General features: G+C 33.6%; 4 protein-coding genes, 2 non-coding genes and 1 pseudogene across 7 annotated transcripts; 6 read left to right on the forward strand and 1 right to left on the reverse strand.

The window, feature by feature from the left end:
• Positions 1–14288: 14288 nt before the first annotated feature.
• On the forward strand, positions 14289–16758 carry LOC129889816 (acetyl-CoA-benzylalcohol acetyltransferase-like). Its single transcript, XM_055965276.1, has 3 exons — positions 14289–14631; positions 14981–15604; positions 16079–16758. Exons 1-3 carry the CDS (start codon positions 14337–14339, stop codon positions 16522–16524), a joined length of 1365 nt encoding a protein of 454 aa, XP_055821251.1. The 5' UTR covers positions 14289–14336; the 3' UTR covers positions 16525–16758.
• A 4101-nt stretch (positions 16759–20859) lies between these two features.
• LOC129894978 (tubulin alpha-3 chain-like) lies at positions 20860–31016 on the forward strand (annotated as a pseudogene). Its single transcript, XR_008767710.1, has 8 exons — positions 20860–21062; positions 22502–22553; positions 22838–22880; positions 22971–23119; positions 26610–26711; positions 29455–29689; positions 29772–30140; positions 30231–31016. The product of XR_008767710.1 is annotated as a tubulin alpha-3 chain-like (transcript).
• A 6686-nt stretch (positions 31017–37702) lies between these two features.
• On the forward strand, positions 37703–44758 carry LOC129880580 (amino acid permease 6-like). The gene is made up of 7 exons (XM_055954673.1): positions 37703–37918; positions 38593–38826; positions 39343–39436; positions 39563–39777; positions 40487–40632; positions 43148–43375; positions 44152–44758. Exons 1-7 carry the CDS (start codon positions 37801–37803, stop codon positions 44581–44583), a joined length of 1467 nt encoding a protein of 488 aa, XP_055810648.1. The 5' UTR covers positions 37703–37800; the 3' UTR covers positions 44584–44758.
• Positions 37914–38020, reverse strand: LOC129903940 (U6 spliceosomal RNA). Its single transcript, XR_008770320.1, has one exon. It is a non-coding gene; the product is annotated as a U6 spliceosomal RNA (small nuclear RNA).
• Positions 44759–45899: 1141 nt separating the features above from the next.
• TRNAE-CUC (transfer RNA glutamic acid (anticodon CUC)) lies at positions 45900–45972 on the forward strand. Its single transcript has one exon. It is a non-coding gene; the product is annotated as a tRNA-Glu (tRNA).
• Positions 45973–52720: 6748 nt separating this feature from the next.
• On the forward strand, positions 52721–59434 carry LOC129880588 (inositol-tetrakisphosphate 1-kinase 3-like). Its single transcript, XM_055954683.1, has 10 exons — positions 52721–53419; positions 55224–55305; positions 55519–55551; positions 56188–56308; positions 56514–56606; positions 56827–56934; positions 57031–57207; positions 58575–58630; positions 58772–58856; positions 58975–59434. The coding sequence occupies exons 1-10, from the start codon at positions 53256–53258 to the stop codon at positions 59043–59045; spliced, it is 990 nt and encodes a 329-aa protein (XP_055810658.1). The 5' UTR covers positions 52721–53255; the 3' UTR covers positions 59046–59434.
• A 1750-nt stretch (positions 59435–61184) lies between these two features.
• LOC129880595 (endo-1,4-beta-xylanase 1-like) lies at positions 61185–66684 on the forward strand. The gene is made up of 7 exons (XM_055954688.1): positions 61185–61448; positions 62197–62564; positions 62646–62805; positions 62957–63309; positions 64018–64195; positions 64413–64946; positions 65408–66684. The coding sequence occupies exons 1-7, from the start codon at positions 61392–61394 to the stop codon at positions 66527–66529; spliced, it is 2772 nt and encodes a 923-aa protein (XP_055810663.1). The 5' UTR covers positions 61185–61391; the 3' UTR covers positions 66530–66684.
• The last annotated feature ends 5405 nt before the right edge of the window (positions 66685–72089 follow it).

Consider the following 72089-nt stretch of genomic DNA (forward strand, 5'->3'; position numbering starts at 1 on the left):
GAGAGGAAGAAGAAGAGAGAGAGAGAAGAGGTTTCTAGGTCTTTTAGAGAGAGAGTGGGGGCTGAAGAAATGATCCCAAAATAGTCTAGGGTGATACATATATAATTTGGGGCAAATTCCCAAATTGCCCCTTCTCAAAAGTTCTGAAAAATAGGCAAAAATGCACCTGGCGCGATAGTGGCGCATCGCGCCATTGCAGCGCCAGGCTGAATACGCCTAAAACCTGCACACCTCGTAGTGGCGTGTCGCGCTAGAGACCAAACTACTGAGGCATTTTTCTGGCGTGATAGTGGCGCGTCGCGCCCTTACAGCGCCAAGGCCAAAGTTTCTAGATTCTGGAAAATTGGCCAGAAAAACCCTGCACAACTTTTAGTGGCGCATCGCGCCAAGGACCAAACTACTAAGGCATGTTTCTGGTGCGATAGTGGCGCGTCGTGCCCTTACAGCACCAAGGCCATTTCCCCACCAGTTGCAACCCAGGCCAAAAATGAAATTCCTGCTGTGCTAGTTCATCTTAGGATCGTCATATCTTTTGACTCCGAACTCCAAAATTTACGTTCTTGGTGGCATTGGAAAGAAGACTCGACGACCTTTAATTTGATAGGTCGTGGACCACCCAGTTCGACGTCCTTCAAAAGATAGGGTCGTTAAAAGTCGACCCTTATACGAACTCATCCGAAACTTAGCTACAACGGATCTTTTGGACTTAGCTCAGTCCTACGGGTCCTCTATGACCCCACATCACCTCCAACGCTCTTTAGTTTCTCAGGGACTCATCTTAACTCGAGCACATACTTTGAACTAAATATGATGGGCCCCATACGTGTACAAAGAAGGCCCGAATCTTAGGGGAAAATTTTTTAGGGGTGTTACATTATCTCCTCCTTGGGATCATTCGTCCTCGAATGATGAGCAACCAAGAATGGACTCGGGGTACAAATCACAATCAAAATTTTAGTCATTCAACCAATCACATTCTCAAATAAATATCAATCAAAACTCAAAAAGGCACAAATGAATTCAAGTCAAGGAAATGGTCATTACCTTCAACATTCTCCTCGGTAGGCACGAATAGATGTAGATATTTAGATTTTATGGCTTCCTCCGCTTCCTATGTGGCTTCCTCAACAAGTTGATTCCTCCACAGGACTTTGACCGAGGCGATCTCTTTGTTCCTAAGTTTGCGAATTTGGCGATTAAGAATTTAGACCGGGACCTCTTCATAAGACAAGCTATCCTTAATTCCAACGCTGTCAATGGGGACTACCAACGAGGGATCACCCAAGCACTTTTTCAACATTGAAACGTGGAACACCGGATGAATAGAAGCTAGCTCTGAGGGTAACTCCAACTCATAAGCAACACTCTCAATCCGCCTCAAAATATGGTAAGGACCAATATATCGGGGACTGAGCTTCCCTTTCCTTCCAAACCTCATGACACCCTTCATGGGTGATACTTTCAAGTACACCCAATTACCCACCTCAAACTCTAAGTCTCTCCTCCTCATATCGGTGTAAGATTTTTGGCGGCTTTGGGTTGTCTTTAGCCTATCTTGGATAACTCTCACCTTCTCCATGGCTTGGTGAACAAGGTCAGGCCCAATCAGCTCGGCTTCACCAACTTCAAACCACCCAATGGGCGATCTACACCTCCTCCCATACAAAGCTTCATAAGGAGCCATTTGAATGCTTGCATGATAGCTATTATTATATGCAAACTCTATGAGAGGTAAGTGATCATCCCAATTTCCTTTGAAGTGAGCACACATGCCCTCAACATATCTTTCAATGTCTGGATGGTGCGCTCTGCTTGGCCATCTGTCTGGGGATGGAAGGTTGTACTCAAGTTCACCCTCGAACCTAATCCCTTCTGAAAGGATTTCCAAAATTGGGAAGTGAATTGAGATCCTCTGTCTGAGATGATAGACAAAGGAACCCCATGCAATTTGACGATCTCCTGTATATACAACTTTGCATAATCTTCTGCGGTATCAGTAGTCTTAACCGCCAAGAAGTGAGCTGATTTCGTCATTCTATCCACAATCACCCAAATGGAATCATGTTGCTTTCGGGACTTCGGCAAGCCTGTAATAAAGTCCATGTTGATCATCTCCCACTTCCATTCTGGAATTTCTATGGTTTGGGCTAAGCCACATGGCCTTTGATGCTCAACCTTCACCTGTTGGCAATTCGGGCACTTGGAAACAAATTCCGCAATATCCCTCTTCATCCCACTCCACCAATAGATTTCCCTCAAGTCATGATACATTTTCGTTGAGCCTGGATGAATAGAGTATCTGGAACTATGCGCTTCGGCCATAATCCTCCCTCGAACATCATCGACATCAGGTACACACAATCTACCTTGGTACCTCAACACACCATCTCCCCCTTTGGTGAAAACCATCACCCCTTATTTGTGAACCACTTCCTTCAACCGAAGGAGGACTGGGTCCTGATCTTGTTTCTCCTTTACCTCTGCTACAAGTGAGGACGTAGCCCCATCTCGAACGTTTACTCCACCTTCATTATTCTCTTCGAGTCGAACTCCTAATCGGGCTAATCTATGTACTTCCTTCGCCAATTCCCTCCTTCCTTCCTCCACATGGGCAGTGCTACCCATAGACAACCTACTAAGAGCATAAGCAATAACATTAGCTTTACTTGGATGGTAGAGGATTCTCATGTCGTAGTCCTTGAGTAGCTCAAGCCATCTCTTTTGCCTCAGGTTGAGTTCCCTCTGGCTGAAGACATATTGCAAGCTCTTGTGATCGGTGAATACGTCGACATGCACTCCATACAAGTAGTGGCACCAGATTTTAAGCGCGAATACCACAGCTGCCAGCTCAAGGTCATGAGTTGGGTAATTCTTCTCATGAACCTTAAGCTGTCTCGAAGCATAGGCTATCACCTTTCCCCTCTGCATCAGTACACAGCCCAACCCGATTCTAGATGCATCACAATAGACCACAAAGCCCTCTATCATATCGGGCAGAGTCAAGACAGGAGCAGTGGTTAGCTTGGTCTTCAATTTTTGGAAACTCTCCTCACAAGCATCGGACCATTGGAACTTAGCCTTCTTTTGGGTCAGCTTAGTCAATGATGATGATATGGATGAGAATCCCTCTACAAACCTTCGATAATACCCGGCCAAACCCAAGAAGCTCCTTATCTCTGTTGGGGATGTGGGTCTAGGCCAATTATTCACAGCTTCAATTTTCTGAGCATCAACCTGAATACCATCTCCAGATACAATGTGGCCTAGGAAGGCCACTGATGCAAGCCAAAATTCACATTTGAAGAACTTTGCATACAGTACCTGGTCTCTCAAAATTTGTAGAACAACTCTAAGATGATAGGCGTGCTCCTCTTCATTCTTGGAGTAGACCAGAATATTATCTATGAATACAATCACAAACATATCGAGATATGGTTTAAACACTCGGTTTATGAGATCCATGAAAGTTGCGGGGGCATTAGTCAACCCGAAGGACATGACCAAAAATTTAAAGTGGCCATAACCAGTCCAAAAAGCAGTCTTTGGAATATCACATTCCCTCACCTTCAACTGATGGTAGTCGGATCTCAAGTCTATCTTTGAGAAACACGTGGCACCCTGAAGTTGGTCAAATAAATCATCTATTCTGAGGAGAGGGTATTTGTTCTTTACGGTGACCTTATTCAGCTGCCTGTAGTCGATACACATTCTAAGGGACCCATCCTTCTTCCACACAAATAGGACCGGAGTACCCCATGGTGAGACACTCGGCCTAATGAATCCCTTATCTAACAAGTCTTTCAGCTGCTCCTTCAACTCCTTCAACTCAGCCGAAGCCATTCTATAGGGAGGGATCGAGATAGGCTGGGTATCAGGAAGAACATCAATCCCGAAGTCGATCTCCCTATCAAGAGGGACTCCAGGCAGGTCCTCAAGAAAGACGTCGGAAAACTCCTTAACAATCGGAACCGACTCAAGGGATGGAGACTCAACATTGTCATCTTTCACTCGGACAATGTGATAGATACACCCTTTTGAGATTAGCTTCCTGGCCCTAAGGTAAGAAATAAACTTACCTTTAGGCATAACAGGACTACCCCTCCACTCTATTACAGCTTCGTTTGGGAATTTAAATGTGACAATCTGAGTTCTACAATCAATAGAGGCATAACAGACATAAAGTCAGTCCATGCCAAGGATCACGTCGAAATCAACCATGTCTAACTCAACCAAGTCAGCTAAGGTATCCCTGTAATGAATTGACACAGTGCAATCTCTATAGACTCTCTCAGCTAAGACAGAATCACCAACAGAAGTAGCTACATTAAAAGGCTCAAGAAGACATTCGGGAATTTTATTGAATTTACTTGCCGCGTAAGGAGTCACAAAAGATAGGGTGGCACCCGGATCCATCAACACATAACAATCAAGAGAAGAGACTCGAATCATACCCGTCACGACGTTTGGAGAGTTCTCTTGATCTTGGCGACTACCCATAGCATATAAATGGTTTGTACCTCCGCCGATGCCTGAAGTAGTGCCTCTTTAATTACCTCTAGTCGGTGGTGCGGTGGTAGAGAACTGGGCTCTGTTCCCCCATGCTAGACACTCTTTCAGAAAATGGTCCATTTGGCCGCATTTATAACAACCGACCCTTCTCGCTCTGCATTCTCCCAAGTGGAGCCTACCACACTTGCCGCATGGTGGCTTCCCCCTCAAACCTTGACTTACACTAGCCTGGGATTGAGAACCCTGGGGTCTGAAAGTCTGGCGACTCTAACCCGGCCTATCATACCAGTTCTGCGGCATAGGTGCACTGGCGGTAGATGAGGCATAGTTGGAAGGCCTCTTTTGGAAAAAGGACCTATTGCCCTTGTTTTGCCTCTGTTCATTCTCAGGGCCCGCTGATTTTGCCTTCTTGCTCAGGTTCTCTTCTCTGTCTTTTCTTTTCTCCTCCTCTACCTGTTGAGCATACACCATTAATCTGGAAATATCCATATATGAGATCAGTAATGCTGCTTTGCACTCCTTCTTCACATGTCTCCCTAATCCAGAGATGAACTTCCTCATCTTTGACCTCATATCTGGGATCATTTCTGGAGCATACCTGGACAACTGGATGAACTTCAGGCCATACTCTTTAACAGTCATGCCTTCTTGTTTCAGATTTACGAACTCCTCCACCTTCGCTTCCCTCAATTCTCAGGGAAACAAGTGGTCAAGAAAGGCTCCCTCAAATTCATCCCACCTAGAAGGTTCAGCATTCTTACCTCTACCTTGCTCCCATTAGTTATACCAAATGTTCGCCACATCTTTGAGTTGATAGGACACCAACTCAACCCCCTCGATTTCCATAGCATGCATAGCTTTCAGGATTTTCCACATCTCATCAAAAAAGTTTTGGGGGTCTTCATCAACCTTAGAACCCGTGAATGCAGGCGGATTCATCCTCAGAAAGTCGCGAATTCTGGCGGCAGCAGACGACTCTTTGGAACTAGAGCTGGGAGTTGGCGAACTCTGGCTACTATTTCGGGCAGCCATTAATTGAGTGAGCATTGCAATCGCCCCACGAAATTCTGCCTCTGATGTGGGTGCAGGCGGAGTAGCAGGCACTTGAGGCTCCTCCGCATACCTCGCAGGTCGGCCTCTATCCCTTGCCGGGCGTACCTCAGACTGGGGCATCCTTGTATTTTCGGCATTTCTCTGGCTGGCAGTACGTTTCGGAGGCATTATCTGTAACGCATAAATGCACAAATTAGAAGGAAAGTTTATAGAGGTTAACTCTATCGCACGAATTCGGAGTATGAAAGAAGTGAAACAGTTCCTAATGTCTTATAGCCTCCTGATTATAAGTGTGGTGCACAACACACTCATAAGCAAGACTCTACTAGACACGGCTTCATAGACTCCCTAGGACACTTGAACTCTGCGATCTGATACCATGTTTGTCACGCCCCGGGAAGGTACCCTAGACGTGACCGGCACTTGAAAGCCATTTCTGACCTTCAAGCGAACCACCTGATTCCATCACTTTATCATTCAGTCATAAACGCTCAAAGAAAGGCTCAATCATGACATACTATTCATAATATAAGGGCCAAAGGCCAAACATGTTTAACTCAACAAAATAAGTATAATAGGACTCCTCAAAATAACAGTCCGACCTCCCCACACTCTAGTCTATGAAGCCTCTATCAAAGTCTAGAAGGTGCCAATGACAAGCCCATGGCTACCAACATTCAAGATAAAGGAAACAACAATAACAAAACTACACAAGGGACTCAACATCCTCCGGAAACTAAGAGGACTCACCAACTAGCTGGGAGTGTATATGGATCTTCAACGGAGCGCCGGTTGATGATCTCTAGTACCTGTCTCTGCATCATGAAACGATGCAAGCCAAATGGCGTCAGTACATGGAATGTACGAGTATGTAAAATGGCCGAATACAACGAACATCAAGGAAGAATCAAATCAACTTGGAAGCTCAACCCAAGAGGAATACCAACTCAATCAAATGTCCTAAGTCTAAGCAAGAATATGATTTAGACGGGACCAATCACATACAATTCAACTCAATCTGACTCAGAGTACTATCAAGACCTATTTGGAAGTTTCTCTTATCCGACAACCATCATTTATGAGCCAGTGAAGGTACAACAAAATGACGTTGTTGCCGCGCCCGTTCATACTTTGCCAGGGTATGAACGAATCAAACACTCATGGATCCAATCCAACCAAGTCCTATAATGTCAGGACAAAACTCTTGGGGAAGCATCCGACTTTAACGGTTCAATCCCCCCTACGTTTGGCAACACAGGTATTGGTTTCGAGTATGGACTACACTCTTGCCCAATTCGGTGCTCGATACTCCTCCCAAGACTCAATGATCATAAAACTCCATCCAATCAACTCAATCAACTCATATCGACAAGTCTCATTACAACCTTGTCAACTCATCACTCTACCATGATCAAATCTCTCTCAATCATACTATCCGATCAATCTCAATCATATCTTTCAAAAGAAATTTAAAAGCACATTTATAGCAACATATAGATATAACCAATCATTTACTCTATCCATTTGAGAAATCTTTGAAACTCATCACAACTCAAGACCCTAAAATCAACACTTTATAGTAAGCAACACTTCTTAAGAAAATAACATCTTTTATCATGATCCGCATAACTAGAACGATCAATAACACATATTTAACAACTCATCTTCATTAACTCATACTCACATAAAGGCTCATTTTAGGAAATTCTTAGCTCAACAACATCAACACACATAGAATCAATTAAATAGGGGACAAAGTTCATACAAGCATAAACCATACCAAGAAGCTCTATTTTCATGAACATCTAACCTCAAAGCAAGAGTAGGGCACATGGGTGGACTCAACCCATGTTTTAGATAGCCTTACATACCTTAGTGAAGACTTGAAGAAAACCTTGTGGTTGGTTCTTCAATGGAAAACTCAAACCTTGGAGCTCTTGGAACTCTTCTTGTTGGAGAAGGATTTGGAGAGGAAGAAGAAGAGAGAGAGAGAAGAGGTTTCTAGGTCTTTTAGAGAGAGAGTGGGGGCTGAAGAAATGATCCCAAAATAGTCTAGGGTGATACATATATAATTTGGGGCAAATTCCCAAATTGCCCCTTCTCAAAAGTTCTGAAAAATAGGCAAAAATGCACCTGGTGCGATAGTGGCGCATCGCGCCATTGCAGCGCCAGGCTGAATACGCCTAAAACCTGCACACCTCGTAGTGGCGCGTCGCGCCAGAGACCAAACTACTGAGGCATATTTCTGGCGCGATAGTGGCGCGTCGCGCCCTTACAGCTCCAAGGCCAGAGTTTCTGGATTCTGGAAAATTGGCCAGAAAAACCCTGCACAACTTTTAGTGGCGCGTCGCACCAAGGACCAAACTACTGAGGCATGTTTCTGGCGCGATAGTGGCGCGTTGCGCCCTTACAGCGCCAAGTCCATTTCCCCAGCAGTTGCAACCCAGGCCAAAAATGAAATTCCTGTTGTGCTAGTTCATCTTAGGATCGTCATATCTTTTGACTCCGAACTCCAAAATTTACGTTCTTGGTGGCGTTGGAAAGAAGACTCGACGACCTTTAATTTAATAGGTCGTGGGCCACCCAAATTGACGTCCTTCAAAAGATAGAGTCATTAAAAGTCGACCCTTATACGAACTCATCCTAAACTTAGCCACGACGGATCTTTTGGACTTAGCTCGGTCCTAGAGGTCCTCTATGACCCCACATCACCTCCAATGCTCTTTAGTTTCTCAGGGACTCATCTTAAATCGAGCACATACTTCGAACTAAATATGACGGGCCCCACACGTGTACAAGGAAGGCCCGAATCTTAGGGGAAAATTTTTGAGGGGTGTTACACCTACCTTTTATATTGCTGGTCATTTCTCGGTGCTAGCCGAGTATCATAATTAAAATTCCTTCTTTGACCACGACCACGATCACGACTCGGGCCATGGCCTCTTTCTCGTTGGTTATAATTTATCTGATTCACTTCAGAGAGTGACAAAGAACCAACGGGCCGACTATCATAATTTTTCATTAATAGTTCATTGTGGCGTTCAGCAATCAGAAGGTGAGAAAGTAATTCAGAATATTTTTTAAATTCTTTTTCGCGATATTGCTGCTATAGGAGCATATTCGCGGGTGGAAATGTGGAGTATGTCTTTTCAAGTTTATCTTGCTCAATGATCTCTTCTCCGCATAAATTTAACTGAGCTATAATTCTAAATAGAGCAGAATTATATTCAGTTATATTTTTGAAATCCATTAATCTCAGATTTAGTCAATCATGATGAGCTTGTGGAAGCATGACCAACTTCAGGTGGTCATATCTTTCTTTTAAATTTTTCCACAATTTACGGAGACCTTTTAATGTGAGATATTATAATTTTAGCCCCTCATCAAGATGGTGACGGAAAAATATCATGGCTTTAGCACGATCTTGATTGGATATCATATTGTCATCTTTAATGGTGTCTGCCAGACCCATTGATTCTAAATGAATTTCGGCATCAAGTGTCCATGATGAGTAGCCTTTTTCAGAGATATCAAGAGCAATAAATTCAATTTTTGAAATATTTGTCATTTTATGAAAATAAATTTAAATAAAACTCTTACCACTTTTTGTTACCTTCTAAAAATAGCTAGAGTCTCGTGCTGATAACATGTTATAAAATAAACTAAATTTAGCAAAATAAGGTTTGGATAATAAGAGGAAAGGAAGGGAAAACTAAGCAGAGCAAAAATAATTTAATGGCAGTATGTATTTGTTTCTTTTCTATGTTTTCTTTTGCACAAATTGTGCTTTATATAGGCAAGAAACTATCATTACATACCAAGTGGGCAAGTTGCCCACCTTGACATCCACTAAATAAAAATATTCAATACCTAACATTTAGTAGTTAATAGCGAAATGTTATTATAGTGATTGTTGGAGCAAAATGCTTTTTTAAAGTATTTGAGCATTTTAATATTTAATTAAGATGACTCATATGAAGTGTCATCTGGAATTAGTGGCTTGTGTTAAATTCCATTATGCCCCTTTACTTCCATTATTTTGTGGTAGAGGTTAACTTTAGTTTTAGTAACTTTGATAACAATTAATTCATTATTTACCCATTATTTTATCTAATTATGTGGTAATTCATATAATCTCTAAGTCATTTATTTGTTTAATTTTTTTTATTTATTGCGAGGAATAATTCATCATCTATAAATAGAAGTGGTTTTACATTTTATTATGTACAAGAAAATATAAAGTGAAGAAAGATGAAATGTATTATATTGTGTTTATATTGAAGTTAGCTTAGTGAAAGAGAGAGTTGAGACAAAAAAAATATTCTATATCTTCAACTAATTCAATATACAAAAAAAAGTAATTATATGTTGAATGAAGGTGTTCTTTTGGTAGAGCTTTGAACTCTTCAACTAATGCAGAGTTGTTTGAGTTGTACTGTAACACCCCTAATTTCTTAAGCTAATATTCGCACTTCAAGGGGTTATTTCTTGATTATAGGATCAACTCCTACTTTACAGTTTCTGGACTCGAACTCTGTGATGTGGGAGAACTCGATTTCCTTAAATCCTTATGGTATAATAAAGAAGTCTATCGGGATAGATTAATAAATTCTCATAACTCCTAAATATCCTTCTAATAATAGAATCAAGATGTTTATTTTAGTAGTTGGGCAGCCTTTAGTGACTTTTTGGGCAACCACCCTTTTTCAGCAATTTTAATGATGTATATCACTTCTATATTATATAATATTGAAGCTCCTCCAAGGAAGGTAGGTTATTTGAGACTAAAGGACATTTATAAGTCCCTTAAAATGATTTAGTTCACATAAATCAAAAGAAAAACAGGTTCCACATAGTTGAAATTCAAGACACAGTCTAACCCTTGGTAAGTAATCAAATCTATTTTTTGAAACTATATAGCGATTAGTAATTCTTGAATATCTCTTTGTGTAAACCTTTATGTTTTGAAAGATAACACGCATACCTACAACTCTTAGGTTCATGTTAGGACCTAATTTTGTTGTTATGTGTTCGAAAAAGTTGATGCAAGTTAGAACAAGTTGTGGCTAGATTCTTGATTTAGAAATTCCCTATGTGCAACCGTTAGTGCTTTGGTTATAACTTTTTGTACAAAACATATTTTGAGGTGATTCATGTTTTTTTTTGCAATCTTAAAACATATATCTACAACTTTGATGAAGACTGAAAAGTTCAGTTTTACCATTTGCATATTCAAAACTAAGTTACAACCAGAGGTACTAGGTTGGCCAGAATTACTATTTTGTAGCATAGTGTTTGTTATACATGCTAGGCTTATTTTTGGTATATAATTTTGTTTTTTTGTTAAAATTATGGAGATTCTGGAAATTAAAGAGGATAGTTAATTGTATTTTCAAGGTTGTTTATACTCATTACAAGTTGACGAACTTGAGACGTTGATTGGTCTACAGTTTGAAGTCTTGAAGTTGTGTTGGACTGTTTATATGCTAAAAGGCTGAGGTTTGTGTATAAATTTGTATTTGTACTCTTGTTACCTGCTGGCATATTTGAAAGCCTATCTTGGTACATTGGTTATTTCTTGTTATTGTCGTGTTGGTATCTTGGAGACTTTCAAGACACTTGGTTAACTCGCCCACTTGTACGAATTGCTCGATCACTTGACATTCTTGTGGATTTTGTCCTTCTTATGGCAGTGACTTTGTCACTATTAGCATGCCTCTTGATTATGAAATTTTGGTTTGTCTTAAGTATGGAAATTGTCCATTTTGAATACAAACTAGAAAGCCATTTTTAATATGGTTCTTGGTTTTCTTGATTATTAGGTCTGTACCCTTCTTGATACAGGGCTCCATCTCTTCTTGGAACTTGATCATGTTTGTGTGACAGCATAACGTACATATTGGGTGAAACTTGTTATTTAATTTCTGGTAAATGTGGATCTATGAATTCTTGACACTTAAATTGTTAAATATCAAACTTGATACCCGTGATATATTTCTTGGCTTGATTTATTTATTATGATTACATTTGTGCTGCTCATGACCTGAGAAGAGTAATTTGAGAGTCTAAAGGCTTCAAACTTGTAGTTTTACACCACTAAGTTTTATGCTTAGTGATAGTTATTTCTATCGTAGGAAATGTCCAAGGAGATGCTTGAAGTTGGCCATTGGAGATAAAGTTTTTGGAAGTTTTAAGAAAGATCACATTTGCATATAGGCATCTATATTTCGTAGTAGTTTTGGGACATGTATATGATCTATGGGGTGTTGTGTGGATGTATTTATTTTTGAGAGTTGATCTATTCATGACAACATGGGTTGTAACTTAAATTTGGTTGCTTGCTTTGTTTCCTATTCATAGACATACATGCATATAATGAAGCAATTTACAATCATATGAAACACATATGGGAAACTAGACCATCACCTACCTCAAATTCAAGCTTTCAGAACCTTACAACGCAATAGCCTTCCCTTTCCTGATTCGTTCTTCTTGTTCTTAGTCTAAAAAACATTAAAGACATATCAAGGATCAATACAATGGCCTAACTATCAAAAAATATAACACAATTTCACTCCATAGGCCAAACCCATGATCCTAACCTTACCATAGGGCTATTTTCCACCATAGGTTTTCAATTCAAACCCTTCCGTAATGATTATTATCCATACTTCTAGTTTTCAAGAATCAAAGTATGAATCTAGAGAGTAAAAACCTTATCTTAAGCGTGGAAATTCGTGGAAAATCAATGAAAATCGTCCTAAGTCACCTATTGGGGTTTTAGAAACTGTTTCTTGCAGAAAAGACCATTTCTGATCATTTTCACGATGTAAGTCGCGACTGTCCCGCTCTGGCGGGACAGATCCCGCTCTGGCAAAACTAATCCCGCTCTGACGGGATATGCAGGAACAGTGAGTTCAGAGTTTGTGCTCCAAGCCCCCATTTCACAACACACCCCTCTTCAAAGACATATTAAAATATACCCCTCACACAAACATCGATTCCAGGAGTTTTACTCGCCCGAATTCGATTCTTCAAATCCGTAAATGTTTTGTATCGCCTTGGTTATCAGCCTTTCTAATCAAATTATAACTTGACCTCCCATCGTTCACGTGATCACCCCAGACTTCACCTGACTCCGAATTCGTCCAAGTCTGGCCTAGGCTCAAATTTTTCGAAGTTACTACCGAAGTTTTCTGGTCCAAAATTCTTCCTCATTGGCCTATCCCTAACGGCGAGAGCAAGTCATTACAGTAATAGTTTATAACATGAACTATAGTTATATGGAATGATACATGGATGTCTCGTAATGTATTTTCCTAAATTATTTTAAAAAGTCGCTCTATCATAAATTGGAATTTTTAGTTGATTAAATTGAGATCAAAAAAAATTTAAAATGGCAAAATCTTACACCTTTAATTATTCTAAATGGGCCAAATTTCACTACATTTTCTTCTTTCTTTTAGTCTCCTTTTCTTTTTCACTTTCTTTATTTAATTAAAGTTTACTTTATAATTTCTTTACCTAATTTCTTATGACAAAGAAAGAGAGAAAAAAAATCTTTGTCCAATCACTCTCTTGTTTTTTTTAAAAAAAGAATTCTTGTCATTGGCTAAAGAAATCCTTCAAACTAATTCATTTTATTTTCAAGAAGTGATTTTTTTTTGTAATGGTAAATATTAGTTTTTTCATTAACCTTTTAAACTACCATATTTGAATAATTGTGTACATATACTACGTGATCAGTGGCGGAGCCAGGATTCTTATTAAGGGGTATCAAAATATAAAGTAAAAAAATATATGTTGTAATCAAGGATAAAACATACAACCTCAATCAATTTTTGCAATCCCAACCCTTGACCACTATACTAAAGCTTCAACTTGCATCAAGTGGTGTCAATACTTGTATATATATTCATTAAACTAAATTTTGACTTATATATACAGTGTAATTTTCCGACGAAGGAGTGTCACTTGACATCCCATACCCGAGGGTGGCTCCGCCCCTGTACGTGATTTGTAGCTACTCTATATTATAGAAATGAGCACCCACAAACATAAATTTCTGGATCCGCCACTGACATTAAGAATACTACTATCATAAAATTTAATGCTAAACAGATTTTAAAATATTTTTGAAATCATAATGGAAAGATCATTTTGAGTCTCAATTTGTAATAATATTTCTAATGTTTAATAACGTAGAGGAGTTTTATTACTGTCTATTTTTTCTTTTATATTCATTATTTTTTTTCTAAATTATTTTTATCTTTAAGTCAGGATCAATCGAAAATAACTCTGCCTCAAAAGCAGAGGTCAGATCCGTGAAGTTTGTCATGGACAAATATGGTAGCTGAGCAATTTGTTGGTGGATTTATAGCTTGTCAATTCCTTGGAGTATGAATAGAGTTACATTTATACATGTTATTGTAGATCAACTTAAAAAATATTTTTAATATTTGTGTCGGATCAAAGTAATTTTCAATTAAAGACCGAATAATTAGATAATTTCGTACTTGCATTTCAAACTGTCATTCTTTTTTGAAAATTGGAATGACAAAATCACATGAGAGTCAATTTAGGACAGCTAAACAAACTTCATACTTCCCTGGGGGTTGGAAGTGTTGACTAACAAAGATGTTTTATACTTCCCTGGGAGTTGGAAGTCATGTGACTTTCCAGTAAACTAACATAATATAAAGAACTTCAAAATTTATAAAATTCCAAAGTTTTTCCAGTTAAAACTAAGCCAAATTAAACACTAGATATATACTATGAGCCAAATTACAAAACAAAATTTGAATGGAACTTTTATTCAAATTGAAATCTTGAATGAAAAACTTATAAAACCATCATTATCAACTCCAAGTCATCTCAATTGCTACAAGTTATCATTTTTTGATCAAATTGCACCTAATTTTGCTGTGCCTCTTCTTTACTTCTACCCTCCAGTTCCACCAGAAAAATCCCACCTACAACGCGCCGAAGAAGTTCATAAACAACTACAAAACTCACTGTCTCAGGTTCTAACAAAGTTTTATCAACTTGCTGGAAGGTTGTCTGAAGATGGTAATATAACATTAAATTTCGTGCCTGAAAAAAATCAAAAAATAAGCAAAGTGTCAAATTGTAGTACTCTAGTATTCAATTTACAAGTATAATGTGTGTTACCATTTCCTAAACAAAATAATCTAATTTTAAGAGAGTCGCAAATAGCCACTTTTCAGCTTGTGTAATTGAAAAAATAGCATTTTAGTAGTTTCACTTGTGGATTTTGAAATTCCAACACATTAGCTATTTTTCAAAGACAGGTTCGTAAAGTGGTCCAAAGAGTGGCATTTCCACTTTAATTTCTTGAATTTTAGGATTTACTCCAAGTTTTGTATATGCTAATTCATTAAATTTTAAATGTCTATAGGTACTTCCATTGAATGTCATGACCAAGGAGTTATTTACTTAGAAGCAAAGGTGAATTGCCAATTGAATGAATTTCTGGACAAAGCTTACAAAGATAGTGACCTTGTCAAACTCTTTGTACCACCGATAAGAATCAGGCTAGCTGAATTGCCAAATAGACCAATGATGACAATTCAGGCCACCATGTTCGAACATGGTGGCCTGGCGCTAGCCGTGCAGATAGTCCACACATCAGGTGATGGATTCTCTGGTTGCGCGATCACCGATGAGTGGGCTAAGGTTAATCGAATGGAGAAAGGGAATGTGAGAAATTTACAATTTCGTTCTAATTTGGCGGAAGTATTTCCACCTAAGGATAATATTTTTGAGATGATTAAGAAAGGCAGGCCTAGAGGATATGAGATGAAAATTTCTACTAGGATTTTCATGTTTGATGAAATTGCAATATCTAAGTTGAAGGAAAATGTGAACAAGTCTTTGAATTATTCATCAAGAGTTGAAGTTGTGACTGCACTCATTTGGAGAAGCCTAATGCGTGTGGTGAGGTTGAGGCAGGGTCACAATAGGCCGTCCATGCTACAATTTGCCATAAATTTAAGAGGAAGAGGATCTCCAAAACTAGTAGGTATGAAGAACATGTAACATGTTATTCCTTCTGTCTCAATTTACGTACGTGTTACTTTTTAAAAAGAAAGTTTGTCATGAAAAAATGATACATTTCTATTAAGAAACAACATAATGTTAAACTTTTCATTTTACTATTAATGAAATGACTTATAATCACATGAATATTTATTATTTGTTTTAAACTGCAAGTCCCAAAGGTCTTTCCTTCCTTTTAAACTCATCTCTAGTCAACCATCACATACCTTTGTTTAGTTTAGTATCTGAGTTAAATTGTATGACTATCACGTCTAAAAATACTTTTTTTAATCTGGTGTCTGATGTACACATTGAGATCCTGATTAATAGATCCCCGCAGCCTAAAGTCCCTTAAAGGAAAAAGTTTTTCAGCATATTACTTTTTTGTGAATTTCATGTCTTAACTATTTGTTGTTCTCTTTACCTACCTAAACTGTTACTCCCTTTTCGAGTGCAGGCGAAGATCAGAACTTTTATGGAAACTTCTACCTTGACATTCCAATCAAATATGTGTCATCTCAGAGCAACCAAGATCCAGAATTACATGAAATTGTAACCTTAATTAGAAATGCAAAGAACAAAGTTCTATCAGACATTGCAAATGCTTCAAGTGAAGAGATTTTCTCAATATTGATTGAGTCATTGAATCAAATAAGAGACGGGTATAATGATGATGAAATCGACCTTTATCCAACTTCAAGTATGTGTAGATTTCCTCTAAATGAGTCTGATTTTGGATGGGCTAAACCAATTTGGGTGAGTAGAGTAAATGTGCCATTTCAAATGTTCTTCTTAATGGACTCAAAAAATGGAATTGAAGCTAGAGTTTGCTTGAATGAAGATGACATGATTAAGTTGGAAATTGATGATGATATTGTGGAGTTTAGTTATGTGCCAAAGTAGTGATAGGATTTGGAGGGTCATGTCCCTTGACAACTTGAGAAAAATGGGTGAACGGCTATTGGGCTTTAGCGCTCTGTTGTGGTAGAACCTCATGAACATGGCATATTTTCAAGACTTATTTTTATCTTATGAAATTTCTACTTTCTTTTGGTTTATTTTCATGTTTTTCAATCTTTTTTTTCACAATATCAAGTGTATTTTTATTTCAATTGTTTTGAATGGATTTATTGTGTTTCAGTCTTTTCATTGTATGCTGATAGTTTAAAATTACTAATAATTAATAATTAGGGTTGTACAGGGCAAACCGATAAACCACATCAAACCGACAAACCGAACCAAACCGGAAAAAAACTCGACTAGTGATTTGGTTTGACTTGGTTTGGTGTTTGGAAAAAAAAAAACGACCATTATAGGGTTGGTTTGTTTTTAACTAAAACAAGTCAAACCGAACACAAACCGACTCGATTATAAATATACTACTTTTAAATTATGTTATACATAAAAATATTTATTAAAATGTAATTTATAAATATTTTTTAAAAATTTTTCATAATTTTTGTTTTCTTTCTTACATTTAGATTTGGACTTGAAAAGCCCATCTAAATAATATACAAAAAAAATCATCTTATTAAGTTATATTATAAAGTTAAAACTTCAAACGGTGTTCTCCTCCATCTTATATGTTGATATTTTGTACTAGAACTCTTTTTAAGAAGCGTTGCTCTGTGCTTTTTATTAGATAATATGAAAAACTCGAGAAACCCGAAAAAACTCGAAAAATCCGAAAAACCCGAAAAAACCCGAAAAACTCGAGAAAAATTGATATCGAAAAACCCGACTTTTATTAGTTTGGTTTGGTTTATAGATTTAATAACCCGACACAAATGGTTTGGTTTGGTTTGTAAAAAATCCGAACCAACCCGGTCCATGTACACCCCTACTAATAATAGATCATCAAAAGTAATTTTGGACAAAAATGTGAGACTAGTAATATGAGAAATAAGATAAATAATCTATCTATATATAATAGGGGAGGCAAAAGTGTCCGCGACACAAAAATCCTTGAATTTTCAATTTTTAAAAAATAAATTATTGAATATTAAATTTAAAATTGAATTAAAAAATTTAATAATAAGATATTTTTTTTAATTTAAAAAATTTAAAATTTAAAAATCTTTTGAATCTGTATTTGCAAATAACGTGCAAAAAATCTGAAGATCCAACTAAATAATTTCATTTTTTCCTCCTTAAATTAAAATTTGTTTGTTTATCTAATAAGATTTTATTTAAATTTAAATTAGAATATAAATTATTTATAATTTGGTTTGAAAAATAAACACATCTATAAAAGGAAAATTGAGAGACAAAAAACACATATATCTATATCACTATATGTATTATATATAGTAGAAGAGGAAAAACTGTCACCACAACAAATGAAAGGAGATTTGTACAATTTACAAATTATGACCACATCGAAGAACCAACAATGTTGATGACAAATAGCGAAAGAAGACGACCCGATTGGTCATGGAATCTTAAATTTTTAAAATAGAAAACAGGCTCTTTGTTCTCCCTTTTTTCAAATTTATTTACCTTTTATTTGAAATTTGAATTGTCTTTTAGTATATTCAAATCAATTTGGTAGACGATTCTGATTTTTCTCCAAAGAAGAATGACTTGGCTGATGATATAAATTTTTTTAATGATTAACGGGTAAAACAAACAAAAGAAAGAAAGGTGTTAAGCATATATAGAATCAAGTGTTCGTCCTCAAACATCACTTCACTATCCATCCGTTTGTGTGTGCTGACAATGATTGTAAAAAAAAAAGAAGTAAAATTCACGGTACGTTACATATGTTTTGATAAATATTATATTTCATTTATATAGATTTAAGTGATCACGAAATTTTACGTAGTACTCAGTGTTCTTTTATGAATGAGGCTCTTTACCAGATTTTGATATTATGTGTGGTGTATTGAAACATTCCCTAAAATCGTTGTATGTGGTGTTTCAATTCACGACGAAAATAATACTACTTTTGTATTTTTGGCATAACTTTTCATAAGATGGTCCAAATTAGGTGATTCAAATTTCTAAATAACCAAAACATCATTACCTACAACTTTCATGACCATATCTTACGATTCGGAGGCTAAGTAGGTCAAATAAATTAATTTTTGCAAGACATGGTGTTGTGACGAAATGGAGTGTTTGTAGAAGAAAAATCATATCTCACTGTAGGATGTTCAAAATCGGTTGATTCTTGAATGACATGAAAGTAGACTTCTAGAGCTACAATTCATATGAAAGACACCAATTCCTAATGAGGAAGTTATCTTGTTCAAACGCAGCTCCAAAAAAGATTATTCCGTTAAAAGAAGGTTCATCTCACCAACCATGAAAAGATCTAGATTCATTTGACATCACCCATGACATCACAATCTTCCATTGAATTTTTCACATCATTCTTTGTAATTATTTTTATTTATTATTAGGTCCCTCATCCACACCTATAAATACCCACCTTATTTCCTCATTTTATTCATCAAGTTTTTTTAAGCAAATCTTCTCTCTATACACTTCTTTACTCATTTTCAAATATAGTTTTAAGTTTTAGTAGTGTAGAAATACTATTCAGATGATTCTTATACTCCGGGTAGTACAAAAATGCTCCGGTGAGGAGAAAAGGCTAGGGGTTCAAGAGTGTTCATTGAGTTCTTCAATTCGGAATAAAGCTTCAGATTTCAAGTATATAAGGTTAGTCATAGTATTGGATTGAGTTCGTCCATGCGCCCAATAGTTAAAATCACCGTAATTGAGTTATAGTTGAGTTTTACCCTAATTCTTAAATTTTAAATGATTTAATTCTTCTTCTATTGAGTTAGATATATTTATGCATTGAGATTATTATTATTTTTATCTCTCATATTATTGGAATTATTGTTCGTGGCTACTTTTCCATGAACCCTAATTGATTTGATGTTCATTAATATTTTTATGCGTGTTTTAAATAAAGAGGTTGGCTTTTAATATTCATTGACAAAAAGAGTGATTTGAATTAATACTATATATGTATTTTATTGAGTTTTGAAAAAGCAAAAGAATTGAGTTTAAATGAATTTGATTCTTTGGATTAAATGATGTTTTGAGCAAGATGTTTTGATGAGATGTAAATGATGTTTTGAAGTGTAATGATTGATGAACATGTAATGAGATGAGTTTGATGTTTTAAATAAAAGTCTAATAAGACTAGATGATGAGATTAATATGAGCACATATTTTGGGAGTAGTATTGAGTACCGAGTTGGATAAGAGTTTAATTGACTCAAACCCCAGAACTACGTAACCAGCGTAAGATGGAGGCTATGCCTCTTAAATCCCCAAAAGAGGACTTTGATGATTGGATCCAAGATGGTGATGTCCTTTACCCTGGCAAGGTATTGAATAGATGTGGCAACGACATCGCTTCGTTGTATCATCACTAGCTCATAAGTGATGGTTTTCGGTTAGAAAAACTTTCAACTGAGTAAGCATTACTTGTTATTATTTTTAAACTTGCATTACATATTGATGTTGAGTTCTGAGTTGAGTCTTCCTGAGAGAAATTTCTTGATATTTGTCCTTACTTTCTTGCCATTTTACATACTCTACATTTCAGGTACTGACATCATTCGACCTGCATCGTTTTATGATGCAGATACAGGTGTTAGAGATCCTCAACAGGCGTATCGTTGAAGATCATTACTTTCTAGCTATTTGGTGAATCCTTCTTATATTCGGAGGAACTCTTTATCCTTTTATTATTGTTGAGTATTATGTTTCTTTTGAGGTAGCCATTGACATGTCATTGACAACATCTGATAGTGTTAGAGGCTTCGCAAACAGAGTTTGATGATGTAATTGGAGTAGTTCTCCTTTGAAATTATTTCTTCTAAGGATTATTTCTTTCCTTTGATGTTGATGATGGCGAATCCACATAAGTATTCTTATTTTCACTTAAGTCTTCCGATGATGAACGAATGAGTGATGAGACCAAGTGATTCTCTCGGAGGCCAGAGATGGTTTCTGAGTGCCGGCCACGCCTAGGGTACCCTCTCGGGGCGTGACAAACTTGGTATCAAAGCATAAAGTTCAAGAGTCCTAGGGTGTCTATCAAGCCGTGTCTAGTAGAGTCTTGCTTATTTATGGGTGTGTCGTGTAACACACTTATAATCAAAAAGCTATAGGACATTATGAATTATTTCACTTTTTTCATAATCTGAGTTCGTGCGATAGAGTTTAACTCTATAAAACTTCCTTTCTAATTCTTGTGTTAACACGTTGCAGACCATGCCTCCTAATCGTACAACTAGTCAGAGGAACGCTGCCAGCACTGAGGTTCCACAGTCAGAGATGCCTTCACCGAGAACTAGGAACCGACCTCAAGGTCTACTGAAGTACCCCAAATACTACTGTTCAGATCACTCCTACTTTGAAGGTGGAATTCAGAGGAGCTATTGTCATGCTCACTCAACTGGTAGCTTCCCAGATGGGTAACCATATTCACCAACTCCTAGCTCTAGCTCCCAAGAGTCATCTGCCACCACAAAAATTAGAGATTTTCTGAGGATGAACCCGCCAGTCTTCACAGGGTCTAAGATTGAGGAGGATCCTCAAAATTTCATTGATGAGATGTGAAAGATCTTGAAAGCGATGCATACTACCGAGGTTGAGGGTGTTGAGTTGGTTTCCTACCTGCTCAAGGATGTGGCGAATGTGTGGTATGACCAGTGGAAACGTTACTAGGTAAATATATGAAAAAATTACTATACATACTTTAGTTATTAAGACATCAATGGTAATTAGAGAAGACACAAAATGAAAAATAATTAATCTAGAATCATAATTGTTCGTGATCTTTGCACTTTTTAGTTGTTGAGATCGAGACAGTGATGGAGTCTGAAATTTTGTGTGCTCAAACTTTAAAGAGTAAATAATTTGTTTTAGCTAAATGGGTACACAAAATGTTTTTTTTTAATTACCGATGAGTGGATACGCCTAGATTTAAAATTAAATTATCATTTAACTAAATCACATGAAAATTTATAATTATAAAACTACCAATGGTATAAATCAAAACTAACAGAGAAAGGTCAACAAAAATAGTTTTAGCTACTACTCCCTCATTCCTCTTTACTTGTCTGTTTAGCTTGGCATACCTTTAACATACAATAAATAGAAGAGTAATTTTACTATATCATTTCTATTAATTATAAGTTATTTAACTATGAGAAAATGAATAGTATTTAATAGTAGAAATAAAATAAACACAATATAATAAATTATCTCTTAATTTTTTAAATTGAACAAATAAAATTGAATAATTATTTTTATATACTAGACAAGTAAATATAGACAAAGGAAATAATTAAATTATATAAAAAAAAATCTCTATCAATAACTTTTTTTATATAAAAAATATTTTTTAAAAAAATTGAATTGTGCATCCTTTTTATTGTGAATTTCATTTTCATGATACGACAAACTTTCATGATAATAGTAAAAAAAAAGTAAACTTTACCTAAATCACATACTGAAAAGGCTCAATTACAATGTATCCCTTATTTTTATGAAATTACGCGATTTCCCTTTTTTTTTTAAATTTCTGATACATTACTTGCTGAGCTGATACATCAGTTTTTGGGTGTAAAACAATTAATGTTGTTGGGTTAATTATGGGAAGTAACGTAATTCAAGTTATGATTGATTGTTTCAATCAATTACCATGCTAATTAAGGCAAAGAATTCTTTAAAAAAAGAAACATATCTTGACTATGAAAGAAAACTCAAAAACAGAGTATATCAATGGATGTCTTGTTGAAGCACGAGAGCTGCCTATAATTGACTTTTTGGAGCAAACGAGAATGTTATTTGGTGCTTGGAACTGCAAAAATAGGGAAATAACAGCTTATACAAAACATACTTTGGGTAGGAAATTCGAAGATATCCTAGTATCAAACACAATGAAGTGTTCGAGAATGAAGGTACACACCAGTTATTTTTTTTAAGTAATTTTGTCTGCACAACAGAGGATCGCAACAGTTATCTCACCACACACCAAAAAAAGGCTAGTTAACTAAATAAAAGAGATCACAGTTAAATTGGAAAAGTTATCTACTTGATACATAGTTGCTTGATACATAGCTATAGGACACATCAGTTTTGTATTTTCTGTTATCAGTATTATCTGATACATCAGTTCTGATACATCATTTCTGTATTTGATACATCATTGCTGATACATATCTGTGATAATTATTTAATGCAGATTATTGCTTCATCAGAATATCTTTATTCTGTTTATGAGTCAGGTATAAGATACATTGTGTGTCTTGAAAGAAAAACATACAATTGTGCCAGGTTTCAATTAGACGAGATACCATGTCCACACGCAATTGCAGTGTTGAAGAGCAAGAACATTACAGACATGCACCCATACTGTTCTGATTACTACAAGCCAGAGGCGTTGGCAATTACTTATGAATTTCCAATGGTTCCAATGCCAGATAAGAAAGATTGTTCTATTCTGAAAGAAATTTTGGAAGAATTCGTCTTGCCACCAAGATACAAAAGGATTCCAGGAAGACCAAAGAAAGGAAGAAAAAAGTACTCTAGTGAGAAGATAAGAACGAGCACAAATTCTTGTAGTCGTTGTGGCCATGAAGGCCATAACAGAAAGACTTGTAATTTCATTCTCAAAGAGAAATAATGTTTTGTTATGCCAGGATACATTTTATTTGGATCATGTACTTACATTTACATAGTTTTTTTTACATTGTGGGTTGTATTTGATACATATATCAATTAACCAGAATAGTAATTGAATATCAATAATTGATATATGGATGGTTGGTAATTATGTTCATTGTAAGTTACTTGGTATTGATAGTAATTTCGAATCTGATACATATGAATAGCAGATACATAAACATTCGACGTATTAAGGTTGATACTTTAAAGGTTGTTGTATTAGTTTGTCAACTGGATTATGGTTGATACATAACATGTTGTATTGATATAGGTTGTAGATGTATCAGAAGTTGTAAAGATTGATGCATGAGATTCTGATACATAAATGTAGATGTATTAGAATCATTAAATCTTGATACATTACAATCTGATACATAAACAATATGTATCAGAAGCTGTAAAGATTGATGCATGAATTATGATACATAAATGTAGATGTATCAGAATTATTAAATCTTGATACATTACAATCTGATACATTAACAATATGTATCAGAAGCTGTAAAGATTGATGCATGAGATTCTGATACATAAATGTAGATGTATCAGAATTATTAAATCTTGATACATTACAATCTGATACATAAACAATATGTATCAGAAGCTGTAAATAATTGATGCATGAGATTTTGATACAAAAATATAGATGTATCAGAATCATTAAATCTTGATATATTACGATGTGATACATGAAGTAGATGTATCGGAAGCATTCAAGTTTGATAAATCAAAATATGATACATAAATATTAGAAAAACTTAAAAGTCTGCTAAATTGTTGAATAGCCAAAAAAAAATATTTACTATTGGTGCAAAAATATAATTGTACATTCTATTACTATAAAATTTTAAAAAAAAACTACTCGACGTCCATCAGTTCTCCTTGACCAGGATGTATGAAATCTCTCTTAGGTTTTTTTGGATCATTGTTGTCGCTAACATAATCATCCTTGGCCTTCCAGACATTACAGACATGCACCCATACTGTGCAATTCCTCTCTGTTTTTTTGCTCGACCTCAAGAAGTAAGAGGCATTTGATGATTTGCCCTTGAAAATTGCACTGTGGCATATCTAGATAGTGACCAAGTATGGTTTGTCGAAATAATTGTATAGCTTCATCACTTATTTATGATTTGAAATCATCAATAAAATTAGTCGTATATGCAGTGCCGAATCTTAGGGAGTGTGAGGGGATCTTCTTGATGACGTACTTCATTCCCTGCATTGACATGGAAACTGATTAAATACAACTTAATTTTTATATTTAAACATGATGTATCAGAAGCATTATATCTTGATACATAAACAAGATGTATCAGGAGCATTAACGTTTGATACATGAGAATCCGATAAAAAAATGATGTATCAAAAAAAAGATAAGAATCTAGTACATAGAATAGATGTATCAGGAATCAGTAAAACTTTAGAAAAATGACATTTTAAAAAATTATATAAACAGGATGTATCATATTCTCATGTAAGCTTGATACTTGAGAATCTGATATATAAATAACATGTATCAGAAGCAGTAAATCCTGATATATGAGCATTTGATACAAAAAGACAATGTATCATGAAATAGATAAGAATCTGATACATAAAGTATATGTATCAGGAATTAGTAAAACTTTATAAAAATGACATTTAAAAAAAATATAAACAGGATGTATCAGATTCTCATACAAGCTTGATACATACGAATCTGATACATAAAATTATATGTATCAGGAGCAGTAAAAAACCACATTAAAAAAAAGGGCGTGTTGAAACTCCTTCAATCTTCTTGTTGGCTTCTTTGGGTGAATGTTGAACTTGAGATTTTAATTTCAATTTCTCACGGAGCTTATCCATCACTGATGGATCGTTACGATGTTTGGATCTAACCTCGTCCGGTGAATCAAGATTTTCTTGATTTTTATTCAACTGAGTGAGACCAACACTAAAAGATGGAGCGGATTCCATGTGAATCAGTGAACAATGTGAGAAAAAAATTTACAGAAGAAAACAGAGGAAATCGAAGAAGGTGAGAATGAAGTGAGACACCATTAAAGGAAAAACTTGAATATACCTTACTTGAATTCTTGAAATTGAGTAATAGATGGACTGAAATTGATAACAAGAAACTGCCATCAAGGAGGCTAAAGAATAGGCGTAAATTTAGGTAACTGATATAAGGTAAAAGTGATGTATCAGTGAAATAGGGAGAGAGTTAAAAAAATAGGAATTTTTGATATTTTCCCTAAAAAAAAACGTATTTCATGGGCTTGAATAACCGGGTGAGAGGACTAGCTATTAGATACGATCAATAGACATTTATTTCTATTTATTTCCCTTCTTTTTTCTTTAAAATTAAAAAAGGGTGTTATAAAATCGCTATAACAAGAAGTGAACAACAGATCTTGGACACTGACTGAACACAATTACTATTGGACTATCAACCCCAATTGTGTTTAAGAGTGTGCAGTTATTAATATGACCCAACAACTGAAAATATTCTATTTATACACGCGACTTAATTTTTCGATAAAGGGTGGCCAATTAATTATTCATATTTGGATGTTCCTCCACCCTTGGATCTCGAGATAGTGATGACAATTTTTTTTTAAAATCTAATTTGGGTTCAATTATTTGAAAGAAATTAATTAGCAGCATTACGAAATTTTTTTAAAGCAAGTTTATTAAAACTTTATGTAGTACTCTCAGGTGTACATAGATTGGTTTAGCTCAATTTTTTATTTATCAAGTCAAACTAATTATGTCAGCTTTTTGAAATTTATAAATTAAATTAAACCTTTGATTATTTTTTTTTAATCAAGATTTTTTATTTTTTGGTTTGATACGGGATTTTTGGATTTTTTTTCACCAATAAAGTATCTTCTATAACATAAAACATGTAATTTATGCTTTTAAATATTTTTTTTTCATAATAAGATACAATAATTACATGACGCTTTTAAAAAAATAGAAATAGATTAAATATATATAAAAGAGTGTCTCGCAAAATTGAGGTGAGTAAGAAGTATTTTAATGCTAATTAAGGGTGGTAATCATGTATGAGCCTAAACATTATTGATGATAAAGATATTTTCGGATCAAATTATTATGTGAGCAAATTTAGTTATATTTTTTATTTCAAATGACAAACTCGATTAACTAACCATGGTTTATTTCACCTCAGACTTTTTTCTTTCTTCCAGTCCCTAGATTTTATCGAGACCCAATTTTGATACTCATATAAAAACTGCCTTCAGTTGAACCAATTAGTAGTAGCATGTTTGAATTGACTTATTTTTACTCAATTTATAAGTTTGTTGAAAACTGTTTTATCAATTCACAGTGGGCAGGTCAGAAATGCATGCTGGGAGCTTTATTGCCTTGAACATGGCATTCAGGTACATGCTTTTTCATTTTTCTTCTTCTTCTTCAGAGAGCACTTTGTTGTTCGGAAACTTGACGTCGCTGTGTATATTATAGATCTGTTTGAATTTTTATTAGCATGAATGAGCTTTGTTTCTTTGTAGATCTAGTTGATTCTGAATAGATCTGTGCGAAAAGTATGTTTAAAGTGTATTTGACAAGCCAAATAGGTGTATTTGAGAAGCTGGCATTACTTGGAGAAATGACGGGTGATAAAACACTTCCTTTTCTTGACACATATGCTTGGGAGTTGGGACTTGTCAGAAAGCAACCCACTTCAAGCCGATAAATAAGCGTGAATATTTACCGCAAAATGTAATACAAAATACTTTCTTGCTCCCTCTGTCTCACCTCACAGTCTCCTCTTTCTTTTGTGCCTTTTAGATTATCTTTTATTTCAGTTCAAAATTTATGGCCAAATGGAAGCTAAATGTGTGCGGTTTTGGTAATTGTTTTCTTTCTTATCGCTGTTGTTCTTCCTGTAAATAGGCAACAGTAGTGCTGATAAACCTATCTGGCATTACCAAATTGATATTTGTTTAGATCTGTTTGAATTGTGCATTGCTCCTGAATAGATTGAATGGGAAGTGTATATATTTTGTGCATGTGTAAATTTTTGATTGTTTCACATTGTTATAAAATGTAGTGTTTAAGTATAGATCGTTATAGTAATAGACGCATATATTTTTGGGAAAACTACATAATTGTCCATCAAAGTTGAAGTGCTCATGCCTGTCTTTTTCGGGATGATGTTAGCTTCAGTCAGCACTAGTTGAGCGTGTCATCTTTTAAGATCATCTCCAAACTTGAGCACTATTTTTACACCCAAATGGTGGAAATTAACTTCACCCATTACACTATTGTGTACATCAAAAAGAATATTCCTTTATATCCTTTTCTCTCTTCTATAAAGAAAGGGAAAGTGGATGGGTATGTTGGCACTTTAAGAAAGGAATATTAATTATATGAGATGAATATGTAAAAAAGAAAGGATTTGTTTTATGAAATAAAAGAAAATAATATAATATAAAAGAGAGTCCACCATTTTGGTGTAAAAAATAGTGCTTATAGTTGGAGATGCCCTAAGCTCTTCTTTTCTGTCTCTTTTTTTTTTTTGTTCTTTCATATATTTATGTCTTCTTTTTTGTGTTTTACTTTTTCTTTTTGATGATAAGAAATAAAATAACTTATCTTTTATGATACCTTGTCAATATATGATATATACCAATCTGGTTTCATGAAAGACTAAGCTCATTTGTTTTTAAAGAAATGAATCGATCCTTAATGATGTCATGTCAGTATATGATAGTATGTCGGTGTATGATATACATCATGTGGTTATCGTAGACGGTCGATGTGTGTTTCTTATAAAGAATAAACCAAATACCAGAGTCTACGAATACATTGAAACCTAGATAAAGTATTACAAATACAAATGAAGTATATAGCCCATGATTTTGGGCACATGGTTTTATACAAAGAGTGGTTTTAAATTTTCTATATAACTTTTTACTTGTATCCAAAGTAAAAGGTGGTGGATAAATTTTTAGATTTGGGCATAAAACATATAAACAAATAAACCCTTGTTCTTCCTTTCTTCTTTGGCGAGCCATCAGACCACCAACAAAGAGATTTTTTTTTTTAGACAACTAAAACTTCAACAAATAGTAAAGAGAACCAAAACAATCAAAACAACTCTCAAGCTATCATAGCAGTACCAATTAAGAAGCATCAATAACACAGAAAAAACAAAGTTATTAGAGAAATTAAACCACACAAAATTAATTCAATTGAACAAAAGAATTATCAAAATAAGCTAAAAGAAAAATCATGAACATCATCTATTCATATCAGTAAAAATAGATACTCAAAATGCACTTTTCTTTTACCTAAATCTAAAAAGTTATCCTTCCCCTTTTACTTTGGATATAAGTAAAAAGTTATATAGACAATTCAAAACCACTCTTTGTACAAAATCATTTGTCCAAAACCATGACACGTAAAATCATGTGCCCAAAATGATGGGCTACGTACTTTATCTGTATTTGTTAATACTTTATCTGTGTTTCATAGATTGTGCTAAAAATGATGATGAATATATTATAACAAATGTAATTAATGGCATGTAAAAAATGCAATTCAACAAAAACTGATGATTTAATGAAACTGAAACATGATTTTGTTTATAATCAACGAACTGTGACAGAAACACCAATATAGTTAAATTAAACTGATGAAAATTCTAATTTTTTCATAAATAAAGATAATTATCGATAAATTGCATTTAAACACATTTTAAATTGTTTAATGAATAAAAAACTTGAGAGTATTAATTTTGAAAATATCAAGCCAAAATTGGCTGTCAACAGTATATATGCCATGTGAGTATCATATAGAGGATTAAAGAGTGTTCTTAAGGCATGAACCAGTCTTCTATGCTATCCAATCAATATATGATAATATATGTCATGTGAGTTACCCTAATATAATGCATATAATACTTCAAATGGTACTGATTTGGTATATATATGTTGTAATATCTTTTTTTTCAATAATTTATATAAAAAGAGTACTATATGAATTAGATTATCAGTTTTTGGAATTCTGTTCTCCGTATATTTCTTTGGTGTTTGTGTACAATCCATTTTTCTTTTTCGCTTTTCAAGAACCAGTTTATTATCCTGTGTTGCTGAAGATTATTTTTCATCTCTTCCAAAGCCTGATGGCCAGATGCCGGGTGACAAGACTGTTGGAGGAGGTGATGATGCATTTAACACCTTCTTTAGTGAAACTGGAGCTGGAAAGCATGTTCCCCGTGCTGTTTTTGTAGATCTTGAGCCTACTGTCATTGATGAAGTCAGGACAGGAACATACAGACAGCTATTTCACCCTGAGCAACTCATTAGTGGCAAAGAAGATGCAGCCAACAACTTTGCCTGTGGCCATTATACAAGTATAGATATTACTCTGCATTTTTTTACTTTTCTTTTCAGCTCAGTTGTGCGCAGTTGGTCATCTTTGTATCTTATGTGCAGTTGGGAAAGAAATAGTTGATCTTTGTTTGGACCGCATTAGGAAGCTTTCAGATAACTGTACTGGCCTAAAAGTTTCCTGGTATTTAACGCTGTTGGTGGTGGCACTGGTTCTGGTCTTGGGTCACTTTTACTGGAGGGTCTCTCAGTTGACTATGGCAAGAAATCAAAACTAGGATTCACAATTTATCCCTCACCACAGGTCTCAACATCTGTTGTGGAGCCTTACAACAGTGTACTTTCAACTCATTCCCTGCTTGAGCACACTGAGTTGCAATTCTTCTCGACAATGAGGCCATTTATGACATTTGCCGGCGCTCATTGGACATTGAGCGCCCCAAGTACACCAACCTTAACCGCCTTATTTCACAGGTAATTTAGTAGCATATCATTCTGGACTTTGTCTTACATACTACATATTTCTTCAATAGTTGATAGTAATTTATGTGCTTCCTATGCCAGGTCATTTCTTCTCTGACTGCTTCTTTGAGGTTTGATGGAGCCCTGAATGTTGACGTGAATGAGTTCCAAACAAATCTCGTTCCCTATCCCAGAATCCATTTTATGCTTTCTTCCTATGCTCCAGTCATTTCAGCTGAGAAGGCTTATCATGAGCAGCTCTCAGTTGCAGAGATCACAAATAGCGCATTTGAACCCTCTTCTATGATGGTTAAGTGTGACCCTTGCCATGGCAAGTACATGGCCTGCTGCCTCATGTTCCGTGGTGATGTTGTGCCAAAGGATGTCAATGCTGCTGTGGCCACCATCAAGACCAATCGTACTATCCAATTTGTTGACTGGTGCCCTACTGGATTCAAGTGTGGTATCAACTACCAACCACCTACTGTTGTTCCTGGAGGCGACCTTGCCAAGGTGCAAAGGGCTGTGTGCATGATCTCTAACTCAACTAGTGTTGCAGAGGTCTTTTCTCGCATTGACCACAAGTTTGATCTGATGTACGCCAAACGTGCTTTTGTGCACTGGTACGTTGCTGAGGGTATGGAAGAAGGTGAGTTCAGTGAAGCCCGTGAGGACCTTGCTGCTCTTGAAAAGGATTATGAGGAGGTTGGTGCTCAAATGGACGATGAAGAAGGCGGTGATGAAGGAGACGAGTACTGAGTGAAGACATTGTGGTGTGTTTGTTATTGATGAATATCTATTGCACTCCTAGCAATTAATATTACTTGTTGTGGTCTTCTGAACTGAAATGTGCTGTTATGCAAGTCAAAATATGTTCGTTTGACTGTTTACTTTATCTCAGTGTATATGCGTTGAAAATGTAAGTGATTTCTTAATAATGCACTTCCAGAAAATAACAAAAAGAGAAGACATGCTTTTGTTGAAACATTACTACACTCATTTTGAGTAAGGGTTTGTTGGAAACAACCTTTTAATCCTTACAACCTCATAGGCAGTGGTAAAGTCTCTATATCTTCATACAACAAAAACAGCTTTTTGTAGAGACTTTAATTAGGAGTACAAGTCTTTTAACAGCAATTAAGCTATTTTCATTAATTAATTACCAGATCATTTTTAATATGGTGTATCCTTTCAGACCTAGGTCGTATGTTGTTGCTTCTGTTAAAACATTTAATTAATCATAGAGATTAGTCTTCTCTTGTAATGTAGCAGTTAAAGTTGGTGAGGCAAATTAAAGAATTTGTGAATTTAAAACCTGTTATTGATTGGTTTTCTTTGTTTGTGTCATCATTTATACTTTTATCGTTGAAACAGGAGTACATAAGAAATAAGTTAAACAAGTTTGTTGAATTTAGTGTTAGATGGACTGTTTAGACTATAAATTCGCAGTTGTTGCCATGCCATCATGAGAACATTGAAAACGTCATATCAGATATCCTACTTTTAACTTTCCTAGCTTGAATTTAGACGGGGCATCTTCTCTCTGTCCTTGATATGATTTATTAGAGTTCTGAATGAAGCCCTTATTTAAAAGGACTTCAGTGAGGCCTACGATTTCTTTGATCTCCTCACTCTTTAATCACGGGTTAAGATATAACTAAAGTCTCTTCGATGATAGCATATATCATGCTAAAGGTTTCTCTAAGCCTCTTGATCACTCTTTCAAGAATAGGAGGCAACAATAGGGCGAATCCGCTAGAGAATCGAACATACATCAAATCATATTAATATACTATGGTTCGATTAAGTTAAAAATTGAAGGTAGAAGTATTAATTAATTAATTACAATTAAATTATATATGTGTATGGGTGTGAATTATGATGACCTTTTTTTCATATATGTGAATGTATTTAAGTGAACAAAGCTACTCCCTCCATTTCATATTAAGTAAATTTGTGAGGCAGTCCACACATATTAAGAAAAACATTCAAGGACATAATTTGAACCATACTTTCCATTGTTGCCCTTTATAAAATCATAAATATAACTTTGCAAGTAGTGTGATTTATCTCCTAGAAAATATAAAACTTCAATAAATGAAAGGGCAAATATGGAAAAAGTTTCAAACATCTATCTTGAATTTTGAACAATTCAATTATTTTAAACAATGAAAAATTCCTCAAAAATTCACTTAATATGGAATGAATGGAGTAGTATTATATAGTACTCCCTCTATTCCATATTAGTTGAATTTCTAAGGTAATCCACACATATTAAGAAAAGTATTCAAGGACAAAATTTAAACCATATTTTCCTCTATTATCCTTTTGTTTAATCATCATCATAAAGATGATTAAATGTGAAATCATAAATACAAGTAGTATTTTATTGGAGTATAACTTTGTAAGTAGTGTAGTTTACTCCTAAGAAATTACAAAACTTCATTAATGGAAAAGATAAACATGGAAACAGTTTCAAACATTTATCTTGAACTTTAAACAATTCAACTACTTTGAACAATAAAAAAAGATCTAGAAATTCAGTTAAAATGGAACAGAGGAGGAGTATATAGTAATTCACATTGTACAACCATCTTTCTTGAGAAATGTGTCACTTAATTATTAGTCACAACTCACAAGTGAGTCAATACCTAGGTAGTCCATATAAATCATATGATATTTGACTAAACCAAACATATATATTACTAATAGAAATCTGTTGATTTAACAATATAACAAAGTGGTGACGTATTACTTAATTAGAGCAAATTATTGATAGAGAAGAAACTAAATTAGTTATATTAAAAGTGCATGGTCAAAGAGGAATTAAGCACTAATCAATTCTTTTAAAAAATGATTATTTTAGTTTTGAGAGACATCATCTTTGACAAAGTTGTATGTGAAAACATAGGAGTCGGCATTATATATGCGGCATATCGTGTGCATTGTAATAATAGTCTAATAAGGACAAAAATTCTCTTAAATTTTACCATCCTTACTCGTTCCGTCTCAAAATAAATATTATTTTAATAATAAAAATTAATTCAAAACAATATCGCTTTAGTAATTAATTTCAACTACATCCTTTTTTTCATCTATTTTTATTGTTCAATATTGACTACATGACTTGACACATCTCTTGAAAATCAATAAATGAAATCACTATTTTATTATATTATCTTTTGAATGACTATAGCTAACAATGAAAAATAAATTAAGAACTAAATAAGTGATAAATTATCTTTTTTCAAAATAGACATTTATTTTTAATATAATAGACGTACAAGTAGAAGTGGACTAAGAGTATTCTGGATCATCTATTTTTTAATAAGGACCGCATATAAAGTGGTCGGAAGAGAGTCTCAATTACTCCCTCCATTCTATTTTATATGATGTAGTTTGACTTGACAGAGTTTAAGAAAGAAAGGCATTCGAAACTTGTGCTCTAAAATGAGTGATAGATGTTTGTGTAGCTATAAATTATTTCATTAAGGATAAAATGTGTATTTCGAAATAAAATTGTTACTAAATATATATATATTCTTTTTTAATAGAAATTAACTAAAAAGAAAAGTAAGCTATTATAGTATTATTTATTTGTCAAAAAACAAAAGCTAGTGGGTAGTGGTAGAGAAAATAGAGGAGAAATTTATGGGGAAGAAGATAGAGACGTGCACATGAAAAATAATTCATTAAACAAAGTGGTTGTCATTTTTCCTCACACCAGAAAGCAATGGCATCCCAAAATGAATTTTAAAAAAAAAAGTGGATTTTTTTTTACATTATAAGACATTCCCAAAACGCCCACGACAAAAAATAATTCTAATTTTTATTTTTTCTTCTCCAAGTTTTAGTCGATATAATCACTATGTAGTTTGTGTATATACATATATTATACACTTGTTATGCCGTGAGTATACATCAATCACTGCAAATGATTACGGAATGATTACCTAGACAAGTGATTTTTTTTATCTGCCTAAAGTAATTAATGCAAAGACAATAACATCTTACTTAGAAATAGGTCCTAATTCTTCAAATTAATTAATAACATATAATTTTATTTGTAAAAGTAGCAAAATAAGGTATATGAATGTTAAGATAGATGTAGATTTTCACTCTTCTAGTTTAAGAGAATCAAATATGTTATTACTTAATAGACTTCAATACAATATTAGGGGATTAAAGAAGAATACAATAATTCTTTTGAGAATAAGAATTAATTAATGAATTTTATCCAGTAATTGTTAAGTGTCTCACAACATGCATGTTATAATCGACAATATTTGATATATCTCATTATTAGGCTTCAGTGTCATGCCTTTGGTAATTTACATATGTATCCCTTAACATTTGGTAAGAATTCAAATATGCACGTAACACTTAGAATAAAAAAGTGTTCACGCAAGTAATAACATAATATTTGTGACTTGTGTCTCACAAATTCTCCTCCTAAATAAAATTTTTAAAGCATTTATTATAGATGCTATCAAGTCAAAAAAAAAATCTATTTATAAAGTCATAATTTTTTTCTGAGAAATGACTAGTTAAATATGAAAATTTTGAGTTTTACATTTAGAAAAAAGAAAATCAAATTGTGGTAAAAAAATCAAGGCAAACACCCAATAATTGGGTGGTGGGTGTGGGGTGGTGGGAATGGAGCTACATAATAGGGCCATGGGGTTAAAGATGAGGTATGTTGAAGGGTGGGGATGATACAATCAAGATGGAATGTCAAGCATTTTTTTATGACAAGAAAAATGCGCGGTCGCTATTCTTTGAGTGCGCACAAGGCAAAACTTCCGCGCCTATGCAATAACTCGCAAATCACACATAAAAGACAACCCACACTAAGCAAGTCCGATGTGACAAGCTTGACCCAAAAAACAAACTCTTTGCTTTCGCTGGCAAGTGTTTCAAACTTGAGACTTCCAAATGGAAGTTCCAAGCCCAAACCACTGGACCATCCCGAAGGATCATTTTAAAGCAATTTATTTTTCTAAAAAAAATATTTTTCAAAATTTTTGACCAATTAAACACATAAAGTCCACCTCCGATCGATATACCGAACACGCCCCTAACTTTCTTTATTTTGCTGGTCAAAGCTCGAAGATACACATGAGTTATTAAACTTAATAATTAATTGTGTCAATTTAGTGATTTTTCAAAAAGCCCCTTTGCGAATTAAAAGAATTAAGAATATTTGGTACACAAAAAGAAGAACTGTTCATCTAGAATTGAAACAATGAGATGGAAAGTACCACAAAGTTACGTAACTCATATATGATTCCCTTTAACGAACTAAATAGCAAGGATTTACGATTTCGTTCGACTGAACTCAATAGTTTTATTTGCTTAAAATTTATATTATTTAAAAAAAATGTAGGAATTATGAATTTAGAATTTGGCAATTTTAATTATTAAAATCGTAATTTCATAATTTAAAAAATTAAAATTATCCACAAATATTAAATCTTGAATCTGCATATGTTCATAAATATCTTCACAATGAGCTATTAAAAACGGAAAAACAAATTGACCCACAAAGCATGAGAACGATTGATTAGCTGATTAAATCTCTCCATGTTTTTCTTGTTTGGCAAATTCCTATAAAAAGTTCTTTTTATAGGTTTTCATCTGAAGTCGAGTATTTCTTTTGGGATTTGATTAATTTAGATTTATATCGAAATGTTTTTACTCTTTGAGAGGTAAAGCTTTTCCTGCTAAAGATTACTTCACCCCACAATTCAAATCTAAAACTTTTGATTAAAAATAAATAAGTATTTGATATTTCACCCAAATATCCCACCATGCAATTTAAAGTTCTCAATGAATGACTGATTAACACACTCGTTTCATTTTCAGTGGTTAGGACCAAATGCAATTCTTTAGCAAATTGTGGGGGGGCCATCTTTGTTTGGATTTATCTTTATAAATATAAACAAATATAATAATATGCCATCCTGAAAACAACATGACATAACTTACAACTGTGTGTTACTTTAATTAAATTCATCTCAAATCAAAATTATGCAAAATAAAAATAAATGTAACCGTACATTTTTGAACAAAAACTAAACAATTCTTGATATATTAATTTTTTTTAAAAATAAATATATACACGTTGATAATGTAAAATAAGTTTTAAAACAAAAAATTATTTATTAAATACATGTTCAAAAAAGAACAACCGGTGAAAAATCTTTTTAGAAATCTATGCATTCCCTTTATTAATATAAAAAACGTTTGAGGATGAAAAATCAATGCCTATCATACTTGACCTAAAAATATTATATCACCACCCAAATTTCATACAAGTAGGTAAAAATATCTAAAATTTTTGGTGTTGAGAAAAATGCTAGCTACAAATTTGAATATATACTATTCGGTCAATAACTTATTAGTATGATCAAAATATACATATATATATATATGTATATATATATTGTTAATACGATCACTCAAAAGTGTTTGAGTTATAATTATCCTATTCAAATTTCATTTTTAGCCACATACTTTTTGGCCCTTTACCATAGAGCAAGAGACGCACTGATTTGGAAGATTTTTGTACTTTGTGTCATTTTGTCATTCCAATTTTGATGCTCTTCAAAGTTCCATTTAAATATATGTACATTATACTTAAACAAACTATTTTAAAGCTCTCTCATAATTAACCGATCATATATGGTAACCTAATGGTTGAGTCGGAGTAAATACGTGAATTTTACCTGTTATATATAACGAGTATAAATATAGAAATTTAAATTAAAAATATTTAAAATAATATATATATATATATATATATATATTTATTTATTTATTTTAAAGACAAACCCCCTCCCCTTTTCCCGTTCCTCCCCATTTTCCCCACCTTCCAATCAATTAGGAAACATTACCTGAATAAATCATTGGCCCTTTTTTGTGAGATGAAAAAAAAATAGTGTTAGTAATGGAGGTGATTTTTAATGATGAATTTATTTGATTGAGAGAAGATGGATAATTTCTTTTTTATTTTTTAGGAAAGGGATCTGAAATTATTTGTTTATGGTGCTTGTGAAAATGGTTCTCATTTTTTGAAAAGGAAATTGAATCTGTTTGTTTGAAGCTAAAATTCTTCTCCATTTTTATCGTTCGTGTTGAAGAAAAATTGTTTCAATTCAATTAATCTGTTTTATTTTTTGAAATTGAAAAAAAAAATTGAGGATAAAAATGGTGGAACATTAAAGGGTGAAGATGGTAGAAGGAAGAGGAAGGGAAAGGTGGAGGGAGGACTAATGTGGTAAAGGTGATTATAGATTGAAAAAAAAAGTTGATTTTTTTTTTCAAATAAATTAATATGAAGTGTAAAAGAAAATACGATGTGGACATTCATATCAGAGCGTCTTAAGAGCTAGCACATGAGACGGGGAGTGCTTAAAATTGTTTGTTTGAATATGTGTGTGTGCTTGAATGGAACTTCGAAGAGTACATAGGTCAGAATGACAAAACGAAATAAATACAAGGGTCTTTAAAGCTATTATTCCGTTTTAATTTTATTCATTTTTTTAACTTCTACATTCACTTATATATTGTTCTTATTTGTCCCCTCTTTTTCCTTCTTTTCATAAACCTCTCCCATCTTCTTCCTAACTCCACACACCATACAATACTATAACAAAACTCTTACAAAAAAATGGTATCAGAATTTGAGAAGAACAGTACCAATATGTATGTAGAACAATCACCACAAGGACTAGAAAATGGACAAGTTCAGAAAAATGTTGATGATGATGGACGTGAAAAAAGAACAGGTATATATTATTCTCGATTTTTGTTTGTCATTCTTGTGTAGATGTCATGCTAATTTCTCCTGTATCGTTTCAATTTTAACTTGATGGTTTAAGTTTGTAAACTCAAATGGTCTAAGATTTGTCTTTTGACTTCTTAATCTCTAAAACTAGATTGAATGCACATATATATAATTATCACTATACATACACATACATGATACTTCCTTCATCTCATTAATTTGTAGAGATTAATTTGTATGACATGACAGCATTTAACTGAGCACAAAATTTTTAAAAGTACGTAAAAAAGAATGATTTATCAAACTTGTAATTTAAAATAGACATAAATATATGTGTGGATAAATAATGTCATTAGAAATAAAATTAAAACTTTAAAGTCAAATTGTTTCTAAATAAGTCGAGACAAATAAAAATAAAAGCGAGACACACAATAATAGGTATAGATGGAGTCTGTCCACAAATCTCTCTTTTCTTCTTCTAAAATTGAATAATTTTTTCGATTTTTGCTTGTCATTGTTCTATTAATGTCATGTCAATAGATGGAATACATAAATTTCTCTTCTCTCTCTCTTTTTTTTAAAAAAAAGAATTGAATGATTTCTTTATTTTTACTTGTCATGCTTTTATAATTGTCGTACTAATTTTCCCTGTATCGTTTTAATTTTGACTTGAAGGGACCGTATTGACGGCGAGTGCACATATAATAACTGCGGTGATAGGGTCAGGGGTGCTTTCACTAGCATGGGCAATGGCTCAACTAGGGTGGGTGGCTGGTCCTGTTATTCTCTTCCTCTTTTCTTTCATCACTTACTTTACTTCTACACTACTCGCTGATTGTTATCGCTCTCCCGGCCCCGATTCCGGCAAGAGAAACTATAGTTACATGGAGGTTGTCCGCTCTCACTTAGGTAACTAAAAAATTACTATCGAGTTTAAGTTATATATACTGATCGTATACACATATTTAGTATCTATGAGCCGTGAGTTCTATTAGTTTCATCTCAAGAGTTATACTATTTAAATTTTGATCAAAGATGTATTTTTTTTTATCATACTGATATGATAAGAATTTCTACTTATAATAGTATAATTTAATTTAACTCTGGAAAAAAATGAAAAATAACAAGTATTTTAGGAGGGAAGGAGTTGAAATTTTTTGTAGCTTTTATTATAGAACCAAAAAAAATATGGCTCTCTAATGTACTAGGTAAATGACAGATAGTAATTTTCTTGCTAAAGTTTCATTGAAAAGAGTTTGGTAGGTAAAGACTAAAGTAATTTATGGATTGTATAATAAGGTCTTTATAATTTCATTTTAAATATAATACATTGAAATATGAATAACATTATTTATGCAACAACTTTAAATGCTAATTACTGGGAATTTTGTCCTTTTTTAATTTTATTTTTGGCGTTTTAAACAGGAGGAATTAAAGTGCAACTATGTGGAATATCCCAGTATGGTAATCTAGTAGGAATTACCATTGGATACACAATTACTGCATCAATCAGTATGAAGTAAGTCTAACTAAAGTAAAAAAAAAATTACAAAAAATATAAATCCAATTTGTGTTAAACTTACTTTATTAATTTATTAAATAAACATTTAATTAATCTTTCCTATTTTTTTTAATGATTATTCAGGGCAGTAATAAGGTCCAATTGTTTTCACAAAAAGGGGCACCAAGCCAGTTGCACAGTATCCAATTATCCATTTATGGTTATTTTTGCAGTTATACAAATAATTCTAAGCCAAATACCAAATTTCCATAAACTTTCATGGCTATCCATTCTTGCAGCAATAATGTCTTTTGCTTACTCTCTTATTGGTCTTGGACTTTCCATCGCCAAAGTTGCGGGTACGTATTATTATTCGACAGAATTGATTTTGTAGTTCACTTATCATATTTTTTAAAAAAAAATCATGTTTTTATTAAAAAAATTTACTTTTATATAAAGAAATTCTTATTTTTACATTGAAAAGATCTTTTTTTTTTCTTCTATTTATTTTATAAATGGACAAAAAATCTTAATTCTTTATGCTCTCACATGTATAAGTAAAATTTTTAGTTATTTAGATAATCAGACCACTTATGAGATAATTAAAAAGAATTCATTAGTTGCTAGTCTAGTATAATACATGGAGTTGTTTGGATTTCGAGAGTTAGACGAATATTATATATCTTTTAAATATTTTGAATGATAAATTTTAATATTTTTAAATGATAAATTATAGTGATTTATAATTTTTTTTACATAATTTTTATATATGTGAAATTTTATTTTAAGAAATCTAAAAATTTTATATCTAAATTTATGATCAAAATTGGAAACAATTAGCTTTCGAACTTCAAATTATGAACATAAATTGAAACGAAAAAATTATCAACCGACTTCCTATCTCAAATTAAACTTCACTGATAATATAAAATTCATTATTTCGTAAAAAAATCATTATTTTGTAAAAAATTCATTATTTCTTTTTTAATTCACATGAAGACACTAATTAATTGTCTACATTTGTTTTTTCCTTAATTATTTATTTTTTTTATTTTTTTTTAATTTTAGGAGTAGGGCATCATGTGAAAACCAGCCTAACAGGGACAATAGTTGGGGTGGACGTGTCAGGATCACAGAAAATTTGGAGAAGTTTACAAGCTATTGGAGATATTGCTTTTGCTTATGCTTTTGCCACCATTCTCATTGAAATACAGGCAAGAAAAAAAATATCCCTTATTAAATTATTATTTTGAATTATATTATACTAGAGTAAAATAATATTTCACTATCAAATATAAAATAATTATATTCTTAAGATTTATACACATCATAGAGTTGTTACATCTTTGTCAAGCATGTTTCTTTGTGTGTGTATTGCATGTGTGTATTACATGTGTATATCGAAATATCGCTAGTTACCCTAATTATTGTCTCTTCAATACGTTTACATTTTAATATAATATTTATTTTTGATCTGATATGATAATAATATACACAAAATAAAAATAGATAAAAAGATTGATGACTTATTGATTTGTGCTGATGTAGCTCTAACTTCTTTTCTCTCTCAAGATGACGACGTCGATAAGATAAGTTCTATACATTTAGATAGAAAACAAAAATCATCACATTATAATTTAGCTAGTAGGGCGTTAGGCTAGTGTTAGTGGAAACGTAAATGAGGACAAATCATATGATTTTGTGCAGGTCATTTTTGGTCAGTTTTGAGCTATCGAGTGACGATTGCTTCACCTCTTAAGAAAGGACGAGGAGAGGGAGAGGAGAATGGGTTGTCTTATAATAAAATAGACACTCTTTTTTGTGATATGCACTATATTATTATATCTTATTTCTTAAGGAATGATCCAGTATAACAAAAATTATCTAAGCTGATAAGGATTCGGAAAAAGAGGATACCGAGGAAGAAGACAATGAAGTTGAAAATACAGATTGAGTTACTACGTAACCTAAAATATCTAAAAATAAAAATAAAATATACTAGTTAGGTGCTTGTTAGAGTTATAGTAATAACTAACGAACAATGACATGTGGTACATATTTTTGTTATAAAATATACATTTTATGGTGGATAGATGCATGTGCTACAAAAAGTTGATAAAGACCATAAAATATCTATACTTTTTATCTGCCTAGTTCCAACTTCTTTCTGGTTAGGCAGAATAAGCAGACAACCTCTTAAATAGATACGTAAATTTTATCTCTTTATTTCAATGGATGAAAATTTAAATGTATTAAAATATTATTGTTAGATAATTATACAATTTTTTGAAAAGTTTGTGCATGCACTCTCAAGTGTTTATTAAGTAAATAAATTAATTATTTTAAACATAATTAATTATAGATATTAATCTTAATAAGTCATAAAATTTCATCGAATCTGTCTTAAATTAATGTTGATGTGTATATATATATATATAATTAAAAGAGGTCACATATTATAAGTGATTAGTTTATCTACACAATAAACACTTGAAAATTCAAGCTAATTTAATAAGAACACTATGTTATATATTTAGGTATTTAATTAGAATAAATCAAAATTTTGAATATTTAAATAAATATTTTTAATAAATTTAAAAAATTATCGACATACTTTACCTTTTTCTCATTTTCTCTCTCTATAGTTTTCACTTTTCCCATTAACATGCAACATGTGATATTATTCTATAGGGACCACGATTTTTGAGTCAAAGAAGTGAAAGCCAAGTCTCTTTCTTCTTCTTAACAACTATGTTCATATTTGTTGTGATATATAGCACCATGTGTCACATTTTAATTACTTCAATTGGCCACGTCTTTAAATGTTACTATGATAAGATAATATGTAATTCAAATGGGCCAAATTTGTGCCAAGTTTGTCTACATTCATGATTGATCATAATGAGCCCACACACAAAAAAAGAAATCTTTTGGTGATTTGACAAGTGACTAAACACCTAACAAATAACAGATTCCTGATTTAAGTCTTGTGAATTTAATATATTATTATATTTTAAAAGTTTTGAATTTATATTATTTGTTATAATTTTTAGTAAACTCTTATATATAAATTTATGTTACAATTTAAGATATTAGATTCAGATGAAATAAGTACTTATCTCTTACTGACAACTATTACGAGTTGGATCCATCCTTTTTGGCGACATCTAATTTTATTTTTTTAATCCTTTTTTAGGAGTTTTCATTTTTTTGCTTTTTTGGTGACTCAAACCTATAATATTAGGATTGAAGGTCGATTTATCAGCAATCCCCTTTTGTCCACGTGAACAAGTCCTAATAGGTTTTTTCTTTTATTCCTTCTTAGAAGCTTTTATTTTTTTACCCCTCTAAATAACTCGAATTCACAATATTAAAATTAGAGGTAGAAATTGCTTATCACCTGAGCAACCCCTTTTGTCACATGATAATGCAATTAATACACTCCTTCAATTCTACTTTATGCATCTTAGTGACTATTTGGAGAGTCAAATGATGATTTCTAGTTTTAAAAAATATTTTAAAATTATGTTAAATTGTTGATTAATATGATTTATAATATTTTTCATTGTTAAATATATATTTTTTATTTCATGAAAAGTTAAAATATTTATGCTCAAATTCACAGAATAAATTAATCAATTCGACTTTCATACTTCAAATCACTCACATAAATTAAAACAAACAGAGTACGAAGGTGTACTTGCTTAACCAAACTTGGCAATATTGCAGGACACATTGAGATCACCACCAGCAGAGAACAAAGCTATGAAGAGAGCATCTCTTGTTGGAGTTTTTACCACAACTTTATTTTATGTGTTATGTGGTACCATTGGCTATGCAGCCTTTGGCAACGATGCTCCTGGAAATTTCCTCACTGGATTTGGTTTCTACGAACCCTTTTGGCTAATCGATTTTGCTAACGTTTGCATCGCCATCCACCTAATTGGAGCTTACCAGGTACGTATGTAAAAGTTATGGTCGATTATATGAATCATCTACGTTCATTTCCATTGCAATAATGAGGTTCATTTCATTCCTATACTGATAGATATTGTGACTATTGCAAAATAGTACATTTTTGAAGACCTAGCATGTACTTCGATATATATCCACCATTAACGATATAAGAATATTATGAGTCAGTAAAATATTTAAGTTATTATAGCTGGTTTTGTTTTATTTTCCAGGTAACTAATTCCTATTAGAATTTAAATTATATGAGCTGACAATATAAATATTTTTACATTTAGTATATATATATAGAGAGAGACACACTAAATATGTACATGTATGTGTAAAGAATTTTGATTAATCCATAAGCTATAGTTAATCCAAATCCAATAATTTTGATTTAGACTGGTATGTGTAAAGAAATCTGCTAAATATGTACATATTTTTAAATTTTGAACTCAGTAACTCAAATTGGCATCCTGAATATAAAGTTCAAATCCTTGGATTCGCCCTTGTGTACAAAATTCAAACTCTTCCGATTTTTATGACTAGTTTTACTTGTACTTATCTTTAGGTGACTTAATGATGACAACCTTCTCTTATTAGTGTATAAAATTTAGAAAAGATCTTTACACAAATGACCGACATATTTATTAATTATTTACTTTTTTTAGTTAATATACATAAATTGTATGGTTTTCGGCTATTTTTTATTTAAGCAATTAAGTGTGTGACTATTTAAGTAAATTCTTGAAAGTTAAAATCACTATTTAATTTTTCAGGTTTTCTCCCAACCAATATATAGGTTTGTGGAGGGTCGTTGTAATGAGAAATGGGCAGACAACAAATTCATAACTTCCCAACATGACATAAACATCCCATGGTTTGGTGTTTGCAATGTTAACTATTTCAGGATATTGTGGAGGACAGCCTATGTTGTAGTAACAGCAGTAATTGCTATGATTTTCCCATTTTTCAATGCAATTTTGGGCTTAATTGGGGCAGCTTCTTTTTATCCATTAACTGTTTATTTCCCTATAGAAATGCACATTGTTCAAAGGAAAATACCCAAATATTCTTTCAAATGGATATGGTTACGTATATTGAGTTGGGCGTGCTTGATTGTGTCACTTGTTGCTGCTGTTGGATCCATACAAGGCCTTACACAAGATCTCAAGACATATAAGCCCTTCAAACCTCAAGATCATGAATGAGGAAATTTCAGAAATAGCGGTATTTTTTGACCTTGATTATCAATTATAGCGATAGTTTGGCTAATTAAATTTAGCAATAGTGTATAATTAGTTTTAATGATTGATCATAACTATATATGTAATTGTTGTAGTAGTAATATTTTCAATAAGACAGTTTCTTGAAATTGAAGGGTTTTATGTAACACTTACAAATTTTGTACTACACATTGAGTATATTTTACGAATTTAGATGCAGAACTAAGGAAATTTAAAGTATATCATACATACGGAAAAAAATTCAACAAAGAAATATTGGCGAAGGCTAGCTAGCTCTGCCCCTGTCTGTACTGTACGATATTCAACTCTACCTAATTGGAGTGTTATTTATATTAATAGTGGTCTTAGGTTAGTTTGTAGTTATCTCGATTATTTTATAAGATATTTGCTATCTGCCTATCTCCCATCATAACTTATTTATAGTTATCTTGACTATTCTGTAAGATATTTGCTATCTGCCTATCTTGCAACATAGGTTACGTGTAATATTCTTGCCACCAAAACTTAGCAAAAGGGAATAAATCTACCAAGATTAATTATTTGGACTACACCTTAGGATGCTACTTATGGGACATAATCTACTACACATGACTTGGCCAAGGCAAAAGGTGCAGCCTTAAACATACCATTTATCTGAATTGAATAGTTTAGTACTTGTTTAAAACCATAACAGGTCTCATCTGAAACTATTATTACAATAATATAATATTAAATATAATTCTCCAAGTAAAATCTAAAGTGAATAGAATGTATGCGGACCTTATCCTCATCTTTGTGAGGTATAGAAGTTATTTCTGATAGATTATTCTTGACTCGTCTCATCAGAAACTAATTAACCTTTGTTGTCTTTCTTCAGCATAATCACTAAAAATATTATTGGTATTTTTCATGTTATTCTATTCGTGTTTCGGACTCAAACGCAGGGGCCGATCTAGAGGGTTGTCAGGGTGTTCATCTGAACCCTCCACAACAAAAAATTATACTGTATATATAAGATAAAAAAATTTAATTTATATATATATATATTGGAATCTTTTGACTCTTAAACACAAGACTACTAGAGGTTGTGTTAGTGGTTCAAAATTTTCCTCGAGATTTCAAGTTCAAACTTCATGCATGCCATTTTTATTTTTTGAACTCAGTGAAATCTTGCATCCACAACTTCTCGGAAAACTTTCACTGCTAATTAAAAGAAATTAACTTCTTTCTGTATTGTGGAATGTTTGTGTAAATTTCTATTAAATGGATCAATAATTGTGTAAGGGAATTTGTAACAACCATCCGTTGTAGTCTAGTTGGTTAGGATACTCGGCTCTCACCCGAGAGACCCGGGTTCAAGTCCCGGCAACGGAATAATTTTTAAAAAAATTTCATCATCTAAATCATGATCGCGCGTATATGTTCATATGTGTATTAAAATTTTTTTATATCGTTTTGCCATCATCTTTACAACCCTTCTCTTTCAAGTTAATATATTTAGACTATCTTATGGATTCATAATATATTTAAAATGACATGCCTCGAGTTCATACAAAAGCATTAATGACAAAAGGTGGTAATAAAATTTCACATTTTGAAACAATTTTAGCAAATAAAATTAGGAGTTTTACAAAGTTGGACTGAAATTCATTCACTTGGGTCAAGAAAAAATATTGTTGTTGTAATGATACCTGTGGTCATGGGCCTAAAAGCAGCAACTTTATGTCTCTCAGAAATTATGGTCAATATCTTGTTGGCATAATAGGTGTATAATCAATATGAATACATTATATATTTTTTTTCTCTTTCAGTTTGTTTGTTATTACTTTTTTTAATTTGTTTCAAAAAAATATTTCTTCCTTTTTTTATCTCTTTAATTTTAATTTGACAATTTTTTTTGTAACATGTTTAAAACTACAAAATTAAATATCATGAACCCTCTCCGCCGTGACTGGCACCCACACTAACTCTCCGGTGGGAGAACCATTCTAAACAGCCAAACAACCCTAATCGCAAAAAAATCCCAAATTTAAAGATGCCAAACAGGTGTAAAACAAGAATAAATGATGAGTTCTCATAAACTCAAAAAAAGCAACTAGTTATCAACCCAAAATATGCAGAAGTAAACACATCCTAGAAACTGAAAGTCGTCCGTACCAAAATTCTAACCAATTATCAGTACAGAAAAGGGAAAACACTCCCAAAATGAAGTAACAATACTAAAGCAGTTGTCGAAACATCTGAGTCCCGAACGAAAGATTAAGACAAATGAGAAAGCCTACGACAGCATGACAGAATAGCTCATCCTTGGTTTTGAACAAGATTTCTATTCCTCTAGACGAGGTCTCTCCGCAGCCGGCTGAATATGTTGTGTACTCAACCAAAAGCAGAGAAAGAGTAGTATTAGTACACAAAAACAACAATGTACTGGTAGGATCACGCGGTTAGCCAGTAAGTGGATCATAGACAAGTAAACTCAACATAACAGACATATATATATATATATATATATATAATAAGTTAACTAATCTCATCTCCAACCATATTCAGCAAAAAACAATCAATATTTTCAACATACTATAACTTCACATAAGGTTCCTCTCAGGGGACCTACAAACAATCAACTTTGTGTTGGAACATGACACCCGATCCAAATGTGTGTCGGAATGTGACACCCGATCCAACCATACCACAATCACAAATACATTCAACATTTACATCATTATATCACCAAGAACAGGCTAGCAAATGATTATTTCACACATAATTTAGCATGTCTACCTATTCATATACACATATGCATATCATGAAGCAGTTTAGCAAGTATAGGAAACACATACGGGAAAAAACCATCGCCTACCTCGAATTCACGCTTCAACAACCTTACAATGCAAGTGTTTTTCCTTTTTGAGTTCGTTCCTCTTGTTCTTGCTCTAGAAAACAGTAAATACATATAAATGATCAACACAATGGCCTAACTATCAATAACACAATTCACATCCTAGCCCAAATCTATGATCATAACCCCACCCTAGGGCTATTTCCCACGATTAGTTTTTAGTTCAAACCCTCCCCCAATGATTACCAACTATCATTTCTAGGTTTTAGGAATCAAAGGATGAATTTAGGGAGTAAAATTCTTACCTTAAGCGTGTAAATCCGTGGAAAATCGATAGAAATCGTCCTAGGTCGCTTTCTGTCTATCTAGAAACTGTTTTTACAGAAAAAAAACATTTTTGGGGTTTTTTCAACTTAAACTGTCTAGCTCTGGCGGGATATGCTGAAATAGTGAGCTCGAAGTTTGAGCTTCAAGCCCCCATTTCGTAACACACCCCTTTTCAAAAACGTATTAAAATATACCCTTCACGCCAAATCGAATTTTGGAAGTTTTACTTACCCGAATGCGATTCCGCACAGCTGTAAATGCTTCAAATCGTCTTGGCTATCAACTTATCCAAATAAATCGGAGATTCGATACCCCACTATTCACCAATTCACCCTAGACTTAACCTGACTCAGAATTCATTCAATTCTGGCTTAGGCTAATTTTTTTCGAAGTTACTACCCGAAGTTTTCTGGCCCAAAATCCTATCTCATTGGCCTATTCCTAACGACGGAGATAGGACGTTACATTAAATGACATTTGATACATTTTTAGTTTAAAACCACAAGATTCAAAAGTCTTTTTTATTTTCTTAAACTCCATGTCAAGTTAAAATTAGACTAATAAATTAAAACAGAAAGAGTATTACTCCCTCTATTCCTTTTTAGTTTTCATAATTTCCTTTCTGAGAGACAAACGATATAAATTTGACTTACATTTTAAGAAAAAAAAATTCATCATATTAATATAAAAAATTACAATTTATATTACTTTTCGTATAATTTTTGAATATCTAATTTTCTTAAAAAATAAATATCAACTTAATGTAATCTAATTTAATTTTGTAAATTAATCAAATTAATTTTTGAAAAGCTCAAACATCACAACTAAAAAACAACGGAGAAAGTATTTAGTAGAGTACACAATTTAGAAGAAGAAAATTTACACACAATTTACACACACATATTAGGTTTGCTATACTAAATGATCTTGTTGATAAGATTTCTTACTTCCGTTTTAAAAAATACACTTGTTTACGGTCTACAGATATAGATAAAATCCAAATATTTTATGTAGCAAAAAGAAGATAAGGTTCGAAAAAATACATGTTTAACGGAATAATGACATCCTTTGTTTCATGAGCTAAGTTGTAAAATTAAATTTATTTTAATTAAATATTATATAAATTTAATTATGAATATTTTATTTTATTCTAGTAAACGTGATCTTATTTTTATCACATCTTCCTGATGAAATAAATTAATTCATGAATTATAATTTTAAAATTATAATTCTAAAATAATTTAATCCATTAATCAAATGATGCCAAATAAGAAGACCTAAGGCGTAGATACGTAGCTAACTAGCTATCAAAAACCAGAGGCTAAATTTTTTTTCAATTTTTTTTTTGGGTCCTATTCAGAATGAGATCCAAGTAAATTCACTATGTTGTTATTTAATTAAAGAATTACATGCATGATATATCATCAGTATAATTTTCTTTTTAGAATGCATCAATAATTTCTTAAATTTTTCATAAATATTTTATTTAAATGTTTGGATTATAATTTATTTAATTAAGTATCTGAATACATAGTAAAGTATTCATATTAGACAATTTCTGCTTCAAATTTTGAAAAACTCTCGTGTGTATTCGTAAGTGACTACATAGTTAAATCAATAATTTAAACTAAGGCACATCTTCTAATTATGTTCATTATCCTTTTTTGAAATGGATTTAATGTTTTACGGTTTATTGAAGTTGATGTGTATAATTTAAGAATGTAACACATTTTAAGTGATTAAGTTATCTACGTAACAAATTCTTGAGAATACACGTACTCATTAATCTAAAATTGGAAGTGAAAATGTCTAATATCAACATGCATTTGTAATATGACGTAATTTCATTGTGTCTAAATGAAATATACTCACAAATTTAAGAAATTATCAATGTGTTCCACTAATTTATTTTTCACCATATCAAGTTATCCAAAGAATATCTACAAATAATAAAAAATGATTTCTAAACATAAAAATTTGACAAATAACTTATACAATAAACTATAATGACATGTAAAAATTCTTTGAACTGTCAGTATATAGATAATTGGCTTAATGTATAGTTAGCTTCTTAAATTTGTAAAAATATTTTATTTAGACACTCAAAATTTAATCATGTTCCAATTGAACACCTTAAAAATTTGAAAAACATTTACATGTGTTTTCATTCGTCTAGTAGATAGTTAAGTTGATTACATAAAATATGTCATCTCGTTTAATTATATGCACCAACCTCAAGTAGAAAATGTTTGGATTTTACGGCTTGCTAAGATAAATGTATATAATTAAAGAAGATGGTCTATCTTGTAATATGATTAACTAAACTATTTAATAGACGAATGAAAATATACACACACAAAAAAAATCAAAATTTGAACTAAAAATATCTAATTAGAACATTTTATTAAAAAATTAGGTGTTCGATCAATTGATTATCTAATACACTTAAATAATTTATACTCTTTATAAAAGGATCGATATCATCCACAATCAAAAATTGGCAGTACAATAGTAGGATATTGTGCGGGATGGATGAAGACTATAGTAATTGTGTCCATTCATGTTATTATCACACTCGTGATATTTTTTTTTAATTTTTCATTCGGAGTTCGAAGTTCGTATTAGAACCCCGATTAAATTTGGATTGCACGCTATAGGGCTCATTCGGGGATGACGTTTCCAGTATGATGTTCTCCACATCCAGAATTCGAATCCGAGACCTCTGTCTAAGGGTGAAGCAGTTTCGGCCACTATTGCATCACAACCCATATTGGTCACCCTCATGATATTATTTTGTCATGAAGAGGATTGATTTAAAAATGACATGATACATAAACGTGCTTTTTAACCTGTCCTTAGTTGGTATTTATGTTTTTCTGAGATTGCAGCTCCACAATTTAGGTAAACTTTAATCACCATGTGAGATGGTTCGTCGAAAATATTCTTGTTAATCGCTTCTCTCAGTGATGAGCGTGAGACCTAATTCGTTAACAATATTTGAATCGGAGGAGTGAGAAATGATTTTTTTTATTTGGATTATTATTATTATTATTAATCAAATTTGACATAATTATTTGTTATCTTGCATGCTTAATGTTCATCTCATCATATATATAGTTAATTGTATTCAAATTCAATGCATATCCAGAAGCCTAATCATGGAATACTAAAAGCAAATATATTATTGATCTGATATTGTCTTGAGCTAATTAAAAAAGTGAAACAATTTGCCTCAAATATATTCAAACATTCCTTTAGCACGTACAACACAAAATAATATACACCATGAGGAAAATGGCAAAAATTATAAATAAATGAATATCATAAAGAAAGTTGGATTTTTTAAATTTTGTTTGTCATTGAAGACAAACAAGTCTTGTTTTCTTGTTGTGTCATTTTTTATTTCATTTTTACGAAATAAAACAACATAATCTAATTACCCGAACGTTATGATACTGAAATAACATGTGTTACACTCCCAAGTTTGAATGATTTTGATTAAGACAATACTTGTATTCAAAATCAATATAGGTGGATAGACACCTAATACGTAGTGATGCGAGATAATATTTTAAGAAATTACACAAATTAGCCTTCTATCGATATATTGTCTTCTTTTTCATTATCTTAAAGATCAATCGGAAACCTAGAATTTGAAAATTAAGTTATTCAAAATTTATTTATTTTTATGTTGAAGTATGTTCATTTTGCCAATTAATACTTTGCAAAACTAACGATCAAGATTAGAATTTATGGCACATCTTTATGATTCTAAAACAATTTTCTCTCTAACTCTAAAGTAATTTAGAATAAGCTTAGAAGGTGAACATCATTATTTATCATGTCAAAACCGAATAAGCTAACACAAATAATATATATAAACATTGCTTTTCAACTCCGGTAAATCATGTTTTTAGGACTTCTGAAATTATTTTAAATTCTAATATGGATGATCTTAATCTCCAGTCATGATTGTTAATACGTTTTAAGCATTTTATAATGTGATTGACAACTAATTTTGTCAATGTCTTTTACTATTATTTCTTTTTTTGTCCTACTCGACACTTATGCTAATTTTTTTAATTTATCCATTTTAACAAATTAATAATGAAACGATGGGGGATTGTTGACAATCTCGTTCTAATCTTAAACGCAATATATTTGAATCATAAAGCATCAGTACGAACGCTACCACACATTTGTTCAATATAATAATTTGGGATAATTACATTAGATGGTCATTCGATCATTTTAATTATCAAAAAAGGGTCATTCAATGTATATTTATGTATATTCAGTGTATATTCATACATACTCAGTGTATATTTATGTATAGAATGTATCATAATGTATATTCAGCGTATATGTCATATATAAGTAATCTATATTGTATAGTTAGTGTATACTTTCTATGACTTTTGTAAGCTATATGTATAGTCACTGTATATTTTCTATGATTTTTGACCTTTTTTTTTATGTAAATAAAACATGACTATATTCATTGTAAACTAATTAGTTTATTGTATAAATTTGAATTGTTTCTAATATTTTTTCCTAAAATTATCCTTTTTATTAAGTAACTATATAAATGTAGTCAAACTTAAATTTCTAAAAATGTCAAGAATCTATTAGAAATAACTAAGTAATATCTACACACTATCCTCTCCAGATATTATTTATGGATTTATCATAACTAATACAAATAGTTTAATAAAATAAACCTTAATATATATATATATATATATATATATATATATTTTTTTTTTTTTTAATTTTATTTTTAAAAAAGGAGTATCAAGTGAACAAAAGCAAACTAAAATAGTTTATTTGGATGTGTCCCAAAGCAATCTAATTAATTTTAAAAATCCCTTTTTTTGGGGGCCAATTTTGGTCAAAAATTCTAGTGCCTATAAAGACCACCATTCATCCACTTGTGTGTTGCATTACAACATTCATTGTAACAGCGAACCCAAACAAACCGTTCATATTTCTTCGTGTGTGTGCCGTGTCTCTCTCTCTCTCTGGATGTACACAAACATATATATGTGTTTCTGAGTGTGTTACTGTGTGTAAACAGGCTGTTTTTCATTTCTTCCTCTTTGGAATTCAGCCCCTTTTGAAACAACTTTCAGATTACGCCAACTCAAATTAAAGATACTGGGCATAAACTGAACAAAGATTAAATCTTTTTTGTTTTTGGTTATCTGGGATTTAGTTTTCTTGAAGAAAGATTGAATCTTTCTTGATTTTGGTCATCTGGGATTTAGTTTTTCTGAAAAAAAGATTCAATCTTTTATTGTTTTTAGTTATCTTGAAGAAAGATTGAATCTTTCTTGATTTTGGTCATCTGGGGTTAAGTGTTTTTGAGAAAAGATTCAATCTTTTATTGTTTTAGTTGTGTAGGATTGAATTGTGAGTAATTTGTTGTAAATACACAAATTTTGATGTAAAAGAAAGGTGTTTTTTAGGGGGATGAGGATGGGGGGTGAAAATGTATGAGAGGGAAGTAGAAGAAGAGGAAGAGGAAAGGGAAATGGAAATGGTGGCGGCGCATGGGTCTCCCCAGCAACAGATGAAGTTGGTGGTGGTAGGCTATGCTCTTACATCCAAGAAAACTAAGAGCTTTTTGCAGCCCAAGCTTGTAGGTCTAGCTAGGTAATCAATCCATTGTTTTTCCTTCCTGATTTGTAAATCATGATAAAACTCTCAAGAAATTTGTGATTATTTGTTGAATTGCATGTGCATTGCTGTTTATGTTTGAAATTCTAACAAGCAGAGGTGCGACCAAGTAGACACAATCTAAGTATATATATTTTTGTCAAATATTTATGGTCTGAGAAGAAAGTTGTGGGTTAGGTAGAAACCCTTCCACTATAGATATCATGTGTTTCCCGTTTTCGAATGCTTAACATCTCTGCTTTGTTGATTGGTGGATTTAGCTCTTTGTAGCAGGTTCAGTGAAATCACCTTTTTTCGGCTTAGATCTTGTGTACATAGGAATTCATATGTATGTATATGCGTGTGTGTATGTGTGTGTAAATATTTATGTATATAAAGTATTTGTATGCTATGTTGCTCCGACTCTTCAAAAATGTTACCGTACTTGTATCGGATACTCCAAAAAGTACACTAAAAGTACACTACTCTTGGAGGAATCGACATGCACCTGACAACATTTTGAAGAGTCCAAGCAACATAGTCTGTATGTATATACATATATGTATATATTTACATGTGTGTGTATGTCTCTCTCTTTCTCTGTGGGTGCATATGTAATGTATGTGTAGGGATTATATATATATATATATATGTGTGTGTGTGTGTGTGTGTGTGTGTGCAGCTTACCCACTTGAACTCATAGTCTCTTGATATTGTCCGTTATGTTTGCTTTCATTAGGTGTAAAAATTGTTTTTGGGGTGTATGTAAGGGTAATTTAAGATCTACGTTAATTCGGTTGTTTGAAAATTACAGATTCCTTTTTATTTCTGCTATTTCCTTCATTATCTGATGGTTCTTGGTTTAATTTTCTTCTGTCAAATAGGGAAGAAAATGATTTTTTTTTCTTCACAAGTCCGGAATTTCAGCTAGTTACATCCATATTTAGATTTTTGCTTTTCTTGAATAGAGCAGGATGTATACGAAGGATCATCAAGCCGGCCCCTAGTAGTTTGTGACCAATGCATTGTTTGATTGATATTTAGATTATCTATATTTGCCAATATTCCTTTTATTTCTTGAGACCAACATATCAAGAGAGCATGCATTAGTTTTATTTTCTTTATTTGTTTAGGATTTGAACTCTGAATGGGTGAGGGAGGAGAGGGGGTTAAGAGGTTGAGAAGCTCATCTCATTGAGTCCATGAATTTCTCAATTATTTCTAACTTCTGAATTTTGGCATCTAATAACTTTTGATTATCAACTAATATGCTCTACCGTGCAGTCCCCTTGTTTGTAATTCTTCTTAAACTTTTAAAAACTGGATATTTTGGGATTCCAGACGTGTCCATTTTTTTCTTATCAAGCAGACATTGAACATTATACCCGATGTTGTGTTCAGAGATATTAATATGTTCATTGAACAAGCCTTGGTGGGCAAAGCTGCCCAGTACCTGAGCTGGTGAGAGATAGTAGGTATCGCGTGAAATTAATCGAGGTACCTGTGGAATTAGCAGTTCACCAGGATTATCAAGACAAAAATGTTCATTGAACAACAACTGTCAGTGAGCAAATATGGATTATCTGAAACTAGAAATGATTAAACATACTGATCGACTTCATTGAAAAGATACACTTAGACTGATTCATTTTTTAAACTAAGCTATTATTTTTGTTTTGTTAATTTTGTAATGGGCTTGTTTTGTTCAGGTCTAACATTACTATTGATTGAAATTAATCTGGATTTTATCATGTTTACATTGCAACCAAGTGGCTAACCATGCTCCTCCTGCATTATGTAGGAATAAGGGAATACTGTTTGTTGCTATAGATCAGAGCAGACCCCTTTCAGATCAAGGTCCTTTTGACATTGTGCTCCACAAGGTTAGTTCATTGTACTACCTCATGTTACTTCATGCATTTTTTATTGTTTTATGTCTGTCTTTCCTGTTTATTAACACCCAGATATCCCATTAGTTTCTGCCCAGGGAAGTAATCAGTCTGTTAATTTTTCCCTGTTTCTATCGTACTAGTTCTTTTTAATAGATGTTGCTTAATACCCTATATTTTATTTTTCATGCTCTTCTTCTCTTGCAGTTGTCAGGTAGCAAGTGGAGTCGTATTCTTGAGGTTAGTTCATATCAAAAGACAACAATTGATATGTGTTATGCGACAAATATGCGTATATGTTTAGGGTGTGAAATACATGCAATTTCTTGATAATGTGGATTAGAGTTGGCAGTGATTGGTGGGCAACCGGTTGTTTTTTGCTTATGCTTGTTCCCATCACACATAACCTGTAAATTGCCTTCTCTTTCTTCCGTTATGATTCATGACTTCATAATTAAGGTTAAAGCCTAATGCTTCTGGCCAAATGAGAATCTTTCTGCTTCATGGACTTGTTAGCTGGTTTTCAGGATAGTACTCCTAACTTCATAAACTGATTCTTTTTCTCATAGTGAATGTCTGTACCAGCTTTAAGAGGAGAGGCTTAACCTAATCAATGTTTTGAATCTTTTTTATTTTACCTTTTTGTAGTTCAGCAATGATCTTATGTCATCCGTCTAGGATAACTGTTTCTTGTTCTAGTTTTATCATGAATTTATTGATTATGTTAGAATATTAATAATGAATGCAAATGTGGAAACTGATATATTAATATATTCATTTGCTTTCTCTGTTAAAGGCTCCTTTCAGTTTAGTCTAAAGGAGTCCATATGGAGAATATCTGTCTCTTATTCTATGCACTTAATTTTTTATGGACAGGATTATAGGCAAACACATCCACATGTCGCAGTCCTTGATCCTCCAGATGCCATACAGCAGGTATATAATCGTCAATACATGCTTGAAGATGTCGCAGACCTGAACTTGTCAGATGGCTATGGTAATCTTTCCACTTTTGTTCTATGATCATCGAGAACTGTTGTCTTGAACTTATGATTATCGATATACAATTGCTGTTATTCTGAAAAAAGGGGGCCTGCTTATTAGTTGTATGCACCAAGATTGTCAATTTACAGTTGCTGGAATGCCTTTGATAAAGCTGTTATGCTGAAACGATGAGTAGCTTGCTTTTGACTGCATGACAGGCACAGTAGGTGTTCCCAGGCAATTGGTTATAGAGAAAGATCCTTCGTCTATCTCAGATGCAGTAGATAAAGCTGGTCTTTCACTACCTCTTGGTATGTATATCTATATTTAGTTGTTGCTTATTTGGGATTAATCAACTGATCTATAACCATCTTTTGAACTTTCACAACTCGATAAAAGGTAGGGGCTAGCTATCAGATCTTTACTTGCCATGGATGCAAGTCTGAATGAACTGGTAGGGCAATAGAGTGATAGACTAATTGTTTTTGTGGCTGTTCTTTTTTCTGAATGGAGTTGTTATTGTGTTCTCAGTGGCGAAGCCTTTGGTTGCAAAGTCACATGAGTTGTCTCTGGCCTATGATATGGCCTCTCTTCAGAAGCTTGAACCCCCGCTTGTTCTGCAGGAGTTTATCAATCATGGTATGTATTTCATTTACTAGTTAAATTTGTGCTTTTCATGTGTAGTTTTGATTGAATTAGTGAGGTGGTGATACTTTGTTATTTTTGTGGCTGTAGGAGGTGTACTCTTTAAGGTTTTTATTGTTGGGGAAGCCATTAAGGTTGTCAGGCGTTTCAGTTTACCTGATGTTAGCAAAGGCGAGCTGTCCAACAATGCTGGGGTTTTCCATTTCCCTAGAGTTTCGTGTGTTGCAGCATCTGCAGAAGATGCTGATTTAGATCCTAGTGTTGGTGGTAAGCCATCTTTTCTCTACGAATTTGGTTACATTGTTGTACATAGTTATGGGTTACTCTTTGTTGGATAAATTTTATGAAGTTTCTTAAACATTTGATTACTTGTTTTCAAACAAGTGGGAAGACTTCAAAGATTCTTCGTCCATTTGATAAAATTATCATATATAATATTTTTTTTGGCTATAGATTGCCAAGATTAAGCAAGAATGTGATTGATAAGGTTATCCATACTGTTCATAAAGTCCTAGTACTTCAGTTACTTCCTCACTTTTCTCCTGAGTTTAATCTGTCCTAGTCTTCTCACTGTCAACTAGAACTGTTCTAGAATAATTTTGTAAATTGGCCTCTCCGTTACACTTTATTGTTTCTTCTTTTTATTCTCCTATTTGCTTTGATTGGAAATGTTTGTTTCTTCTTTTTAAGCTCCTTTTTGCTTTGATTTGAAAAAAGTTTTTAAAGTAATCCACTTTGAGGTTTTAGCAAGACATATCTGAAGTGAACAATTTGAATATTTAATAAATATACACAAACGTCAAGAGTGTATGATAATCAGTCTTTGCACACTTGCAGAATTTTCCCTTAAACCGATCAAGCTGATGGTTACTCTAGTCACCTAGATCTTGTTGACTAAATTAAATCAGAGAATTGTTATGTCTTACATGTACCCCTCAATAGTTCTGCCCGTAGATCAATTTGTAGTCACTAAGTTTCATAACAATTGGAAGAATACGATGTATATATAAAACAATAAGTTGGGAGTATGTTTTTGATGATTTTAGTACGTTTACTTCAGGTCTTATGCTTTCTAGGCAACTTTTAACTATGCCAGAGATTTTTATACCAATAGAAAATTATAAAGACCCTTTTAGTGCTTTCTATGTTTATGTTTATCTTGTATTATATTGGCCTGAGATGAGATTAAATAGAGCTACTAAGTCAGTGAGTATTCATATAGCCTACCCCAATTTGTTTATGATTGAGGTTTGGTGGTTATTGTGTAGTTGCATAGCAAATTGTGCAAAGCATGACGAAAAAATGAAATAAGATAAAAAGGATTCAAAGATGAAAACATTCACAAATAAACTCAGCTGTCTGCAAAGCTGCAATGTTTGGCTGATTGATTACCTTTAAGCTTTTAGTCAAGTGTTTTCTAACATACTCTAATTAATTCAACATCACAATTGTCGGTAGGACCATTGATCTGCTATTTCACCTTCGCTAATACAAGGCCTTTCTCAATCTGAACACCTTAATTTTCTACGGTTTTGCATGCTGTTGGGTGCTTTTATCACCAATATGGTGTTAACTAATTCATACCTTTCTCAAAAAAAATATGGTGTCAACTAATTCATATTCATCCTCTGCAGAGCTTCCTCCGCGGCCATTACTTGAGAGGCTTGCTAGGGAACTTCGTCGTAGACTGGTATTTTCTGTTCATTCTCTTTCCTTAATAAATTATGACGGAAGGGAACGACTATGGGGGCTACATGCTCTATCTTGTCTTTTCTTGTTCTGCAGCTTCATAACATGTTATTTTAAAGTTTTCTTGCAATATGTCATGCAGGATCTCAGGCTCTTCAACTTGGATATAATTCGAGAGCACGGGACTAAAGACCGTTATTACGTGATAGATATCAACTACTTTCCTGGTAAGTTATGCTTTCATCAGTAGACGTACCTTGTCATTCACCAATGTTCAAAAGAAAAACTATTCATTTCCCTCGGAACCAATGGTAATGAAATTTCTTTTGCTTATATAAACTTCAGGGTACGGAAAAATGCCAGAATATGAACACATATTTACAGATTTTCTCTTGAGCCTTATGAAGCAAAAATAATAAGGAAATTCTTCCTGTATATAACTTGTCTATACTATAGAAGAGAAGAAGAGGATATCATCCAGTCAGTGTACAAGCAAGTAGAGAACTTACATGAGTGCAATGACTAAAAGCTAATATTAGAATACGCGGGCGGAGAAGCACCAAAGAAGTTCAAACATGTCTCAAATGACTTCTGGCTGAAGCACACAGTACACAATTCTAGCAACAAAGCCTGGGCTCCAAATTTTGTTTGTTTGTTCAAAAATTTTGGCCATTTTATTGTTTCTTTGGTTTGGTAGTGGATTGAGGAAGTTTAGTCCCTGGTAGATGTTTTCTCGAAAGTAAATGTGTGTGTACCTAAAGTACCAAACTTTTTGCTGCCACCTTGTATATATATGCATTGTGTACCTTTTTGCTCTTTTTTAATCTTCTATTGGAGAACTGAAAAATCTCTGATCCTTGTTACATGCAACAACTGGAATCCCACAAGTGTGGTCTAGGGAAAGTAGAGTGTACGTAGACTTTACCTTAACTTCGTTTAGGAAGAGAGGTTTCCGAAAAAGAGGTCTGATCCTTACGTAGAATAGCAATAATAAGAAATGCTTAAATAAGGTAGTCAGCTTCTTTTTCTGGTATGCTGCTTTGTCTAGGGGCTGTTTAAAATTGAATCGAAATTAATAACTCGAATTGGAAAAAAAGTTATTGGTTTGTCGATAATGGGTTAAAGGTTCTGCGATTTCGGTGATGGTTTTAATTTTTATTTTATTTTTTTATATGGTGTTATTGGGTTTGATTGGTTTGAGGTTTTTTCTTAGAGAACTAATTGATAATCGAATAGTAAATTAACAAATTATATTTATATCATTCGGTATGTAGAGTTCTTGACTAAGGGTTTAGTTTCATGTTTTTCTTTTTGACTGTTTTAATTCTACAAGTTATCAATGTTTTGCTTTTGAACAAGATGCAATTTGTCATTTCATGTGCATGGTTCATTTGTTTATTATCTTGTTTTTAAGTGATTTTTCATGATTTTTTTGTGTGTGAAATCTTAACAAGTTAAATCAATAACGATTAATAACCGATAAATTGATAACTTAATAGTTCTATAACAGTTTAACATGTCTACAAATTAATAATCAATAAATCGAATTGATACACTTCAAAACTAAATCGAATCGAACCAATTCAATACACAAGCCTAGCTCCGGTTACATTACATTAATTGTGTAAAACATTATCTTGATATCCAAGGATTAGAACTACCGTATTTTTAGATTCTCTTGATTAATGACTAAAGGATTCTTGGATCGAAATATTTTTACAATCACATTTTTTCTTTAACCTAGAGAGATTAGAAGTATCATCTCAAATTCCCACAAAACTTTATCAAAAGCTAGGATCAATGATTATAATGAGATAGGACAGAGTTTTTTGAGCTATGTTCTTCCATCTTCAATGTGTTTTATGCGGTAAGAATCGGAATTAGTCACACTTCCTATTTTAACAGCCTTATGTCATACTAACATGGATTAATCGAGGTGTTATCATGAATTTTTGAGTTTTCGCCATTGATTATTGGTTGAGTCACTGAAATGGAGTGAGATAAGAATCTCTGGAGATCTTTCCTCTCCATTTACTAGTAACAGACTTTTCTTCGGTAAAAGACTTGTTTTAGTATTAGTAAAGCAAAGAGTTTTAATAAATGCATTAGCATGGTTAAAGATATTATTACATTCCGAAATCTTTTCCACATCCTTTCCACCATAATTGTGGAGGGTAGACCAAATTAAACATTGCATAAAGAAATAAAATAAATTACCTAAATACACATTTTATTTTATCATAATTTCTAAAATTCTCTACCATTTGAAAAAAATTCAAAAATTCTCACATCACTCCCCTCTCGACCCTCTAGAGTATATCCCTCCCCTCTCTGATGCATAACTCCCCTATGCATTCAGATATATCTCTATCCTTTCTCTAATATATTTCTCCCATGTGTATTTCGATGTCTGTCGATGTATTCAGAAGTCTAGTAATGTATCTGAAATTCATAAATTTTAATTATGTTTTTTATAAATTGAAAAAGAATGAGGAAGTAATATAATTAACTTTTAATATAATTAAATGGGATTTTAGGTAAATTACACAAAATATAATCCGAATATAACCAACACAAGCATACCTACTACTAATACATTTTTAAAGAAAAAAGATAAAGTTGGTACAAGATTGCATTCGGATTTTGACTAATAGATGAAAATAAAACATAATAAGAAAAACAGCATTTTTCTTTAGATTGTTTGGTGTCCCGCGCTTTTTTCAAGATTTCCCAGCAGCAGAAGAAGAAGGATCTGTATAGAAATGAAAGGGCTTTCTGCTAGTAGTTTTGCACGTCGACTCTTCAAATCCAATTCACAGGTACTCTCTTACTGTTCTTGCTTTCTCCAATCTAAATTGAATTAAAAAAAAAGAATGATCTTTGAGTAACTAATTGGGGCTTTTGAATTTTGTTCTATAATGGGTTTTTTGTGCATTTGTCGAATTGGGTTTTTATCAGCAACTTCAATTTTAATTGTGGGAGGCAGACTGAGGCTTTGTAACTGAGATCGAATCTCACTGTCACCCATTATCATCCACGTGCTTGGCCCATGAAAAAAAGGCCCACACGTGAGGGCCTTTTTGAGAATATAATTAAGTAAATAAAAGTGTGCGACAACTTAAGATGAGATGATGATTTTGATTGAATCCTTTTGTTTAAAGGATAGATTAGTTTCTGAGCAACAAAACATATTTGGAAGAAAAAAATTAGGATAAATCGAACCGATAGTTGTTGATTCAAAAGGGTATATGGCATTTTCGAGTAAGGAATTCTGAAGAAACTTACTATGAGTTAAATCGAATAATATCAGGAACTGCTGAATATGCCTTGGGAAAACAATGGACATAAGCAAATTGTTTCCAAAATCATATGTATAAGAAGATTTAGGAGCAGGCATGGTTGTTTTACGTAGTTTTATTTGATCTCGGAGTAATGTCTTTGCTCTTCTAATAGTCTTATGTTTCTTGTGTATCTTGCATGCCAAACCTGTACTTTATTAGGATACACACGTTTTTTTACTGTCACTTTTCTTCGAGTGCATTCATGAAGATTACATTTTCCTGACAGAGCCCAATGGAAAACAGAAAAAACACCGGCAGCTATGATGCTAATAACGTCATCCTTAACCATGACTTCTCGGAAGGGTTGCACTTGTGGCGCACAAATTGCTGCAATGCTTTTGTGGTTCCAGCGGGTTCTGGTAACCATAAAGGAACTGCAGAAGATGTAGGCTGTTCTTATGCTGTCGTTACGAATCGCACGGAATGTTGGCAAGGCTTGGAGCAAGATATTACAAGTAGAATTTCAGCTGGTTGTGTCTACACAGTTTCTACTTGTGTTGGAGTCTCTGGTACTTTTCGTGGTTCAACTGACGTTCAGGCTACGTTGAGACTTGTTTACCAAAATGCAGATACAAGCTATTTATTTATTTCAAAGTTAGAGTCTCTATCTTTATACTTATTATTACTTTTTATTGTTTATGGAACATCTATAACGTTAGACCTTAATCCATGCAGAAAATCTGTTACGGAGGAGGGTTGGCAAATGTTGGAAGGTTCATTTTCACTGTCAACTATGCCTGATCAAGTTATCTTTTATCTTGAGGGACCTTCACCTGGATCTGACCTGCTCATAAAATCAGTGATCATCACTTCCCCCAGTTGCACTGATTATGAAGTACGTTATTTCTGTTTTGAAATCCTTTTTGTATCCAGACAAAATGAACAACAGAAGTGCCACTTATGATTTGTGTTGTTCTTCTGTTGATTATAACAACTGATACTATCTGTTCTATTACTAAAAGCACTCTTTACCTTTATTCTGATAGAGTTCTAGGCCAACATCCAGTTGTACTGATGATGAGAAGATCATAGTAAACGCAAATTTTGATTACAGCCTGAATAGTTGGTCCGGAAGAGGCTGCAAGGTTGTTTGCCACGACTGTATGGCCGATGCAAATATTAATCCAACATCTGGAAAATACTTCGCATCGGCAACGGAGCGCACACAGAGCTGGAATGGGATTCAGCAAGATATAACCGGGAGAGTAAAGCGAAAGATTGCTTATGAGATGACTGCTATTGTTCGGCTATATGGTCACAATGTCAATAGTGCAGATGTTCGGGGAACATTGTGGGTTCAAGCAGCTGATAACCGTGAACAGTACATAGGAATTGCCAAGTAAGTTAATCCAAGTTCCACTTATGTAATGTGCACATGACTTTTCATTGATTAAGATTTCTTCATGTTCTTGGAAAGCACCCACACTATATACAATATTTTACCATTATCGGTTATGAGCATAGATGTATGGAGCTTCTGCATTAATATTTCTTGGTCTGTATTTTGGCTGACTGCTTGTTTGAATTTGTTCGTAAATAGAGTATACACTGTCCTTGGTCATGAAACTTCTTTAATGCTATCAGACCAAAAACATTGATATTATGACTCAATCCACCTATACCCTTTTTTTCACATCTATAACATTTTATGTATTACAGTCTTAGTCAATATAATCGCCTTAGTAACATTAAGGAATTTCTGATATTAACTGGTTGTTTCTTCTGAATTGTGTGTGGATAATCTTTCTCTACCGCATTAATAATCACTAGCAGGAGCACTGCTGTAACTTCATGTTTATTTTTTATAGAATTTGATAAATTTCCGTGGAAGGAAAATCACTATATCATTATCTCTTGACATTGATTTTTATTAACATTCTTGGAATCAATTTTGATATAAGCTAACTGAAGTGCACCAACATAATAGATATATGGTAGTTTGTCTTGATAAGTTATCTTCTTCTACCTGTTTTCTCTTGTTTTTTTCAATTACCGTGCACATTGAAGTTTCTAGCGAAGTGGCTTAACAAAAGCTAGTGGTCTGCAGAGTCCAAGCCACAGACAAAGATTGGGTGCAGTTGCAAGGGAAGTTTCTTCTAAATGACTCCCCATCTAAAGCTGTTATCTTTTTAGAAGGTCCACCTCCAGGCATGGATATCCTCCTCAATAGTTTAGTCGTAAATCGCACAGTTAAACCTCCTCCTCCTCCTCCACCAGTTGTTGAGGTTAGTTGGTTCGTCGTTTTTCTTTTCTTTTCTTTTTAGCATGGCAATAGTATAGGCGTAAAGGCCTTAGGAAGTATTATGCTGTGCACTTATGCTAGCTAGCTGCCACTTGAAAGTGTTTCTTAGTTTAACGTGTAGTGTTTCATGTTTCTCTCGATCCATATTTCACAGCCAAATAGCATTTGAAGCATTCTTTCACTTTTTCTTGCTCTTTCAGAATGCAGTTTTTGGTGTTAATATAATCACAAACGCCCATCTGAATAATGGCACAAATGGCTGGTTTCCGCTAGGGAATTGCAGAATGAGTGTTCAAACAGGCTCACCACATATAATTCCTCCAATGGCTAGAGATTCCCTTGGTACTCATGAGAATTTAAGTGGTCGTTATATTGCAGTGACTAATCGTGCCGAGACATGGATGGGTCCTGCTCAGGTGATCACAGATAAAGTCAAACTCTATTTGACCTACCAAGTATCTGCATGGGTTAAAATTAGACAAGCATCAGGCCCTCAGAATGTTAGTGTTGCCCTTGGGGTAGACGACCAATGGGTTAATGGGGGCCAAGTTGAGGTCCGCGATGATCAATGGCATGAAATTGGAGGATCTTTTAGAATCGAGAAGCAAGCAGCTAAAGTGATGGTGTATGTTCAGGGTCCTGCTGCTGGGGTTGACCTAATGGTAGCTGGACTTCACATTTTCCCAGTTGATAGACGTGCAAGGTTTAACCACTTGAAAAGACAGACGGAGAAGGTAATATCTAAATATTTCTGTTTTGTATTTTCAATTGTCATTCCAGCGTTACAATCTTCAGGTTCTGTGAGGTGTTTCTTAATGCTTGTGTACTGTTGCCAACACTGCATCTGAAAGCAGAACTGTGACAATTTACTAATTGCAGCAGCTCTGATATTAGAAAGAAAAAAGAATGGTGTTACTTGTGGCAGTCTTTGTTAAGCAATTTCCCATGAAACTTACATATATTGTATTCTTAGATTCTTCCTTCTTATCTGAGTTCAGAAAATGTTGTTGCAATAATACGGTTTAAAACAGCTCATCAAACATTTACGAGATCTGTGTTAGTATTTTGGTGTGTGTTTCGAGATCAAATGGCTGTTCTTTCAGAATTCTCTTCTATAGGTTGACAGCATGTACAATACATATCCTTTTCAGATATGATCAATTATGCGTCTGACAAAAAAATATTTCTTTCTCAGATACGCAAGCGAGATGTCATCTTGAAGTTCTCTGGATCAGACTCAGTCTGTTTGCTTGGCGCGTCTGTTAGAGTTAGACAAAAGCAAAACAGTTTCCCCTTCGGATCGTGCATTTGCAGAACAAACATGGACAATGAAGACTTCAATGATTTCTTTGTCAAAAACTTTAATTGGGCTGTCTTTGGAAACGAACTGAAGTGGTACAGCACAGAAGCACAACGAGGAAAATTCAATTACAGAGATGCAGACGAGCTTCTAGACTTTTGCACAAGACACAACATTCAAGTTCGTGGTCATTGTATATTTTGGGAGGTGGAGTCCACCGTTCAAGAATGGATACGCTCGTTGAACAACAATGACTTGATGACAGCTCTTCAAAACCGTCTATTGGGCCTGCTTACACGTTACAAGGGGAAGTTCAAACATTATGATGTGAATAATGAGATGATGCACGGTTGTTACTACCAAGAACGGTTAGGTAAAGACATCTGGGCAAATATGTTCACAAAAGCACACCAATTGGATCCTTCCGCGATCCTATTTGTAAATGACTACCATGTTGAGGATGGCTGTGACACTCGGTCATCCCCTGAAAAGTACATCGAGCATATTCTTGACCTCCAAGATCAGGGTGCATCAGTTGGAGGAATAGGTATTCAGGGACACATTGATAGTCCAGTTGGACCGATTGTCTGTTCAGCTCTTGATAAACTGAGTATTCTTGGACTTCCAATCTGGTTCACTGAAGTTGACGTCTCTTCTGGTAACGAACACGTTAGAGCTGATGATTTAGAAGTTATGCTTCGGGAATCTTTTGCTCACCCTGCTGTGGAAGGTGTAATATTGTGGGGATTTTGGGAGCTGTTCATGAGTCGAGAAAATGCACATTTAGTGAATGCAGAAGGTGATCTCAATGAAGCTGGAAAACGATACCTTGCTCTTAAGCAAGAATGGTTATCCCAAGCTCATGGCCATATCGATGACCAAGGTCAATTCAGCTTTCGGGGATTCCATGGCTCATATGAGGTAGATTTCGTTACTGCTTCCAAGAAAATTACCAAGACATTTGTCGTTGACAAGGGTGATGATGCACTAGTAATCTCCATTGATATAAAGTTCTGATTTTGACTCATAAAAGGCCTTGTAGTATGAATGTGTGAAGTTTGAAGATTGTCTATACATGTTCCTACAAAATGTGATTTGTTAATGCTGTTGTATTATTTCAAATGAATGAACAAGAATGATTCCATATGCTTATATTAGTTTTGATTTTTGAAGTGTGCGTGTTCAATCATAACTATTAAACAAAAAAATTTAGCAATGGACAAATTTTATAACTAAATAATATGCAAAATTCGTTGTTAATTCTATATAGCAACATTTCAATGGTAGCTAGGGATCTTGAAATCAAGCACGTAGGGCAGTGGCGAAACCAGAAATTTTACTAAAGAGTATCAAAATATAAAAAAGTAATGGCACTATATAGCCTAGCTAAATAGTGTAACCACGGTCATCTGATACCTTTTAGCTTATGCTCTGCCACTGGCTTCGGGTATGGAGTTGTCTTTGTTAGAGAATGCTTTAATCGGGACATTTCGAGTCCCGCAGCGAATTCAAATAATATGAAATACCGGATTGGAAACAAAAAAGAAACTATATGCTCCCTCCGTTTAATATTACTTGACCTTTGTTGATCTGACACACCTCTTAATTTTTTTTTATTAGAGGTGTATTATACTAAACTAGCCTTATTAATAGTGTTTTAGAATTCTAATATGACTCATCTCCCAATTGAATAGAGAAGGTGGCCAATGACTATCGCCCAATAAAAAAAAAAATATACCACCATAAGTTTTTTAACTTACCGTTACTATAGACTTTACCGTACCATGATGAGTAATGTAGTAAATAAATGAAAGGTTGGAAAAATATACAACTGTAAGATTTTTTCATTGGGTGATGAGTCATATTGGCTACCTTCTCCATTCAATTTAATTATAAATACTCAATATCTGAGAGCTTTTGGAGCCAACAGTGCTAGGAAACCAGTCATAAAAGGAATCGTTGTCCCTATCGACCTCAGTAGTTTTTTACTATTGATTGTAAGTCAATAAATGGTAAACTTCATTTTATGAAAAAAAAAAGTTCTCATTTTCTTGTACTTTTATTGTTGAAGAAACTCACGATTTTATGTATCAAACAGACTTCAAAATATACTTAAAATTTAGATATGAAATATTTTATTTTTTTTTAATGAAATTTTCCTTATTATATATAAAATAAAAGTACAAGTACAAGGAGGGGGATATGAAAACCTTACCTCCAAACTTAAGATGAATGATAACTTATGAGAGGACTCCTCTCGATACAATGTGACTAAGGAAAACGAAAATGAGGGAGACTCTCCCCTTCCATGTAAATACGAGAAAGAAACATACATTAGTCCTATTCAACTAAGCTACATTCAAATAGCTAAACTGAAGAAGAACAAGTATACGAAACTTCCCATTCGCATGGATCGAGATCGTTCATGTCATCTTTGTCCTTCTTAATCTTTTCATACCGAGTTTGTCCATGAGTCGTGTGATCATCATGCAAAGGTAGTGCATGGTGCTGCTGATTTGGATATGTAGACAGTATACCTCATTGATGAAACTTAAGTCGGCTAACTTTTTCAGGGTCTCTCGACTAACGTTTCCAAGTATCCGTTTGAGCTGCAACTTCTTGGGTTTTGCAGATGCTGGTTCAAGAAATCCAAGATCAGCTGTAACTCCAATACAAGGCTCAAGGTAGCAGGACACCTGTACCAAGAGACACACATCAGTGAACAAAAATAGAAAACTAGTTTCATTTTTGATGGCTGTTGTGTGTGGCTCCAAGTATTGGATGTTGTGTTGCTGGTCTGGATTCTTGTTATTGTTGTTGTAGGGTTCATGGAATCTGCATAAGCTGGATGAAGGTGTTTTTGTTGGTGTTACAGCTTGTTGGTGTTACCCTGCAGCTTCTTGTACCTAGCTGCAGCTTCAGTTTGGTTAACTTGTTGGTAAAAACAGCTCCTCTTGTTGTTGTTCTTGGCATCTGCACAGAGAAACAACCAGAGGCCATTCCACATGTTGGCCCAAGGGATGCAGAGATGTAGACTGCATTTCTGAAGTTGTTGTTGTTGGATATGTTGTATCTTTGCTTCTGCTTTGTGAAGGTGCTGTGAATCAGCTGCTGTGATTGTTGCTCCTCCTCTTGTTTTGGTATTGGAATTTGCATGTTGAAGCATTTGTGTTGTTGTCCAGGAACCTGCAGCTTTGGATGTGCTGCATTTTCCTGCAATTCCAAATACATGTAAGCTGCAATCTATAAGTTGAAGTACATACAGCCTGCTGTGGCTCTGTATTTTCCCAAGTTGCTGTGGTTGTTGATCTGTCTTTGAACAACTTGCTGCAATTGTGGTGTTGCTGCTCCTCCAATTCCTCATCATCATCAACCTCCACAGTAACCATGTGGACAACAGTAGCATTTTCATTATGATCATGTGGATTCTCTTTCAAAGACTCAAATAACTCAACCATTCTATCTACTGTAAATGGCCTTGAAGTAGTGCTGCCCCCTTATCTCCTCAATGGAGCAACTCTTAAATATGGGATGTTACTTATCGCTGTTTATTATTCCCCTTCCTTTTATCTCTAGGCTGCTGAAATCTCCATATTTGCAATTTCCCTTTTCTAAAGCAATGTTAGCTAGGTAGTCTGCCAGCTGATTTCCCTTCCTCATGATATGCTGAAACTGACAATGTCTTCCTTGTAAGCATGCTTTGATTTCTTCTACAATGTCATTTATTATCCAAGGACTTTTCCATTCCCCTTGTAGTATCCTGTGCATTAGGATTGAGTCTGTTTGGATAATTACTTGCTGAAATTGTGATTGTTTGCAATGAATACTTGCTGCTAGTATTGCTTTGGCTTCTGATACAGTGCTAGTAGTATCTTCAATATTATTACCCTCTGCATAGATAATGTCCCCCTTATTATCTCTTACGCAAAAAGCATACGAGCTTCCCCCTGGATTTCCCTTAGAAGCACCATCTGTGTTGTATTTTATCCATCCCTCTGGTGGAGGTTCCCATTTCACCTTAATCACCTTTATTTGCATGGTCTCTTTCTGTAGTTCTTGTAATATCCCTGCCCAACTTCTTGGTATCTGCATTGTTGGTCTTCTGATATTAATAAACATGTACATACTGTTGGTAATATTGTGAATAACCTTTGCTAGAGAGGTATTTTTCCCTTCATGTTTTCTTTTATTTCTCCTTTTCCATAATTCCCAAATTACAAAGCCTGGAGTTGCTCTATAATAAGGTTTCATGCTTGATCTGATTTTTGCTCCCCACCATATCATTATAACTTCCCTTAGAGGTAGTCCTTCAATATTAAAGCCTGCAAAAGAACAAACATAAGACCATGTCCTGTTAGCAAAGTCAGATTTTCGAAATACATGTGCCATTGTTTCCTGATCTGGTTGTTCACAACACCAACATCTAGATGGCCCTTCTAAACCCCATCTCCTCAACCTATCATCCACAGGAATTTTAAATTTCCACATCCTCCAACTCAAGAATGCCATTTTGAAAGGTATTCCCTTAGTCCACATCCATTTATAAATTCTGTTCTGATCCTCCTTGTGTCTTATGTAGTTCCATGCTGATTTAACTGTAAAATTTCCTTTTGTTTCCAGCATCCATATTGATTGATCTTTCTCTACATTCCCTCTTGGTGATTTTATATGATTTACTATGTGTTCAACCAACTCTAGAGGGAAAATATTTCCCATTACTGCAGTATCCCATTCTCCTTGTATAGTAATGTCTTCAACATTTTCATATCTGTAATCCCATTCAACTTCACCCCCTGTTATGGTGTAGATATCTCCCAGCCCAGTCCAATTATCATGCCATAGGGAAACTGATCCCTTTTTTGGAATTCATAGAATCCGGTGTTCAATTAAGTCTCTAGCTTGTAGCATCTTTTTCCATACTTGTGATCCCCCACTCCCAATTTTCCACATGATCAAATTAGGACTATTATTTCTACAATATTTGTTATGCATGTATTCACTCCATAAAGTCTTTTTAGTTCTAAAGTTCCACCATAGTTTACAAAATAGGGCCATAGATACATCATGCATTAATCTGAAGCCTAATCCTCCTTCCTTCTCTGGCAGACATAAGTTAATCCATTTACTCCAGTGTTTTCCTCTTCCCCCTATACAGCTACTCCAGAAAAATTGGGCCATCATACTTTGTACTTGATTTAACACATTCCTTGGAGGGTTCATTACAGATAAACAATGTATAGGGGTGCTTTGTAGCACATGTTTGATCAAAATTGCCCTACCTCCATACGAAAGTAACTTTCCTTTCCATCCTTGTAGTTTTGCAGCAATCCTCTGAATTACTTGATGATAATAAGCTTTCTGCTTTCTTTTATAGAAAATAGGACAACCCAAATAAGTAAAGGGGAATTCCTTTCTAAGAATACCTGTAGCCACTTCTGCAACTATTGCTTCTCCCCCCAACACACTATGGTGCATATAGATAGCACTTTTGTCCTTGTTTACCTTTTGCCCCGATATATCTTCATACTTTCCAAGAGTTTCTGTAATCATTTGCATTGTACCAACTTCAGCCTTACATAATATAATCATGTCATCTGCAAAAGCCAAGTGATTTAGTTTCAAGCTTCCCCTTGGCATGCCAAATCTTTTAAATTCCTTCCTTCTCATGAGAGCATTTAATGATCTGGACATAACTTCAGCAGCTATAATGAATAAAGTAGGAGATAGTGGATCTCCCTGCTTTACACCTCTTGTAGATTTAAAGAAACCTTTAGGTTGTCCATTCAACAGGATTGAGTACCAATTGCAGCTAATCAGTCTATACACTATGTCAATGATAACTTCTCCAAACCCTATTTTCCTTAGTACCTTGGTTAGGAATAGCCATTCCAATCTATCATATGCTTTCATCATATCTAGCTTTATTACAATATTAGAAGGCTTTCCTCTTTTCCTTATTTCAGAGATTATTTCCTGCACGAAAAGAATATTTTCAGCTATACTTCTCCCTTGTACAAAGCCAGCCTGCTCCGGTGAGATGATTTGTGGAAGGACCTTCTTAATTCTTTCATGTATGACTCTTGAGAAAATCTTATTGACAAAGTTACTCAAAGATATTGGTCGAATTAGATATGAAATAGCTTCATGTGAGAAGTTAATAAAAAGAACTATAGTTCGCCCATTTGTGGGCATGCGCAAACTACCTTTAATTTTTTTGTGATTTACTTTAGGGTGGACTAACGGAGTTAACTTCGTTTGGCATTCTTCACCCACAAATGGGTAAAGTGTCTATTTTGGCCTTAGTTTTTTTTAGGGAAGACCCCTTTTGGTATGTGATGGGGTACAATAGACCCTTGTGGTCAGATCCTTTCCCAAATCCCGTACATATCGGGAGTTTTAGTGCACCGGACTGTCTTTTTACCCCTTTGGTATGTAGTGCCCAAAAAGTGTATGTTTTGGAAAGTGTTATTTAATATTAAGAATAGTATGTAAAAAAAGATAGCAATAAAACTTTCCTGATTTGCAAAAATAAACAGAAACATCTACTTTTATTATAAGGTTCAAGTAAAATAAAATG

This window comes from Solanum dulcamara, chromosome 1 (genome assembly GCF_947179165.1).
Source record: "Solanum dulcamara chromosome 1, daSolDulc1.2, whole genome shotgun sequence".
Taxonomy (NCBI): Eukaryota; Viridiplantae; Streptophyta; class Magnoliopsida; order Solanales; family Solanaceae; genus Solanum; species Solanum dulcamara.

What these genes read in the sequence shown, in the direction of transcription:
- LOC129880580 (XM_055954673.1), top strand. Translation starts at nt 37,801, where the DNA reads ATGGTATCAGAATTTGAGAAGAACAGTACCAATATGTATGTAGAACAA. An exon ending in ACTGCATCAATCAGTATGAA is followed by an intron (nt 39,437 to 39,562) that starts GTAAGTCTAACT and finishes ATGATTATTCAG; the next exon opens with GGCAGTAATAAGGTCCAATT. An exon ending in TTCCATCGCCAAAGTTGCGG is followed by an intron (nt 39,778 to 40,486) that starts GTACGTATTATT and finishes TTTTAATTTTAG; the next exon opens with GAGTAGGGCATCATGTGAAA.
- LOC129880595 (XM_055954688.1), top strand. Translation starts at nt 61,392, where the DNA reads ATGAAAGGGCTTTCTGCTAGTAGTTTTGCACGTCGACTCTTCAAATCC. An exon ending in AGCTATTTATTTATTTCAAA is followed by an intron (nt 62,565 to 62,645) that starts GTTAGAGTCTCT and finishes TAATCCATGCAG; the next exon opens with AAAATCTGTTACGGAGGAGG. An exon ending in CTCCTCCACCAGTTGTTGAG is followed by an intron (nt 64,196 to 64,412) that starts GTTAGTTGGTTC and finishes TTGCTCTTTCAG; the next exon opens with AATGCAGTTTTTGGTGTTAA.
- LOC129889816 (XM_055965276.1), top strand. Translation starts at nt 14,337, where the DNA reads ATGAGCCAAATTACAAAACAAAATTTGAATGGAACTTTTATTCAAATT. An exon ending in TGGAAGGTTGTCTGAAGATG is followed by an intron (nt 14,632 to 14,980) that starts GTAATATAACAT and finishes AAATGTCTATAG; the next exon opens with GTACTTCCATTGAATGTCAT. An exon ending in AGGATCTCCAAAACTAGTAG is followed by an intron (nt 15,605 to 16,078) that starts GTATGAAGAACA and finishes TTTCGAGTGCAG; the next exon opens with GCGAAGATCAGAACTTTTAT.
- LOC129880588 (XM_055954683.1), top strand. Translation starts at nt 53,256, where the DNA reads ATGTATGAGAGGGAAGTAGAAGAAGAGGAAGAGGAAAGGGAAATGGAA. An exon ending in AGTGGAGTCGTATTCTTGAG is followed by an intron (nt 55,552 to 56,187) that starts GTTAGTTCATAT and finishes TTTTATGGACAG; the next exon opens with GATTATAGGCAAACACATCC. An exon ending in AGATATCAACTACTTTCCTG is followed by an intron (nt 58,857 to 58,974) that starts GTAAGTTATGCT and finishes TATAAACTTCAG; the next exon opens with GGTACGGAAAAATGCCAGAA.